We start from the raw sequence: 72089 nt of genomic DNA on the forward strand, positions 1-72089 counted from the left end.
ATTGATCCAGATCTTATTCAGGAAGAACTTTTTTTCCTTTTCCTAGACTGTTCACTGTCCTATTGATTTTAAAAATGTTAATGTCTTTTTGGCATAGACAATATTATCTCTTGTACTTGATCATTGGTCTACCGAGTGCTAAAATATCTCTTCAGATCAGGGGGCAACATGCCAATTTTAGTATAGAAATTTTTGAAGCAATGAGTCATATTTTTTCCCACTCATACATTGCAGAAATGTATTTATATGGAGACATTCATTTGTCATGAGACTTTCAAATTTTTAATCATATGTGTATGGGTTTAATTAATAAATAGAGACTCAGAGGCTGACAGTAGAAGTACCATGTGTGAGTTACCAGTTCAGAGGGCAGATGCTCAGAATGGACCCTGATCCAAGTTCTGTAGGAGTGTCATAAATGTTATTAGATATTTTATGTGATCCGACTTGTACTATGTGCTTGGGGTTTTTTTCCCCTTGGAAACACTTGTAAAAGCCTCACTCTTATTGCAGTATAACAGATTTTCAATTGTTAAAATCTGTTGTAAAATTCAAAAAGACACAAATGAACAAATAAATGTTATTATTTAGGTTTAGGTTGATGCTTGCTGTTGAACACTTGCAATGCAAAAATTATTACTGTTTAGCCTTAGCTCAATCATAACATTGAAGTCTGTAGAAGCTCAGGCTTGCCTTCATCATGCCTTCTGTGTATGTTAAAGCATTGTGGTGCTCAATATTAGGTAATAGTAAGGTTTGACACTGTGCTATATGCCTTGAAACCCAAAGCTCAGAATTTTCAGTAGTATATTTTTAAGGGCACAGTAGTATATTTTTAAGCACACCTGTCCTGTGAATTTCTTTTTAACCTTCTTATAGGCTTAAATCACATTTTGCAATGTTTCAGTGTTAAACTGCTGCACATGACGTCAGTGGAATTGTCTCAGTTGCATTTGGCATTATGAGACAGCACTGTAAATGAGATATATTAGCACACAGAGGTTCTACACCACTCTGGCTACCTATTGTCAATACCTCTTCATGTGTAATACCCCATGTAACAGATTTGGCTGGCTTCTAAAATAATAATATGTGGAAAGCACTCCTAGGTGACTCAGAACTGGGTAAAGAAATATGTCTGAGCTTCTGCAGCACTGTTTCTAGAAGCAGTAGCAGAACTGGGCAATCTTACTTCTTGACTATAGGAAACTCAGAGGAGGCAAAAATTCTGACAGCTGTCCCCTTCACATGAAGCGTAAGCACCATATTTTCCCCTTCTCTGCATAACTCTGCAGGAGCAGAATGTATTGCTCAGAAATGGCACTTGAGGAAAACATCATACCGAGTTAATGCACAGAAGGCATTTGTAATTTTCTATTTTATTTCTTTTTTTGAGACGTTTTAGGTGGTTTTTACATGCTTCTGAGGGCATGAAGAGGGGAGGTGTGTAAGCAAGGAAGTATGAAGGAGAGAATTCATCCTCTAATAATCCCAGAGACAAAGCTATCTGGCATGAGCTTCTGTATAAGCAAGATATTCAGAAACTGTTGCAAAAAAGAAGAAAAAAATCTCAAATAATCTGTTTTTATTGATCTTTTCATTCAATTGAGACAGTAGTTTCATTGATCCCAGCTTTACTTTGGCAAGAGTGACAGAAAAGTCAGGTTATTTGGTTTAATTTGTTCACTTTTCTCTAGAAAACTGATCTAAAAACATTTGAAAGGAAAGAATTAATCTACACTACAAAATCAGTTACCAACAAAAACAATTAAATAATTATAACTCTATTTCATACTGCTCTTCACTGTAGATAATAGATACCAAATGTTTCAAAATTATTTTGGGGTGAGACTAAACATACATGTGCAATTCCATAGTTTAAATGTCTTGCTCAGGCAAACACTCATCTAAATATTTCTATAATTTCTTTTTTAAAACTACAACCAATAACATCTACCCAGAATATAAGTACCTGCAGATAATATTGATAACAGAAAACTATTTTATTTACTTAATCTTGCAGGTAATATTTCACAAATTATTTTAGTAGAAAAATTACTCATACTTGTTGATATCTATTTTCTTACAAAATGAGTATATGAAGGACAATAATGATAAATCAGGTGAAATAAATGAGTCCTTAAACCTCCTATCACTTCAGGGAGATGACAGCAAGTAACAGTCAAAATCTGAAGTGTTGATATAAGATATTGTCTTTAATGGTGGGAGCTTGCCTCCCTAGAAAAGTAGAGACTTTATGTTTCCTCCTAACATCCTGACACGTATTAATATTTCCCTCCTAGTTTTTTGTGTGTGCACAACATTAATAGCAGCATCTCAGCATGTGCTAGCAACTAGAGGTGGTGAAGTCACTTGGTGTAAAGCAGAAAGGGGTCCTCAGTATCGTGCTGCTGTGGGCATCAGCTGGCCTGGATTTATAGACTGACACCTTCCATTCAAGAAGTTCAAGTTTGCCTTCTATACTGGAAGAGGGAAAATTGGAAATGCACCGCTTTAAGAAAAACATTTCCTGTGTACTTGAATGGAAATGCTGGAAACAGGTTTGACTGAGAAATACTAGAAATCTCTCTGTATTTTGGATATTGTCTCTTCTTCAAATGTATTTGTAAGCTGTTTGCCTGTTGTCTCTCAATCCATGCACAAAGGAGAAAAGAAAATCTTTAATGCAAATTGATTTTTAAATCAGAGATAATTGCAGTCCTGTATCTAACACGTCAAATTTTCATTCATGTTATATTATGTAAAAATAAATTCTTGGATTATTTTGTTATTATACCATTTGTCTTATGTATCAACTTTACCTCAAAACATTAAGAAGTCATTCAAACGCAAGACAGAACCTTATGGTCTCAGTAGGAATAATTTATTAAGAATTCATCTTCAAAGAATTCAGTAATTTTTTCAGACAGCACTACAACCACAACTGTAATGCAAATCCATACTTTAGGAAAATTTGAAGGCTGGTAGCACTATCAGTCGAAGGACTTATAAGTCTCAAGTAGCCCTTGTAAATGTCAATTAGTATAGGAAAAAGAACTAATAAAGATCTGAAACATGAGAAACTTGAGAACTGATCTGGGAAAATGTATGCCAATTGTGTTTTCTGCAGCCCAATTCAAAAATAAGCTTATTCATAATTCAGAACAAGTTGACTGATGCTGGAATACCACCTGTGTAAAACACCTCTACTTTCTGAAAGAGAATGTAATTCTATGTCCCTAATGTATTTCTTCATTTATAAGCTGTCTGAATTGAAAAGGCAGATGTTTTATCTTGGGAATTGACTGCAAGGGTGATTGCTTTCAGGTGAAACACTTAATAAATTAAAATTTAGGGAGTAAGATAACCCTGCTTAGGGAGAAGAACTGAAATAAGTAAATGTGAAAAGACAGAAAGAAAGAAAGAAAAAAAAAAAGAAAAAAAAAGCCTGGTGGTTTGTGTTACATTTCTGTGCCTAATTAGGTAATTAGAAGGTGGGGACTAGAAAGCCTAATATCGATCAGTTTTCTGAAAACATCTTTGCTGAGAACAAAGACACAAATAGGAACTGAAAGCATTTTGGTGAGCAATCTATAATGGTCACCTTTAAAAGCTTTATGGTTGCTTTAGATAACAAAACAATGTTCTCTCTGATTTTGAAGTGCGCTTTAAAGATTATCATTAATACAGAATTAACATTTAATTTAGATATCCACAGAAAATTAAAAGTTTTTCAGGATGATCCTTGTTGGAACATCAGCACTCAGCAGATGTTATTTTTTCCCAAACATAAACAATGCCTACAAAAGAGAATATTAAAAACTGACCCTCAGGTGATTTGCTGAGCCAAGTGTTTTATATTGCTGTCAAATAAGAAACAGATAAGTCCTTTTATAGTCTTGCTATTGAGATAAACTTTGCATCCATATTCCTTGTTGGGTGACTGGGGGGGGTTGGGAGCAGGGAGAAGGTTTTCATCAGACAGAATGTCTCTGTTGGTGTTAGACCAAATAATCATTTAGAAGTTAAGTAAATTCTCATGTCAGGACACAAAACCATCACTTGTCATGATCCAGAACAAATTAGGCAGCTGAGAAGAACTGGTGCTTCAATCTGCATAAAGTGAAGGTTCTGAGATTCTTCTGAAGTTTCTCCTGAACTAGAAGAAATTTCAGGAGAGCTGAACTCTAAATTTGAGCAATTAAAATATCTGTAAACATTCATAAGCCTTCAAATGATACACCAAGGTACAGTCCAAGTTGTGCTTCAAAGAATGCTATGCTGGCTACTGTAACAAAGGATGTAACACCTGAGTGTTAGGATACAGACAGACTTTTATCACGGACATGGCAGGGGATGAAAGTGGAAAAAAGGAGAGCTTTTAGTAAACTCGCAAGAACAAAATAAAAGCCCTCTTCATGCAATTTTCCCATTTTCCACCATCCTCTTTTTCAAAATCAGTGGAATTTACAGTTGTCTTTTCTGGATATAATTGCTTATTTTTCTAGGGGTTTTGTTAGGGTTTTTTTCCCAGTACTCTAAAAAGACGTAAAAGCCACATTAAGTCATATTTTTTACTGAAATAGGAACATTTTATACATATATTTTTTATGTTTTGTTTAATAAACTGACTAGTATGCCTGAGCATTGCTGTAAAAATTAGATTCCATAATCATTAGATTTATAAATCTGTTGTTGAAGATGATGATGATGATGATGATGATTGTTGTTGTTGTTACTATTAGTAGCATTAGTATTATTTGATGTCTACAAAATTGCATAGCCTTCCTTTTTTTTGAGCTACCTTGGAACTACCAAATGCGACAGAGTGGAAAGCAAGATTTGAGTGCAACAAAATGAAAGTGACAAAATTCCTCATGCTTTCTTTAGTTAGAAGTAAGTCTAAAAAAAATTATGTAAGCAAAAAGGCCACTCTGGTACTCAGAAACATATTTACTTTTCTCAAGTTATTCCTTTTGCAGAGAGTAGCTATTCATATATTGACAAGCTTCCTGCAACTTGAAAAGCTAATAATATTGTAGAATTGAAGTTGGAATTGCAGCCTTCAAGTATTTCTCCATCTTAGGTTTAACTTTAATAAACCCATAGGGACTTTATTCTTGAAGGACTTTAAACCAAATCTTTTGCTTCATCTTTAACTTCCACCAAATAGATCTCTGGTAGATTAAAAATTAATCTGGTAGATTAATTTTGTCAAAATTAATCATCTTTCTATTCAAGTCATTTGTTCTGAAGGTATAGATACCATAACTAGATAAAATTAAAATAAACCTCCTTGCAACACATTATCTACTTTTGCCAATTTCTATTGCCTAAAACACCATTTGGATACTGCTAGTGTGTCTATGACAGGCATCACTGGCTGTAGGTAAGACTTCCAATCAAATTTTGTCATAGAATAGATTTTATGAAAGAACAGCTTGGGACTCAGAAATACAGAGATCCTTTCACAAATTACAGCTCTTCTCAAAAATTATATGTATGAGAAAATGTCTCGGGAAAGTTTTTTCTCCTCTAATTTACAGTAAAACAACAATTTATTACTTAAAATGTGTTGACCTCATATTACATTTTCCAACTAAGTGTCCTCCATTCTGCTCCCTTTCCCCCCAAATTCTTCTGGTATGTTAAGTGAAAAATAACTTTTTTGGTTTGGGGTTTTTTTCCAAGGATAAGTGGCAAGCCACCATTTCCTATCAAGAGAAACAATCTGATCACTAATTTCTTCTCCTCTTGGATTAAGTACAGGAATAGTTGCCATGATTTTACAGGAACTCTGCCCTAGAGATGAAACTACTTAGTGAAGAATGGAACAATCTATAGCCTATGTCCCACAGACCTATAGTCATACATTAAGTTAGGTTATGAGGGGCATCTGGAGGTTTTCTGGTCCAATTCCCCACTCAAAGCAGAGATAAATATGAAATGAGATATGAACTTCTAAAGTTTGATTCAACTATGAAGTTTTACAACCCCACACTTTTTTAACAGACAAAACAGAACACAATTCATAGTTTTCTCTAGAACTTACACAGCCTTGCTTTGCTGCCTTTCACATCTTTTTCTGATCACACCTAGAAACTTTCCTCATATTGGCCAATGGCAATACGCATATAGCAATGTCAATATGATGAGTTTAAAAATATGGTTTCTTCAGTAATTTTGCTCCATGCTTCGTATTATATGTCATCCAAAAAATTAAACCTTCAATCTTAAAATTTCATTGTCTTTCCACTTTGGTATACTTTCAATATGAGTCTTAAGAATGATTCAGCATTTGTTGCCCACAAACCACTTTCCATGAGACAATTGATAACAAAATTAAATTAAAATTAAGACAATACTGAAACTGTTTCACTGGGGACTTAATTAGTTTTGTGTGTACAAGTGGAATCACACAGAATAGCTAATAATATTTATGATATTTACACAAGACATGGATCATGTTCCTTATGTCCAGTTGAATAGAAAAATTACTCAGGACACTTTGAATCTCAGATACAAATACTTTCTGTAAATTACTACACAGCAATGTATTGTTGATGTCCTATTACTCAGCTACCATTTAAAAAACTAATTAAAATCTATTCTTGAAGAATTTTAAGTATATGAAGGAAAATTAAAATTATGCAATAACAGTACATAATGCAATAACAATGCAATAAGAATATATAATGTGTTTCTTTTATTCCTTGGCACAGGTCAATGAAAATTTCCTATAATTTTAAGTAAATGGTACTTTTGGAATGAATGGATATAGGAAAACATACTAATCTTAACTCCCATAAAATTCTATAAATATTACCAACTTCCTTTCATCCCAGGTCATAACCATAAGCAAAATTAAGCTGCTACAATGTGATAAATTTAATCCTCTATGAATGGCATAATCGATTTAAACTGCTCAAAGTGTGCTTATAAAACCTGTGAATGATATCAAGCCTGAAGTAGCTTGAATGACAGAGTCAGAATTTCAAATGAGGCTTCATGAAGGAAGGAATGGTCTGATGGAATTTGATGAAACAGGTAGTATACAAATGTGATGAATAGAGGGGCAGTCAAATAAATGTAAAAAGATTGTAGACCTACAAAAGGAGTACCTAGCTGTAGGGTAGATTCCAGAATGAATGAAGATACGCCATGTGACTCTGCCTCAAGACAGTAAAAGGCAAACATAAGTTGCAGGTGTATCATATCAGCCAGACAGCCCAGAGGAAGAAATTAAACACAACCTTTTGCCTATATATAGCTATATATTTTTAATTAGCTTGTATCAATATAAGACCTCAGCTTGAGAAGTCTACCCAGCATTAGGTGTTTATGAAAGTTGTAGATAAATAAGAAAAATAAGGAAAGACTGACATTATTGACATTAAAAAAAAAAAAAAAAAAGAGTCCCAGTATAATAGCTCTTTGGCTGTTTAGAAGTTTGTGCAAAAAAGTGGTGTAATGGTTACTTGTTCCTGTATATGGGCAGAGATGGACTAAATGCCCTCTTTTAATCTTTAAAAAAAAAATCCTTGCAGATGCTCTCTCTCTCATATCAGCCTACAATATTCCTGTGACTCTCCTAAGGCAGAATTGTGTGATACTTACAATTGGAAAGCAGAAGTCACCGTGTAGATTTCAGCCTTCCTGTATGACCATTCAGGTTTTTCACTGTTCTATAACCATAGGGTTTTGCAATTTGTGAAATCTTCCAGGAATCTCTCTGGTATGTATAACTTGCTTTAGCAATATTCTAAGTCATTTATCCTGGCTGTCTTTATCACAGTTGATCTTCAGTATATAATTTTGCAAATTCTCATGAAAAATTATTTGTCATTCTCCTAACTACTTCTTTAAAAGCTATTTTGTTTAAGGTTTCATTAGAGGTTACTCATGCAAGACACTGGGATCATTTTAAATTCACAGCCTTCCCAAGAAAGAGACACTCAATTAAACCTGATTCTCTATATGTTAAATTGGAATATCTTGAATACCCTAATCAATTATTTAATTTATAACCTTATGTCCTCTATTACTTCTATTTACTTCTACTTAGTGTTTTTTCTTACCCAATTGTTTCATTTTGTTACTAAGTACTGTGTGACATTTACCTCACATTTGTTCATAAAGTACTTAAAGTTCATTATCGACTATGCATAATCAGTGTATACTAATTCTCTTTGCTTCTGTTTCTGTCATTATTGCATTTTAAATTACTCAAAAAAGAGTTAAAAATATACAAGCTAAGGCTTTAGAAAAATGCATGATCTTGAAAAAAAACCAGGCCTTCTAAGTGTATGCTTTTTCCTCAGGAAAAAAAAAAAAAAAGAAAAAAGGCTGGAGCATTTGTTAAAGACAACATTTTTCTTTCAGATCTACATGGTTGATCTTAACTCCATTACCCTGCTCACCTTTTCTGCACAGATCTCTGAGCATGAAAGATATATAGAACAGACTATCAGAGGTGAGATCTGCTTGGTAGGATCTAAAAGAAGAATATTGCTTTAAACTGACTGTCAAAAGCTTCAAGATCAGAATATAAAATAAAGCTCCATTTTAAGTAAGCCAGGAAAAAATTTCCCACTTATGGCTTTGCATAATCAATCATTGACACATTCTTCACTATTCTGAACAAGTGGAAAATTCTTCAATATTCCTAAAAAGCATATAGGTCTTTTCCAATAACCAAGTTCTGCCATCCAAAGCTAAATGGACCAACTGCAAAGTTTTTGCTATCAGTACTAGTTCTTCAGAAAGGCCAAGAATAACCAAATGCTGTTTCAAATTATTTCCATGTCTCACCAAATACAAACGATAGATCCATCACAGAAAATCATCACAGCATCTTACAATCTCAACTATAAGTTTCAAAAGTCCTGTAGTTGCTGTAACACCACTCTCCAACCTCTTCTGAATTTCAGTATGCTTTTATCCCTTTTCCACCCATCACATAAACATGTGATTTGCATGCATATATACAGAGGGAGAACAGTTGCAGGCAGAAAAGAACAATCAGTCATGATGCTGTGACAGGTCTCTACAGTGCTGACTGAGGAGCTGAAAGGTCAGAACATAGGCTGTGAAGCAAAGATCCTCTATCACTATAAATTGGTATGTTTTGACTGAAGAGATTTAAGTTCAGAAATTACTAGATGGTGATGTATGGTACACATCACACTTATCGGTTAAAAATGGTATTGTATGGCTTGCATAGGGCAAATAATACAAAGGAAGATCTTGAAAATAGAAATATTCCCTCAGAAATGCCAGTGTCTGGAGCCATTGCTTGAGTACATGATCCCAGCTTTTTACTTTGGTGTAGAAGTAGATAAATTGGAGTTCATAGTATTTCCACAAAATAAAATGTTATAATCATCCACGAGTCTCAAAATTATCTGCTTTTTCATGTCAATTTTAATTGTCAAAATGTTCCAACTGTACCTTTGAGACAATTGTTTTAAACCAACATGATAAAAAGCACAGCTTTATGTTCTTAAAAGAACGTGTCACAATACCTAATTTTGATATTGAAGTTGGCTCATTGAATAAAACATTTGCACTTATACAAAGTGTAAAGTATAAGCAAAGAGACAAAACTGCCTCTCCATTACAAATTTTATTGTGTTTGTGTATAATTCAATCTAATTTATAAATTCCCTTGTCATAGAGCATATCAGGGCACTTTATACTCTGAGAGGAATTATACATCAGCTCAGTAAAAAGCCATCTTAAAAAGAGTCTTTAATCTTATTTTAAAACATTTAGCAAGGGAATGAAATAAATGGCTTGTAGTACAGGCAAAACCAGAATTCTTGCATATATTTATCTTTTGAATACACATTTCTCAATAAGGGTGAATTCAGTAGGCAACTTCATTGTTTGTTCAAGGTCTCTGCTGAATCTCATGAATGAGCTCCCTCTTTCCTTTGTGTTGATTTTATCTTCATTTATTGCTACATAAGTTCACAAGACTGACAATCCAGAGCAGAATAAAGCCCTTTTAGTTCTTCACAGAGTAAATCCCAAGTCTCTCAGCATCATTAGCTGAATTGGTTAGAATAAGGTGCTAATAATGCAAAGATCATAGGTTCAATCCTTGTATGGGCCACTCACATTTTGGCCTCAATGATCCTTGTGAACCCCTTCCAACTCAAAATATTCCATGAGTCTGTACATCCTCCAGGCTCCATGAACCCTGTTTCAGAAGGATCAACCTAATATGCAAAATGGAGTGTGGATAATCCTATGTTCAAGATCCATTTAGTCATTAGTCCTAGCTAGGTTTCTGAACAGTATGCCAGTTGTGACATTTGCTTTTGTTGAGGCTTATTAACTGGGAACAAAACAGATCACGCAGGTAAAATCTTGGCTCAAGTGAAATTCATCTTTTTTAACTGAGTGTTCCTGCTACCCTTTCACTGAGCCTTATTATCAATATTCTGCTTTCTATAATGCGTGTTTACTTGGCAGTGCAGTGTAAAATTCCCATACCAGTTTGGAGGTAAGCACAGTCCACAGTGCTTCACCTGCACCACTTCAGTTGAAAATGTTCCACTGCACTTCCCTGTGAAGAAAAGTTGATGCTCTGTTCCACACTGCCATGGCTAACCCCTGGGTCTGTTAATGAGCCTGTCTAAGGTGATCCACAGTAGCACTGCACCATACTGCAGTCTGCCAAGCTGATAAGCCCACAGTCTTGACTGCCATCCACCCACACATCTTCACTTTCCTCCTGTTGGGGAGTAAATAGCAATATAGGCTGTTGTAAAGTGTCCATCAAAATCACTAAAAAAAACCCGGTTCCATATGTTCCATTCTCTTTTTGTGGCTAGCTGAAACATTCTTTTTTGCAAGGACCTAAAAGCAAGAGTAGTGAAATACTAAATTAAGACAAAAAGCTGTTATGCTAAAGAGACCTGAACTCTGGCTTCTGAGAGCCTTAAGAAACTGAGTACTGGACCAGTGTCCAGGTACTTGTGCAATCTCCTAATGCACTTGTAGGAGTTTTATATCTATTGAGAAATGCTAGATCACAGGAATAACTCTGTCTATGAGGGTCACTGGCCACGTAATTCATTGCAGCACCAGTTTCTTCCTGCTAGCTAGAAAAGCAAGGACATCACAGAGCACAGAGCACTAGTGTGGAGATGTTAGACTAGATCCAGACATCATCTGTAGTATTACTACCTCATCAGTGTAGTGCAGTGAGCAGTCTGTGTTCCAGTACTAAAGCACCTTTTCTAGCTTTATAACAAAATTTTTAACATGACACTGAACTATGTACCTTAGACATGGTTAGATGCTGGTATAAAACCTGTTTCTGTGGCTCTGTGCCTTTCTTACATGCCAGCTTTTGGTGATAAATTTGAGGGGTGCAGCAACACTTACCAGGTCTCTTTTGCAGGAAAGGAATGAGCCTCCAGAATCCAGAGGTGAGGAACATTTCAGATTGTGTAGCAGTTCTCAAACACTTTTCTGCTCCGACCACACAGCCTGTTTATCAGATTGGTTTTTCTCTCTTATGCAAGTCCCATTATTTCAGGATCAAACCATTCTAATAGCATGTGAAAACAAGATATGAACAACTCCCTCATGACAGCATAGGGAGAAAGAGAAGTGAATATCAGTTACCTGTCATAGGCATTGTCACCGTTTAGCAGCTCTGCTCCCATCATGACAGAGCTGAGTGAGCCACATTTAAGAATTCCTTTTATTTTAAAATTTATTTCCTGAGCCAATGTCTTACATTTTCCTCCACTTATTTTGCTTAGTTTTTTATTCTTGTGTCCATTTTTTTGAACCTGCCACGTCTTTCACACTTACCACTTTTGTTTTTCTTGCTTCACCTCTTTCTGCATTTCCTCACATTTTGTAGGTCTTGTTGTTGTCATTGTCTGCAGAGTTGCTGATGCTTGACTTTTCCCTTAATTTGAGATGAACAGAGGAAAATGAATTATGTTCGATGTTGAACATATGCACACAATAAACACCCAACTTTTAGAAGATGTCATGGAAGCATCTGCTATGTTATATTTTTATGATGGGTATAAAACCGAAATAATTGGTATTTACTTTTTATTTTCATCTTCAGATGTCATTTCTGCCCACCCCACTATATCCACTTAAAAATGTAGCACTACACTAAAGTTAAATTGACATTTAAAAAAAAAAAGTCAATTTAAAAGCATTTTTTTAACTTCTGAAAATAAAACATTTGCAAAGTAAAAATAATCTTAACTACTTCAAAGTTTTATGCCCTCTCCTGCACTCTACACTCATTACTGACTACAGCTTAAAATCTGTGCTCATTAAGGCTTTTACTACCTGTTGGTGTGCATGTAAGTGGAAGGCATTTGTGTCTGACTTCTTAAACTGAACTGACATACCTAATAAAACAGGCATTGAAAACTCAGTAAAAGGTTTTTTGGCACCCCAAGAAGCGAGTGGGATCATAGCATAATTAAAATACATAGAAGGCAACTCTGAGTCAGCAAGGCAGCTACAGCACTTGGTAACTGTCACTTGATTACTCTTCAAAGCTGATAAAAATCAGAAATAGTTATTGCCCACCACAGGCATAAGATATCCTAGCTGCTTTAGAAACATAATCATTGTGTTGCAGGAGGTCTAATCAGCAGCTACCTATAATCTCTGTGATAGCTGTAAAAATGTGTTAATGAAATATTCATGCAGGTGACTGTCATAGGCATAAACCTTAATAACCAACTCCTTTTTACAAACTAATACTTTATTGGACCATCCTGTTCCAGCTCATTTTCCTATAAGAGCAACGTAGGTTCAGCTCCTGATTCTTCGTAGTTGCTGTTAGCAAAATCTCACTCAAAATGTCAGTCTTGAGTCAAACTCCTGAAGAAGCAAAGATCAGATATTGGAACCTATTCCTGGAAACAGCACGATTTAGTGCGCCGAATGCAACTCCACGTTTTAGAGATAGTTCCTTTTGTTTAAAATATATTGCAAAGTTTTCATTTGGGAAAGGTGAGATATATCTGGTTCATTCTTCCTTCTACTTTTATAGCTCACAAAAATATCAAATAGGAAGGATTCTGTTAAGCAAAGGCATTAGGCTGACATCACAACTACCTCTCAGTCTTAGAAGGTTGTTTAATCTCTCTACATCTCACTTCAGGACAAAAAAAGGAGAAAATACTTCATTTCTGCTTTGCATACCAGCAGAGGAAACCTTAAAATAGACCCACCAGACTGTGAAGTGCATTTGTATTTATGTTTTGCAAGGTACATTTAGTATCAGTGAAACATATATATAAAATTAACTAACTTGGTAGTGTGCAATTATGAGACTTCAGAACAACTGGCATGAAAGCAGATAAAAAAGCACAAAAACCTTCAGGTTTTTATTAAGAGTCAAGAATTCCACCCATCTCCAACAACATGGAAGGTTCCTAAAAGACTGTAAGAAACTCAGAAAGTTAAACAGATATTTGAGAAATGCACAATAATCAGTTTAACTCAGTTAGAGATTATCACTTTAACTAAGATAAAGATTATTTTGTCTAAAACAATCAAAAGCTTCACTTACATAGCATTGCATATGGACTTTTATGCCATTTTCCTATAATTAGAACATTAAATTTATTGTCTTTAAAGCCTGAAGTGATCACTGCCATGATAGAAAGGATTTAATTTTCAACTGTGTTTTGAAATTCATTTTCCAATTCAATTCTAGTAAAACTTTTAGTGTATTAAATGAGGCTATGTAGAAAATATTTTTTAAAAAAAGGAATATTCTGGATCAAATGATTATATCAAATAAAATTTCGAATATACCTCTTGACTCCCACAGTTCTACTGTCATTTCAATAGCTTTACCAGAATAAGAGCAGGAAATTCATCTGTTACCTGAAAGAATATCTAAGATTCCCTTAGAGCATCTTAAAATATAAAATACCAAACTTAGCTGAGAAGCAGTAAAAGGCAGATCCAAGAAATCAATTCAGATGCTCCAAGCAAAATTTGTAACCTTACTCAAAGCACTCTACTCAGCTACTGCCTGCTCTAGAGACACTTACATCTGGTAGATACTTGACATTAAAAGTTATCAGGGTACCTAGAGTTGTGCCCAGTGTTTCAAATCACTGCAACAATAAATCATGGGCTGCCAGTCCAGGGGGCTGGCAGCCAGAATGCAGAAGATCTCTGCAAGCCACGTCAGAGCTCCAGCAAATGCACCACACAGGAGCTCCAAAGAACCGGCCTTGCTAAACAGAGCAGATTAGGATGAACCTAAGATCATGACCAAGACCTAACTCTACACCAGGGTCACAGTCAGAGCAGACTCATTGCAGCGATGAAGTCAAGCTGCTGCAGATACGCACACAGGGTGCACAGGCACCTCCAGCACCCCTTTGACTCTGCCACACTTCAGCTGTAGCTGTGCTGGGTAATTCAGAGCTAGTCTCACACTCCATATTTCAAAATTCACAGAGGAAGTAGCAATGAACTCCTCTTCTGCTCAGGAATCTGCTTGATGTGGTGAGTCTTCTCTGAAAATATTTACCACAGTTTATCAGAGTAAGCATGATATACAACCCAGAAAACAGGCACAGGTGGCACTTCATCTCTTTCCTGTTAGCTAGTGTTTTTTTCCATAGTGCAGAATGGGTTGGTAAATTTTTTTTTTTTTTTTTTGCAAACCAACTGTCTTCCCTGCCTGGTGAATTCCTAAAGCTAGTTATATAGGTTTATTGATATGCTTACCTCAGTTGCTCACCTTTGTCTCCCAGAGTTTTGAATTATTAGTGTGCCGAAGCATAACTCCAGCAGGAGAAGCTGGTCTTATCTACATGCATACCAGCTGCCAGAATGGAAGCTATACCCTTCCCAAGGATTTGTGGGTTTGACTGTCCTCAGGCAGAGAGGATAATGAGTCTCAATTTTCTACATCCTATTTGGGTGATGTAAATAGTTGGTACATCAGCTAATAAAATAGCCTTCTTTATTCTAATTACCTCTTAAAAGAAAACTTTGGACACCTATGCCATAAGATGAGAAAAAATTTACAAAAATCAAAAGCGAGTTCCAGACTGTAAATCCCAAGAGCTGTAACTAAGATCCCTGCTGGCGTGCCAATAGTTTTAGCTTATATTCTGAAACCCCTGTTTCTCAGGAAACATGGATTAACAAGCAAAGCTGCAGCATCCAAGGGTACTGAAAATACCAGGTTTCTCTGTTGGTGTCCTGCAAAGAACACAGCTAAATTCGAATGCTCATGCACTTATCTCTGTTCAAAAGCAGACATATGTCCTTACTCTAGTCTTCAATCCTGATCTATATGTATGTCCAGAGCTAGTCTGGGCAAGTCAAGAAAGCTCTTTGGCCAATTAGCTCTTGTTTTATATACTTAGTCTTCAAAAAAAAATTAATCTGGATTCAGATTTCTCAATGCTCTCCAGAAAGAATCTCAATACTAGTCCACTGCTAATATAATACAAATAAAATAATCACTGCATTTATGCTTTCAACAGAGCACCATGCAAGCATTGACTGATTATTGTTAATTAAAAAATTATCTTCAGGCTGCCTCTTTTCTAGATGCGTGAGAACCAGTCATCTTATTTCATAATGATAAAATTATAAAAATGTTTTCAAAGAATAAACAAACAGGTCATAAAATAGGTGAAAGAGGTGTAAGAGCAGTTAATTATGTTGTACAATATATTATGTGGTCATAAAACACTCAGGACCAAGGAATAACATGAATGCAGATTCAGTATTTTATTACCTTCAAAACCTTTCTACTTATACTGTCAGCACAGTAGCCTGAAGCCATTCAGTTTACAGTGATACCGTAAGGTCCACCTGGTTTTTTCTTATTTTCCCAATTTTATAAGTTTTATAAGTAGTTAAGTAGTAAAGTAGATTTTAGAAGCAGCAGCCCTTATCCCTCACCCTTTAGCACAAGTAGTTTACACATTCCTCAACCCTCTCACCCCATTCCATGCTCCCCATATCAATTCTACCCCTGAATTCAGTAGAAAATGTTTAGCCTTTTGTCAAGGCAAGGCCCACGCTGTTTAGAGAACACCCATATCTTGGCCTGAACAACAGAACACAGTCAAGAACAGGGTGACCATGTACCTACCCTTTGTACTCGGAAGATGGTGAAGGTGATGAAGAAGTGTTCCCAAAAGCCCCCAGACCCAATTCCCAGGGGGTGGACCAGGGCAAAAGCTAAGGGATGGACAAAACTTGGATTGGTTGGGCAGTATTATAAAATGTAACATCTCAGGCACGGCCGGGGCGCCCGTCTTGTAACATCTATGCCTAGGCACAAATTAAACCCTTTCCTTTTCTCACCCTCAATTAACTGCTTCAGTTTTTTTTCCTTAGCATCATTAGGCATCAGTAAAGAGACAATTTTACGTCATGATAACCATAGACTGTGAAAGCAACCTCTGTCCACAGCGCATGAGATGGGGATGCAGAACAATGCTGCTAGGGTAGCATAGGCTCTAAAAAATTATGCTCTTAGTTCTGAAGAAGTAAGTGAGTAATCATCTCTTCACAATTTTCTGGTCAGTCTAGGAACTTAGGATATCAGACATGTGGCTCGTATGTGAAATGTACTGTCACAAGACATTATGTGATGAATAATAGATTTTACATATTTGACATTAGATATGTGGAAAGTGTGGAAAAGTCATTTTTCTGATATGTCTCTGTAGAATTAAACTTGCTGTCAGTCAAGTGCCAAACATCTTTTTTGCTTAAACCAAAATAAAATATTTCAAATAGATACAAACATAAATATTGAAGCACACAACAAACACAAATAAAAAGGTTTATTGTGTTTGCTTCATCTGTTCTAAAATGCGTTTTGGATGGTTTCATAAATTACTGTATTGGAAAAAAAAGGTAAGCATGAAAGATACGTAAATGAATATGGAATTATCTTTGAGCAGTCTGTCTGTGAGCTGTAGGTACTTAGGAGGTTTTAAATTCTGGGGAGAAATGGGATCTCTTGTATGCTCTGAGCTATTTAAATACCTGTGAAGTGTTTTCATTCAAACTGAAAGGGCCCTGTGAGCATCCATTTGTCCTGTAAAAGGCATTCAGTGGGAAGTTAAAGGAAGGGAAAGATCTAGATGTATCTGGAGGATCACAGATTTCTCCCTGTTTAACTGCTTAGAAACAAAGCTTATAGAAAGAGGAGAATGAGGAAGCACCAAAGGAAAGGCAAACAAACATGTTTGTTTACTACCAACATGACATATGCTCCTAGTGATTTGCATTTATTTCCTCTTTATAAGTGAAAATGACCTCTTCTGATTCAAAATTACCAGGTTTCACTGAAAATTATCATTGCAATCTCCTTTTCTACTGTGTTTCTGGTCAGTACCAAATAAGGTTTTACTTCATTTAAAAATATTGCAATATATTTATAATATGTTGATGCTAGAGTAGTGTAACAACACAATGTTGTTGCTGTAAACCTCATCCTCCCTTTCCAAGTTGGTTCTAAAATTAGTTTATGCAGTCTTCAAAACAGCACGATTTTTCTGCTTGCTCTACCACAGTTTGCAGCATAGCTAAAAACAACACAGCAGGATGCTGCAGCCTCTGTGGAGTGATCACGCCAAGTTTCAGACATCAAGAAAAAGAGACTTAGGCTATATGAACATGCCTAATCCTGTGCATTTCTCTCCCCTTTTCTTTGGGACATTCCTTTCTAAAAGGGCAGGCATATCCCACCCTCAGCATCCTGGATTGGGCTGAGTTTTTTTTGGAAAGTCTTTCCAGGCTTGCAGTTAGGTTTGGATCTTGTTTTTGAAAATATATACATGGGAAATATACATGGGGATATAAGCTCTTCTCTTTCTCTTTCTCACACACATATCATCTGCCACATGTCTAATGTAAATAGATGTGATTGTGAGTAGGAAAGAAAAAAGTTCTCATTTCTTCTTGACATCTCTGAGAATCATTACCATATACCTTCTTGTTTCTGTAGGGGCTTCTAAAGCACTACTTCCTTCTCTTTTTCTTTTCATCAATCATTACTTTTGTATTTTCTCTGCTAATAGCCTTGGCAAGTTAGGTGAAATTAAACCACAATGACAGCATGAAAATGGCAGAAAATTAACTGATGAATTCATCTAAGAATGATATCAGGTTTTAACTTAGCCCGGGATATCATTGTGTCAAAAAAAAGGCAAGTTTCTGTTGTTTCTGCTTGAATTGTCTTTGCTTTACCATTGATGGACACCCTGGTAATGTATGTTTCCCTCACCTGAGACAAAGGAATGCCACATGCTAAAACAACAATTTACCATGCACTGATATTTGCCAGACTTTTTGACATCACTTCAGCTGTTGTGCAGATGGCTGCTGCCAAATGACAAGTATGCGACCCACATGTCAGATACAGTAAATCTTCTGTCTCTTGCTTGCGTCCTTAAACATTTTGATCATCTACTGGTTGTTAACATCCATTGAATTCAGTCTTTAACTTTTTCTCCGTACAAGTTAATGAACTTTGTTCCTTAAGTAGTAAGTTCAATTCCCTGTGTGTGACACAGCAGTTTGGTATCATAAAAAGTATATGTCTCTCAGGAACCCCATGGCAGAGTTGGGTTTTAATGCTCTGAAACCATGGTTACACTCACTGTGCTTTCCTGAATTTCACATAATTGAGAAACTAGATTAACACTGTTGCAGCAAGAAAGGCTATTCACTCACTCGATCATTCCATGTGGTAAACTTTTCTATTAGCTGTTTGTTCAAAACAGCTCAAACCATGAAACATATCAAGAACATTTCTCTGATTATTTGAGCTATATTTTCTTTAATGAGTATTAGAGGGAAAGAAAAGTTCATTCCTAAGTGTGTATCTGTGTTAATTAATTTAAGTTTAATTTATTTTTGCATGGTATTTGTAATATAAATATGATTTCTTTTTTTTTTCCTGTATTTACTGGTTCATATAACATAAGAGTTTACATTTTGAACAGGAAATGTCATAATAATTCATCAAGGAAAGTAGAAAGAGAAACCAAGGGAACCACTTAACCCCCAGCCAGAAATAGTGGTTGCAAACATTCCATTTGCTTTTAAGGTTCGTAAAGCAGCCACAGGCCAGAGGGAGAAATGGAAAATTATAGGCACAGATGGTCTGAGGCTGAGAGAGGTAAAGGTAACTGAGGAAACTCTCTTCAGAAACTGAAACAATATCATTTATGTTCTGGCTTTGCTTGGCTCTGGGCAGTTGAGAGCAGCTCACTCTGAAAACTATGGCTTGTTTTGGAATGGTGTGTGTTGAGAGGAGATTTACCCTTACAGTATTTTATCCTTGCAATTTCTAATTGAAATGTGTTGGTTTTCAACTGTATTATCACAACTAAATTTTGAGCTTCAAGTGCTGAATTTCTTTTTCAGGCATTTTTACTTTTTATTAACAAAGGATAATTGTACATTGTCATATAAATTCCTGAACACTGTACAGAGATGTTTCAGAAATGGTGATATTTTGGCAAGTATTAAAATAGAGAATACTAAATATATAAGCCAATACATGGTATGCTTAAAAGCTGAAGAAGATAAAATTCTTGCTAAACGATTGCAGGACCTTCTAAAAAATTGCTAAGGGATTAGGGAAAGAAATGCCTAGGAGAGAGTTGTCTTACCAGGAATTTTTATGAGAAAAAAAACTTTGCATGTCAAAGCCCCAAACTGGTTTCAGTAAGGATCTATTAGTATGTAACATAAGTAGATCTCTCAAGTTGCTGTAATTATGATATTCAAGACCCAAAGATCAATCCCCACTGTTAGAAAAAAACACGTGCACCAGTGTGTATGGTCATGACATTAGAGAAGGTAAGCATTCTTGGACAAAAAGTATTCTTGAGTACTTGCATACCCTAAATCTTGCTATGGGTAAAAGGAAAAAAATGTACCTGTATGAAGACAAGTGGTTATTATTGCTCTGACTTAAATATGAACAGCCTAATCAAGAGGTTATAAACAATTATTAGTTCTGTTACAGTGTTACTACAGCTACAGTCCAAATTAATACCAAAAAACTCTTATTAGTAATACCGTTAAAATCGTTATTAAAAAACATTCTCCAGTCTCTCTTCCTTTTCTCAGCTGTGATGCACACCCTTCCAGGGTTCATTTGGGTCACAAGGTTGATTGTTTCAATCTTTCCCAAAAAGACTGGAAAGAGGGATTTGCTGCAAGTTGTCAGCATTCTAGGATTTCTGCTGGAGGTGTATAATATCTGTGATAAGGTTTTCTTCCTTCCCAGTCTTGGGATCTCCTTGTGTTTGTTTTCAAATGTTCTTTCACTTGTAGCCCCAGCTTCCCTCTCAGGGGCTCCCAGGCAAGGCCAGAGAGTGGTACAGTTGCCTCTCCAAGCCCCAGCTGCCCTCAAGGGCTGCTGTTTGTCATCCACTGACTCCCTGTTTTTGTCAGAATGGTGCCATATTGGGGATTACAGGGTGAAGCTAAAACAGGACAGCACACAGCTCCTGCCCCTCTCAGTAACTGCCAAACTGGGCTGAATATAGCTTTGGACATGGCAAGCCTGGGAAGCCTTAAGACCCTGGACTGTTGGAGCAGTACAGAGCCTGTGACTTATTAAAACTCACGACAAAATTGTATTTCCTGGACTACAGTGGCAAGAGTGATGTGATTGGAGGCAACTGCTGCTGAATAATATGCTGTTAGACACCACTGCTACTCCAAGGTGCTCAACCAGATATAAATGCTCTGCCCAGTGCTGGTACAACAGCAGCAGGGGCTGAGCCAAGCCTCTTTCTAGGAAATCAGCAAGGACGAGACAAAGGGAACCAAACAGGACACTGCTTGTATTTATATTTGTGGAGATGGGGACAAGGTGCTAATAAGGCCATGGACCTTATTTTTTGCTGACGCTCACCTCTCAGCACTGCAGTTATGTTCATTACAGGGTAATACTAAATAGTTGTTATGAGTATTGATCACTGAAGCCTGAGCAGCCCTGGTGAATGTCTAATTTGTACTGTAGTTCACATAATAAATTATCACCACAATTATGAGTTCAGAATGTCTCTATGACCTTGATAAAAGGAAAAGCTGAAGAAAAAGTTTCTCAGTGTTTATTAGAGTGTAACACATAAAAAGATATGAGGAAACTTTGGTCTTGGAACATTACATTTAAGTGAAAGAATGTACTACCACCATTTTGTTGATGTGTCTTTTTTTTAAAAAAAGGAGAAGTGATGTGTCCATTTACCATATCAAAATGTTATAAAACTGTTTCTGCTAACGAGATTTTGAGTGTTGATGTTTTCAGATACTTTATCTGTCACAGAAGGAGTGATGCAACACTTAGTCATGTAAAACAACTTGAGAACTAACCAGAAATCAACCCACTAAAATAATGAGAACATCTGTTCAACATCTGTTGTTTAATTTAATTTACTAGACCTGAATACAGGAAAAAATAGTGTTCTCATTATTGGTCCATTGACAAATAAAGTAATGAGAAATTGATTGGAATTATTAACAGCTCCATTTCAGCCTAGAGTGCATAAGTTTATCATTTAAGTCTGACATGAATTATTTTTTTTAATTCAGAATTTGATTGTACATTATTACTTTTCAGCTACTTCTGCTAGCACCATTTTGTATATAAGAAGGAATTAAGAAAATGTTCAACATGTTTGAAATTAACAATATATAACAAAACTCTTGTTTAAGTTTCTTACCATTGTAGCTACTTGAGTTCAGGATGAATTATTTTCATTTTCTCTTTACATGATTCTGTGAAAATGAATTTAACATCATGGAATCCAGACCCCTGCTAAAGTTGCCATTTCATCTAACTTACGGTTCTAAGAATATTTATAAAAATCTGAAGTAGTATTCTTTTTTCAATCCATTATATCCACCTTAATTTGATCTTTTTGAAGTATGCAAGCACCATATTACTTCCCTTAACATATTAAAAGTAGACCATATAGAATGCGAAATTGAATTATACCTTTGCTTCAGTTGTATAAATATTTATAAGCTTTACATGAAACATAGCGCTTATTGCTGATGTAGTTATTGATTAGTAAATCTCGAGTGAAAAGAAATTAGTCTTGCATTAAAACACTCTGAAATGGACTTTGTATCACATTTTATCACCTTTTTTTCTCTAATGGGAGTCTTTTGCAAAGCCTTTAAATTCATAAGTTATCCCTTGAAGATTTTAATCACTTACTTTTCTGTCATGAAAATAATTCATAACTGAATCATATTTACCGGAAAAGAACCTACTCCTCCTACTAGAAAAGTGCAGTTTTAACCTGAGCACTTCATGGGAGCCCACATCCAAAGGAAACTTCTTATTCTGCTGAGGTTTTTGTTCACTTGAGTAAAAGCATCATTTAATGGGAAGGAGGAAGAGGAGGTTTAGATATCAGAAATACAGACAGTGAGTAAACCAGCAAGTCTGTGCCTACTTTTCCCTAACATTTCCCACAGACTTGCTTGAGAATAAGTGCAAGCATCTGAGGGCAAATTAGGCCTCACATAAATGATGGGAACAATTGATTTCACTTAAGCATGTGATTTAAGAAGCCTGATGAAAAGTGTAGGAAATCCAACTGGTTTCAGCTCAAGAATGTGTGGAAAAAGCAAATAACTTTCTACCACATTGCATCTGTCTAATGGGAAAAATCCACTGGGTTTCATTAAGTTCAAGTTCAGTACATAGTAGAATACAAGGTCAGTACAAAACAAAGCTCTGTGCTGCATTTTATTGTGCAGATGAGCCCAGATACATAGTCATGCAGATTTCCAGGTATTTTTTATGTGCGTGGGTTTTTTCCTATTTTATTAAAAAATAATCTAAGTCAAATTGCCAAGACTGGACAGAGGCTGAGAATAAATTAATGTGTGTTGCAGCTCACCTGACAAACTTGTAATGCTGTAGTAATTTGGTTTTGCATTTCCTGTTGCTTTGTGTGTCAGTGTTCTTGACATACCGGCACAGAAGATAAGCCAGATCAGTTTAGGTGGATATTTTGCAGAGTAGCAAAGCATTAGCTCCCATCTGTTTCCCTTTCTTGGTGTTACTCCTCTCTGGCACCCTGACACAGCACACCAGACGAAGAGGAGCAGGAGGAACTGCTGTGCCTCACTAGGCATGCGAATGGTGTCAGCTCTGGGATATCAAGGAAAAGAGGGGTAGCCCCAGGCTTTCTGCCTGGATTGTGCCTGGACTAAGGAGGCACCATATGACTTGTGCAGGGGCACACACACCCCACCATATGGCCTGGCACAGGACATAGAGAGACATCAGGGCTTCTGTTCACCCCGGGGCTGCACCTATCTCTGGATTTCCTCTGCAATTCTCAATTAATTTGGAATGGAGAGAAGGGAGAAAGGAAGCTGGTCTTCCCGTTCTGGAAGATGTGGTAAAAGTGTTCATTTCTTGTGTGTAATTAAGGTTCCATCTAATCATACAAAAAAGACTGTACAGAACCTGCTGCATATTATGCCTGGCTCCAGGTTCACGCTATAACTCACGCACTTTTTGTCGTACAAAACGGAGGGGATTTTTTAAACCATCATCTACAAAAAAAACTTGATCTACTTTTTACATAAGCAACAAGGCTTTATTTCTAAGTCTTCTTGTAATACTAATTCTTGTCATGACCACAGTGAATTTCTATATTTCAGATTATTTTTGGTTTCTCTGAGGCAGATGGAGTTTGCCTTTCACATGATGTCCTGGGGGTGAAGGTTCAGTAAGGATGAACTATGCAATCTGCTTCACTATAACACATGACATACTGTTGATCAAAGAAGAACGTGTTAGGGACCAGATGTTGCAAGTAGTAATAACATGTCCCAAGCCTTGCTTTCACCTAATTCATGGCATGGTGGAGCTAAAAGTACTTGTAAGATGTGATCAATAGGGAAAACATAAGTGAATACCACAGAAGAAATATCTGTTAATTTTTTTCTCATTATTAATTCTCTTCTTCCCTATTTTAATATTCAGCTTTAATTTCCCTCTTGTGTTTAATTTTCTTCATCATACTTTTATCCCATTGGGATATTTGACTTAAAATTGGATTGATAACTGCCTTTAATTTATTCTTCTCATTTAAAATGCATGGGTCCATTTTTTCCCCAAAGGGTACAACACTACTGAGGATTATTTCAAATCCTAAAGGAATGAAGAATGTTTCAATTAGTCAAACTCACTCCCTTTGTCTCAGTACGGTTGTTTAATTCTATTTATTCTGTGGACTTTTAATGTAGAGTAGCCATTCAAACAGTTATGCTACTATGTTTTGAATCCGTTGAGGGACTCTTGGATTTAAGAGATGGAACAAGCAAAACTGGTAATTACTTCATTTCCAGATTTGACATGGATTTCTTATGTGATGTGGTTATCATTTAATCTTTTTGTCACAATTTTGCATCTACCAAATAAATCAGCATAGAAGACCAGCAGAATATGATTCAACAATGTCATGCTACTTTTAAAAAAGGACTTTCTGTCCATACTAGGACATTTGCTTTACCTGTTGTCTGACATAAGCCTCTGACTTTCTTTTTTTGCTTGTGCTCTCAGTAGAGATACAGTCCAGAGGATTAGAATAATCTTAAAAAAAAAAAAAAAAACCAAAAACACCAAAAGGATTGTTTAGACTAAAGAAGGAAAGGTTACTGGGAGAGAGTATGTTAATGGTTTTCAGACATAGGTACTTGAGAAGAAGGTGCGTTAATCTTTTCTCAATACTGAAAAGGATAAGAAGCAATGGATTTATATTTCAGCAAGATGGGGGTTAGTCATGAGAAAAAAGTCTCTAATAAAAAGGACAGTGAATCCTGGGTTATTGTGGAGCCTGTAAGTTCACTCAAAGGCAAACATCTGTCATAGATATTAACACTTTGGGGGACAGGTTTATGGACAAGCTAATCTCTTCAGTTCTCTGTTTGCCAGACACACTTTCTAAAACTGCTTTCTTTTCCTGACCCTTTTGCTCTCCTGTTTTATTTGTATGAGGAAAAAGTGACTATTTCTGAGTGAGCATTGGCCTTTCAGAATAGCACAGTTGGGACCATGTATGTATGTAGTACTCTGTATATCACTGAAATGCAATTCATTTATGCATTACATCCTTTGAAAATTTAGATAGTTTATTGCCAATTATTACCTGATACATGCTAACATTGAAAAAAAAAAATTAAAAAGACCATGTCTTAACAACTCTGCTCATCAAATCATCACATTTTTCTGGAACTTAATATTGACTTTCTTTGTTTTGTTATTCAAACCACGGTGTCATCTCATATTTTATGGTCACAATCTGTCAACACAGTCTTCTTACTATCTCATTAGGGACTTGGCATAATTGAGAGTTCTTTTTTCATTCTTTCTGTTATTTTTTTATCTAAAATAGAAAAGCATCTTGGCCTTTAAGATGGAGTCTAGTTTGACTTCCGTGTTTTCACACAGTCTGTTTGCAAACTTCACTTGCAACCGAGACAGTACCTACAGTCTGCCCCTCCAACACCAAACCCCAGCTATTTTCATAACCACCGTCCTCTCTGACATCTAGGTTGCAGGACACACTTGTCCCTAGGCTGTAACATGTTATGTTTGCAAATAATTTGAATTTTTAAAAGGACCATTTAAAATGTTGTAGCAAGAAACATTTCCACTTATTCACTGAGAAATTTTAAGGGCAGATACAGATTCAGAGCTGAAGCTGGATTCTCTGCTGCTTGCTTGCTAGCATCCTGGAAACTGGAATAGAGGAAAAACCCTAACAGTTAACTATTACACTGTGCAAAGCAGCTGAAATTACTCCTTTGCATGATGAGTGACACTGGTAAAAGAGGGGAATTAGTGCAGCAACACCTTTTGCCAATGTAGCTATGAGGGCTACTGTCTTTTCTAAGCTGAGTCATTCATTATACAGAACTCTCTGAACTCACTCTCAGTGGGGGTTACTGCTTGCAAACAGCTTTGGAGAATCTAAGTAAATCAGGTAACATGTTAATGAGTGTGGTATAAATAGATAAATAGATTTGGCTGCTGAACATCTTTGTAATTTGTGAAAAGCAATGGTGCTCTGAAGCACTTGTGGTTAATGAAAATAAATAGTGTGTGCTTAACACATCATTGAAGAAAGTAGTTCGTATTAGTATCAACTTTTATTCTAAAACATACTTGTTCAGGAAAAATATGAAAGATATACCATATGGACGTTTTCTGAACTCAGTGGGGGAAAGCATTTGTAGGGTTTATCCCCTTTATCCTGATATATTTATATAAAGTCAAAATGAGCTTCCCAATACAACCTTGATAGAAGCGAAATGTTTGTATCTCAGAGAAATAATACTGTAATTCGTCATCTACTTTCTTTCGTCTTAATTCAAGTAGGTAGTTGTTTCTTTTTTTAGCTTAGCGACACCATAACGTGGTATCTGTTACTCTGGCTTTACTGGTCTGAGTAACAGCATTTAGTATTGAGTTTATTTTCCGTTCCAGTGCCTCTGTTGTGGTCTGTAATAAAGAGGAACTTATCCTTTGCCTCTGCATGGCTGATTCCTCTCAGTTTGGACATCTCATACACAAGCCTAAAAAGAATTCTTCGTCTATGAGTTACACGTCCAAGTTCACCCTTTTAAAGAGTTTAATAATAGTAATTCACCTGCTTAAAATGTAAGAACAGTCATTATGACCCACATTGCACAAAAATATAAGACAGAAACAGTAAGATGGTAATTTGCTCAGGGACATTAGCACAAATAAATCTAGTTTACCAGTTTAAACCTCACTATTTCATTCATTTTCCCACTGTTCCTTAGCCAGATATTACAAGTACACAGATTGAGGTAGCTTTATTTGCTGCATAACTTCCAATGCAGTCTGTGTCACTTCAGTTCCTCATTCCTCTTAGGGCCAGAAAGTTTTTCATTATTCTCAACATGAAACTTTCCCTCTGCAAGTTAAGCTTCTTACTCGCTAACCTATTCATTAGGTTCTCTTCCAGTTCAACATCACAGCTAGCTAGAAAATTTCCATTAAAACCCAATTTTGCCCGCAAGATTAGGAAATTGATCATCAACATTTTTCAAATAAATTTTAGCTATCAGATTGCTCTGAGACCATTTTCTGAAGCCTGTGAAAATGTTTAATAACTAACTGACATTAAACAATATGCAAAAATATCTTAATAATCTAGCATTGCATTTAATTGAATATTTTAATAAAAACTTAATTAAGGTTCCCACATTTGTACTTGGGGGCTATCCTGAACTCAATACCATTCAAATCCCATTAGTGCTAATGGCCTAATGCCAAATGTGGAGAATATAAAACACATAAAATTTACTTTTAATAAGTCATTCATCCTACATTAAATATAAAGCTATTATTAAAATCGCATTAAAGAGGATTAACCACTATTATTACAAAGAATGTTTTTAATAATCAGTTGATATTTATTTAGTTTATAGTACTGTCTAATCATTACACAATTATGGTTTTATAATACCCCTCTAAATCTTAAGCAAATGAAATGTCTATCTGGAAACATTAATTTAAAAAGTTGCCGAAACACATCTTTTAAGGTCTTTGGCTCTTTTCTTTTCTTTCCTTTTCTTTCTTTTCCTTTCTTTTCAAGAGGGAGAGGGTAAAAGTTTTATTGGAAGAACATTTAGACCAGGTAGCTTTAATTTAGAGAAACAAGAGAGCAAGTGCACACCAGATGATCAGAAGAAGATTGCACCTCAAAGCAGATCAATTTTTTAAAACAAAAACATTTAAATGAAAAGAGCCTACCCTCTTCATATGAGATTTTAACAAAGAAAAACAGTTATCTGACCAAAGGGAAAGGGGATGATAAATTGGGCAGAATGAAGGCAGGGAACATGTCAGGCAACTGGGTTTTGGACGAGGAAAATTTTTCAAGTCCTCAAAAATAAAATGTAAATCTTGAATTTTAAATGTTTTTGTCTGTTGGAGGCCTTTGAAAGCATGAGGGACAAGCATAAAAAGAAGAGTATTATTGGAGAAGAGGGTCTTACCACGGACCAACTGTAGACCATTTCTTCTCCGTTGTCACTTCTGCTCTAAAACCTTTTTGGGGTGTCTTCTCATTGCCTCTTTAATCTCCCCACATTTTCTCACATAAACCCACATATTGCCAAATATTTCCCCTTGATAGACAGGAGTGAATTTATTTCTTAGGAATTAAACAGCTTCACCAGTGAAGATCAAATGAACAATGAACAGTGATTGCTAAAAGATCAAAGGAAAATGAACAGTAGTTGCTTCCTGATGAAAAAACCATTGTTTTAAGTACCTTAAACCACTGTCCCCATATTTTCTCATGAAAAACATTTTAATAAGTGCTACATGAGATAACAGACACAGGGCACCTCTAGCAGATATAGCCCCAAACTAAATGTAGAAGGCTACACTCCACTATGTCATATGCAAGTGCACACAAGACTAGCCAGAGCTAATGGAAATGCCTATATAGTGCTGTATGATAATCCTTGCAAACCCACACCCACTAAGTGACAGAAAAGCTCTGAGAATAGGCTTGGAGATATGTCTTCAAACAGTTTATATGTTATACAGACTCTGACCTTAAGCCTACTGAAGGCAATGCACATCTCTTCATTGACATGAGAAGGCTGTGAGTCACAAATAATGCCATATGCCTGGAGTGTATTAATCACTTTAATGAGCTAAAGTTGTATTTAAAACAAGAAAGAAAAAAATTAAAAAGGAAAAAAAAGGTCATCTTTGACTTTGAAATCCTTTGATTTCACTGGTTTCTGTCCTAACATTAAAGTTATTTAAGCATGTTTTAATTGCTTACATTGCAAACACATAAGGCTTTGAAATACAGAATGCTAATGAGAGTTCTTACTATTTGGCCACAGCATCTTATGTATATGATTTAGCTGTATTTGCTCTAAAGCTTCAAGATAAATCAAAGTTGCTCCTTTTGCTTGTTTTATTTGTGTGAAATTCTAGACACCTCCACAAAAAGGTAAAAAGACTACTTTTCAATCCAAGGATTATGCTTGAATCTCAAATCATTGAAAAATAACTCAATTTCACTTTGAAATATGGGTATTACTTCAACTATATAGCATTATCTTTACATAATAAATGCTCAAAGATTGTTCTGATCTTTTCTTAGGGAATCCATGTCATTCATCTCAGTAATGCTGCTTTTTGCTTCCATGGTACCATCTTCCTCTCTGTGGTGGTCAGACCCTCACAGAGCTCTTCATACAATTAAGTATTAAAAAGACACTTTGCATCACAATTTCAAAAATAATTCAAAAATAAAAACTAGGCATTGGTATCTCATGTGTACAAGTGGTAGACACAAGAAAGGGAAGAAGGACCAATGTCAGGAAAGACACCAAAAGTAAGTAATTATCAATATCCTTTTGTAAAACAACAATTCAGATGCATCCCCTCATTCTGTAATGCCAGGTCAAGAGATCCTCTATTTGGTATTAAGAGACTTTTGTCTCTTTTCTCCTTGAATGGTGTTGATCCACTGTGACTCGGAAGAGATGAAAATCCTTTGATAGATGACAAGGATCAAAAAAGATGACAACAGTCAAACAGTTTAACACCTTTCAGTGATAGTTTTTTTAATAATTTTCACTTGAACTTAGTTAACAACCAGCAAATTATAAAATATAATTAAAATAATTTTTAAAAAGTTAGGGAATACTAAGTTAAATGTTTTCCAGTCAACTGTGTATAAAAATTTACTCCTAGATTCTTGAAAAATGTGCCTAAGCAATCTCAAAACCATTATCATGGTCTTTAAAATTAGCACAGGGAAGCTGAGAGCTGTCAAATAACTACCAATCTTTAGAGAGGGAAAAAGAGGCATCCCATGAGGGCCTGTCCCACTTCCCCAAGTAGGAGAAGGGCAGAAAGGGGCACTGGGGCAGCCCTAGCCCTGGGCACCAGGCATCTCCCTGGGGACAGGAACAGACCTCAGCTGGGCAGGGACATGGGACTGCAGGCTGGCCTAAATCAGCAGAACCCATGGCCAGGCAGGGCAGGCTATGGGAGCTGGAGGTGGGCCTTCCTGGGGTGTCACTGGGGCAGAGATTGGTGGCCCTGGGGGGCTGAGGTGGTGTCCTGGGGCCTGGGCAAGGTGAGGAGTCTTGGGGCTGGGCAGGGCCAGGCAGGACTGGAGGAGCCTCAAGGGCAAGAAAAATTAAATAACCTCTTCAAGGAGACTATTTTGCAAACCACTGTTTTAAGAAAGCCAGACAAAACCAGCCAAGCCTGAGCTATTGGAATGTGTATGCCAAAACAGGTGGATAAAAATATTGAGGATGTAAATATCAATTGTTCAAGGATTGTTTCATGAGGATAGGCTGAATGTTTTCATAACAAGTGAGACCGTAATATAGCAAATATACTGATTAAACATGGGAAAGAGAGAGAACACCAATATGCTACAGGAATATATTCAAATGCAACAGAAGTGATCTTCACAAACAGTAGAAATAGTCTGGAAAATATAGGTCATATTGAAAAAGAGTATGTTCAGTGTATAGCACTGAACCAATAATGTCCTTCCTATTGCAAGACATCATTCTAGGCTTTATAAACAAGATTTTAGTCCATAAGACACCTGAAGTTATTGTTTAGGTTGCATTCAGAATTCATACTATGTCTACCGGAGTTAAATATTTAGTTTAGATAGAGTCTTCAGAAACAAAGAAAGTCCAGAGAAAGTAACCTTCTCTCTGGTCTGAGGGGCCTGGGATTTGCTAAAGAAGACCTGATTTTTACCCCAGCTAACAGCTCTACATTCTGATCACTTGCTGTCCTGTTGTAGATTCACAGGTTCCCCTTGCAGGCATGGGTTTTGTAGGACCATTTGAGCAGCTGTTGGTAGAAGTCTGCAAATGTGTAATTAACATTGGGCTTGAGGAGGATGACATTAAGCATGGCAAATAAAGGGCATGTCACCCCAATATGTTGTAAAACCACTAAGTTCTCAGAAAAAAGCAAATAAAAACAGTTTTTTTCATGGATGAAAAGTGGCACATTTGATCTCCCAAAGACTGACACTCTGACAGTCCCGTCATTATAGACCTTACGTACACTTACCTATTCAGATCCATGAAGAACTGGAGTAAAGATGATCTATTGTATGAAGAGATACAGAAATGTAATGAAAGAGGGGGAACATGATAAAAAGATGCATATATCACATCATTTCACCATTTTATTTTGTTTTCTTTCTTGCAAGAACTGACATGTTCCCTCTGCTTAAAAAAGTCACATTCTTCCATTGACGTGGTTGGATTTTTGTGGGAGAAATGGTGAGCCAAAACTAATGAAAATTGGAAGATAGAAGACAGTAAATGTTCATTATTTGCTTGTGGTAGACACACAAGGAGGATGTCAAAAAGGATGACCTGTGAATACAAATATTTTGGGGGGTTTTGGCACAAATGTTTTGACTGCTGACTGTTGGAAGATATTGTTCTACTGCCACTCACATGGGCCTGCCAATACTAAAGGCCTTGCTGATGAGCTGGAACAAGGCTATAGTGGTTTGTCTGCCACATGCTGGCTTTTCCTTTTCATGGTTTTTAAGTTCTCTCTTATATTTGTCCCTGACATTATATGTAAGTCTAATGAACTTCCATCCAGATCTCCACAGAATGTGAGCGGGCCTGACAGCTTTATACTGCTTATGTGGACAAAAAAGTACTAAACGTGAAGACAAATTGAAATATTATGAGAATAAACACAGACTTTGCCAGCTACTGACTACAAGAACTAGTCAGGGTTGAGAATGATAATTTAAAATCAGGCACAATAAAAAAAAAAAGACTTTTGAAGAAAAGTGTGCAGAAAAATCCTGCATAAAATTAAGCAAATTTTACCTTTAGACATGTCAAGAAACTAATTAAAATAGAAATTGCAGACCAACAGTGGAATCACTATGAAAAGAATATTAATATGGAAAAATAAGATTACTGTTGAATACTTTATGTCAGAGACCAGCACCTGGGTTGAATATTGTTTCTAACAAAAGATTAAATTCATTTCATAACTGTTACCATTATTTATTAAAACTCCTATATAGAATGAAATTAAGTGAAACTGGTTGTATTTTATAGAAAAACATAGATTCTATGGCATTTCATTATGTATTTAACAAATTAATAAGCAAATATGACTTGGCATCTATAGACCGAAAAAGATGTCATTGTTCAGAATTTCTTGGTAATTTTTGTAGTGCATTCCATATGCATATAGGAAATGGCAGAATTCTTCTGAGCTGCTCAGAAAATAAAAAATATGGTTGTATGAATAAGCATTTTCTGTGTAATGTTCACTTGTGAATTCTAACTTTATAAAAGAAATGTTCTAGTCTTTATTGGAATGACCAAATCCAATTTGGTACAACTCTGCTCTTGAATCAAAGAACTTTTGAGGTTCCTAGTGTTTTCTTAACATCTCCATTTATCTACTCCTCCAAAAGGAGAAATAAGGAAGTGTCATGAAAAAGGCTGTGCCCAAAAGTTTTCAGTTTCTAGTCTCAAGAACGGAGTGAGTAACAACCAACCTTTTCCACTATCTGGAACTAATGAAATTTCCATATCTTGTTATACCAAAGCTTCTTGCTGTGCTTGCTTTCAATAAAGTGACTTTCATTCGAGTGAAATTCCATCTCACACTTTATCTCCCACATGAATTATTTTTTGTGTCCTACAGGGATACATTCCATAACAGCAGTGATGGGAGAGACTGAGACTGACCCTCCTGGAAAAAAGCACAGTACTGAGATATGAAATATAGATTTTAAGTTCCTGTTCTGCCTTCTTCCAGAGAGAAACTAGACCCACTTTTTCCCACATCCCACAGAAATATCTTTCCACCAGGCTTTTAGCTATGTGGGATGTAGTTTGCTCTCAAGATACCATTAGACGATTGTTTTAATGATACACCCTTTTTCTAGTGAAATATGATAATTAGAGAGATGCTTTAAAAAGAGAAGTTTATGTGAAGAAGAATTCTAGGCCCTAGCTCAGCTGTTGTCTTGCTTCTGTGGGGTAGAGAGTAGCTTATTTTGGTCATCCGTCAGAAAATATAAACCATCCTCCTGCTTTCTTTAGCATTGGTTTTGTGGGCAAGGAAGGGCAGGACTTGATCCTTTTAAATGGCAAATGCATAAACTACATGAAATCTAGACATTTGTTCAACATTCATTTCCCTACTCCACCCTACCCCCCCTTGTTTAGAACACCTGGCTATCCCAATTTCCAGTGCAGTAGTGCTGGGTCACAGCAGTAGCCTCCATGCAGCCTTTCAAAGTGCTGTGCAGAGACAAATGACTGCCTGCTGTCCACTTGTTGGTTCTACATGTGTGCTGCCAGAGAGTTTAAAAAGTGAGCTACCTTCCTTGCCATCTGATACCATGGCAACCACTCCTCTGCTTTTTACCACCAAGCATCTGTTAGTGTTTTCGTTGTAAAATCATGTTTTCAAGAGTTTAGGGATTGGCATAAATCATTGTTTCTCTTTCAATTTCTTGCCCTGCATTGTATCAGAAAAATAAAAGATCTGGTTCTTTCTCTTTTCAGCTGCTTAAAAAAATAGCAAAGTCCTCCAACATTCAATGAAAACAAAGCAAAAACAATTAAAATTATTAGCAGTTGCCATGGAAGTCTTGATGGCACTTCAGCTCCAGTTCCTAACCTTCTGATATCCCAAGGAAGGAAAATTAAATACATGGGCAATTTAGTGACAGTATGTGAGGACAGCTCAGCTAAAAGAGGATCATGGAATATGTTACTAAAATTTCATTTTTTACTATGGCAGCTTGAAGTTTTCTTTAGGAACACAAGCTAGATGCAAGGAATGACATTTTTGCTTCAATTAAAGGAATTTGGGATTAGTAAAGTAGCTTTTACCATCACTGAAATGAGACTATTCTTATTCCTTTCTTTACATTGTAATTTCTAGAAAAAGGTGAGTTTTAGGATAAGAAATTTTAGAAAGGACACCATGAAGGCTGTACTATCCTACTAGGTAAATCAAAGAGATTTTCACTGTTAACTTTAATAGAATAGGAAAGAATGGGAAAACAATAAGCACCTTTGAAAATCAGGTTAGTCTCAGATTATGTGAAAAGACTTCTCCAGTAGTTTCTAGATATCAGTATCTCTCCTCATTTCTATCACATGGAACAAATGGACTCCAGCTTTACTTATTTGCCTGTGAATAATTCCTTGGTTCAGAAAATGCACTGTACCCAACCAAACTGAACCACACTATCTCCCTCTTTATTCTACTTTTAGGACTTGGGCCAGAACTGGCACTCATTCAAGATCAATGTCTCACATCTTCCAGGGATATATGACCTCTTTAGTCACACATTAACTCAGTTCCATCTGTGTCAATCAAGAGTCTTCAATTGCAGAGTAGCAAGTATCAAGAGAACTGTCTATATTCATGATAAAACGGCTTAGTTGTGAAAAGAACAAGGCTGTGAGAAGTCTCTCGTCATGCCCTAGGGGCACACCAAGACCAGAACAGCAGAGATGGTCACAGGGTCAGCTTTAACTGTGCCAAAAAAGATGATTCAACAAGAAAAATGCCTGACCGGATTGTTCAGCAAGACAAATACAAATGCATAAATACCTGAAGGGAGATGTAAAGAAGATGGACACAGGCTCTTTTCCATGGTGCCTAGTGACAGGAAAGATGCAATGGGCACAACTTAGAAGATTGCATCTGAACATGTGGAAACACTTTTTTACCGTGAGGGTGAGGAAGCAGAGGTTATCCGGGGATGTTATGGATTCCCTCAAACTGGAGATATTCAAAAGCCATCTGTACATGGTCCTGGGTAACCAGCTCTGAGTGCCCCAGCTTGAGCAGGCTTTGAATAAGATGACCTCCAGAAGGTCCTTCCAACTTCAACTACTCTGTGATTCTGTGACAAAATAATGAGTTGTTTTGGGCTAGCTTTGAAAAGTAGCCTAAAATTCTTATGACAAGATGTTCAGTAGTCCTAAATGAAGAGAAATTGGCTAAAACCCTAAACACTGTCTAGTTTCACAGTAACTCTAAAGATATCGGAAGCCAACCTAAACTGTCAACAAAAGAAGCAACTCCATCCTCAGGCACTTGTTTCCGTCTTTGCACCTTCCCTCCCTTGGGTCACCACAAAACATTCATGCAGCTATGCAGTTAGGAAGGGCTTGGAAATATTTTTAGACAAATTATTCTTTTGGCAGCAGCAGTTTCCAACCCAAAATAGAGTTCTGAGAAAGTTTTGGACAGGATTATGGGTACAAAAAGATCCTTCTACTTTCAGTGTGAAGTCATTTCTAAGTCATTCCTCAATTACCTTCAAGAGTTCTGATCAGCTTACAAATTAGTACCTGCCAGCAGCTCTCCATTGTAGCTGTTAATTCATGCTTTCGCATCTGTTACATTAACATGCCAAAAGAACTTACAATCTCCTTGAAATTTCCTTCAGTATAGTTTGAACATAATTGAATATTAAGAGATCAAAATTTAATTTTTGTATTTTCGTAACCAAATCTATTCAAATATGCCCTATGCAATAGCCCCCTCAGAGTATTAGGTGTAGAACAAGGTCAAAACTTTTACAACTAACCATTTCTGAGTGACATATAAACAAAGAAAGGTTAGAACCTTTTCATTCTTTTAAAACATGAAAAGCCCAAATGTTTCTCAGCAATTTAACATCCACTGGGCCATGCTGCCACCTGTCAGTCTGGTAACCCATTCTTAGATTTATAAGGGCAGTTAAAGAATAGTTGATTTGAAAATATCCTTTGTCTAACTATTTTTTGTTCTAATTAAAGACATGTAGTCTAAACTTTGTCAAAGGGTGAAAAAGAAGACCTTAAAATAAGAGCCTCAATAAGCAGGAAGGCTGCCTGTGCTGTCTAGGTGCACATTTGTAAGAGCTTTCATTATATGGTGATCAAATCCTTTCAGTAAATATTCTCATTTAAAAGCAATTTGCATAAATAAGGGCTCATTTCTCAAAGAGCGCAATCATTCAAAGAAAATTAGATTTTACTTGGAAACACAACTCCAAATTTCTCATCATGTTCTTAGGCTGTGCAAAGCAGAATCATTTCCAAATGTGTCCTATAGAAGTTCTCAACCATTTTTTTCCCATTCTCAGTCAATCCAACAAAGTTGTTACACATCAGAGCCTCTCTGAGCACACCAGTAGGTTCTTCTTGTATCAAAGCAAGACCTTGGCAGGCACCTACGCCTGCCTTGCTTTGGTTTCCAAAGGAAGGATGCACATGTGCTGTCCAGAGGGAAATGAGAAACTGTCAGGTCTCTCATAATGAAACAATTTGGATTTCCAGTCATTCTGAAACACATGCTCCATCTCTGTGTATACATAGGCAGTGTCAAGGAAAGCCTAAATTTCTACCCAGTTTGAAACAGTCATTTTTTGGATGGATGGACTGAGTCCTTCTGTTTCCTTTCTCACTTTCATACATTAGCTTCTGCCCAAACTTCTCAAATTTTGTATTGGAAAGCTGTTCTGTTCACCTTCTTAAGCTTTTTTGATTGCTCTCCCAGCTACTCAGGCAATGCCTAGAGCCACCAATGAAATTTTTACCTGCTGTTTTGGCATCACAGGAAAGTAATAAGTAAATGGTTTGCGAGAATTTATTGTTTATTTATTCTTATTCCATTCAGACTTTTTTAAAGTCTCTAAATCTTACTCGTCTCTCATTATCAGGAGCCAGGTTCTGTCATTGACTCTTTCCAAAACAATCTTCCCTGGGTTTAATAATGGCCATTACAAGTTTGGGTAATTCAGAGGCCCTCACTGAGTGTGACAAGGGGCTGGGCTGGCATTTTTGCATCTGACCAAAATGTTAATGTGGATTACGGCTCCATGAAAGAGGGACGGGGAAATCACAGATTTCCCAGCTGCAACTGTTACTGTATTCAGCAAGAAGCCCCATAACCAAATCAATTTTATAGGCACCATTCTGAGCACCACTTAAAGATATATCTGTCTGACTTCTGAAAGGCTTTAGTTGTTTTGGATGAATTTTTCAGGAGTGGGCGTCAGCTTCAGACTGATTTCTGGTTGTTTTTATTGTTTGTTTTGCTTTTGAGCTGAAACTTCAGCTACTGCTGCAAATAATACACAAGTGAAACATCATATTTTGATCAATTTTTAAAATGAGTAGTTGTAACTGTTTAAGAACTCCAAGACTTCTTTGATTTGAAAGGTTTCATGTTTGGCAAGGAATTCATTGCAGAAAAATTCACACAGATGTGGATAGATTGCAAGCCTGCAGATTACTATTTGTTTATGTACAGTACAAAATGACCAAGTTTTGGCAGCTGAATTCTCTGAAGGTTTCACTTTCATGGTATATCCTTCTGTGCTTCCCTGACTCCTACATGCCACCTTTACAATGATCAAACTATCTGTGTAATGACTATACCATCTCTTTAATGGTCATAAATGTATTTTGGTGGTATTTATGCTAAGATGTTTTCTTAAACCGCTTTCTAATTTTGAAAATGAAGTCTTATCAAACTCTGAAGCCATGAATAGGTAAACTTTTTCTCATGTTGTCATAACTCCTGCCTGCTAACATGTCTAGGTTTTCAATATGTTGAGAAAGTTCCAAAAAAATTACCTTCTAACATTGATTTCCATTTTATATTTTAACATACCTTAAAATGCATGATAGGAAACATATCATCTCGGCTGTATACCTGATTGATTGGGTGATGGGATTTGTTTGCTTCTTTGTTTAAATATAATTATACAACATTTCCCAGGTTTGTGAAAATAGGTGACAAAAGTTCATAAGTTCAGTTATGTTTCTCATCAAACATGAAATTCATATCAGAAGAAATATGAGAACTCTACTGCCTATTTGATTTCTTTCATTCATAAGAAACCAGAAAATCAAAATTATGTGGTGGTTTATATCAGTTTTATGTAATCAACTACAGTTACAGTCCTCTTAATTTGTTTTCCACTTTATGAGATGTTTGATGAAATCTAAGTGTCCAATTATGACATTAAAATTACTTTGTTATCTATCTCACATGACATATTTACAATACATGTTATAAACTTACATCTGATTTAAAATATTTTATTTGCAGTGACTTTCACTAGATGCAATTCTTGTCATGCTTTTTCTTAACTAATTTGCTTGCTTCTGTTTACTAACTGAATAATTGTCAAAGTATAATTAACACAGATGTCGCATGAGCCTAGTTTTCAGGTTCGGGTTAAATTTATACTACTGCATATGGAAGTGTCTAATTAGATTGCCATTTGGAATGGTGAAGAAGTTACTATATTTTGAGTAAAGCCTTTTTCACAGACTTCTACCTTATTCAGTGATACTGCAATGTTTTCATTAGCTGGTAGTTTCTAAAATGAGACTTTAGTATTAAGCGCATCAGGCTACGCACATCAGTGTTGACTGAGGTAGAAATATTTGTAAATTTGACACTAATTACCCAATTATTTGAAGATATTCTGAAGGCTAAAGTTTTATACTGGACCAATAATTTCCACTACTTATTCCAGCTACCTCAGGATCTGAAATCCAAATTTATTTCTTAATCCAGTGATTCCAATTTTTTCTTATTCCAGTCAGTTTTTTTCCTTTTGGTGATACTTGTAGACCTGGAAGTACTGGATCTCAGAATTCAAAAGATTTGGCAACAAAATGGAGTCGTTTGTTAGCAATAATCTCTGAAAGCTTTATGTGGCTGTGTACTGCTGTAAAAGACAAGATGTGTACCAAGTGTGACCTTGATATTTCCTTTCAAACCAGTTATGAACAATTAGGTATGGTTCTAATGATAACATTCAATTTATCATGACATTTTACATTGATGCCAACAAAATGGGTCATTGTGGAATAGGGAATAGAAAATGGTGGCAATGGTCAGTTAGATAGCTCTTTGCTATGTGAAAAATCTCATTGGGCACATCTTTCACAACAAATGATTTTAAACAGTTAGAATGAAAGTCATACTGATCAGTTTTGGCACTGAGTATTAATGAAAGAAAATACATTTATCCTAGTAGAAAATACAAAGTTAGGGGGTCAGGGCAACTATTGCTGCTTTTTCTTAATATAGGTTAACAATGAACCCTCTTCATGTCTTTTTCATTATTGAGTAATTCCAATAAATGATTAAAGTGCTGATTATGTTCTGTAATCCAAATTACTGAATGTGAGCTAAAGAGGCATTCACAGATCTAGCCTACCAAGAACCATTTTAATTCTAAATTGCCACTTCAAATTTATAAGCAGTGATATTAGGTATGTTGTTCACATTAATTCTGATTTATAATCTGATGTAATAACTACATCACAGAAACTGATTGTTTCATGTACTTTTTTGTTGAAGAAAATCTCCACTATATATTGTTGAGAACTCGCACTGCAATTACACCAATACTGCAACTGAGTCTTCAAGCTCTGTTGTCTTTCCTTGACAGCATTTCCCTATGGAATAACAAATATCAGTTACTTTTACTCAGATAAAATGCACACTGAAATATTAACATTTTTTTAATTGAGATTCCAAACCAAATAATCTGTCTCTCTATTGCCCTTCTTCAGTAAGTGAATAGCTGGTCTCAAACATTTAAGAAAAGATTATCTGTACACAACTAGGGAACTAGCAGAGCAGCTAACTCCTTACACTCAAACAAATATAGGACAAGACTGAACTCCTCAACACCATCTCAGTATTCAAACCTATCCTTCTACAGCCTACATTAGCTTTACTACATAGTGAATTCCGTGTATGAGAATCTATCATTACTCTAAAACTGTGCAACACTAATATTTCCTTTATAATTCATGATGAGTGGCTTTTAAACATTACTGTATGTCAGAAATTTAGATCCTCATTTAAAACAAACATATAAACCAAGGCAATTTATTGAACAAATGGGCATCTGTTCTGCTAAAACAGCCTCTCCCAATATGTTTAGTTTTTATCTTTCAGTATGTTCTGGATGCTTCTTTTGTAATGCTTTTATTGCTGTCACTTGTTTGGTGTAGTAACGTTTCTTTACTTACTGAGAATTAGTCTCTTAAAAGCAGACATTACTGGGGATTTGTTTGTTTTCTTTTGTAAAGGATAAAATACTGCAAGAAAGGCTTAATGTCCCTTTAGATCAGCTACACCATCTGGATTTTTCTTTTGAAATTTTCTGTCCAGGACCCTCAGTGTATCTCAGGACATCACAGTCAGGTAAGTAAATGTTATTTAAAGCATTGTACTAATAATCTCTGTGTATATGGTGGTGTGCCGAAGAAGTTGGTTACTTTTGTTCCAGCATTCTTTTGCTAAATCTTTAAACCTCTAGAAAGCAAACCTGAAAAAGCAATTGCAACTTAACTGTTCTTCTCAGCAGGACTTCTTTAGTAACTCAAGGTACTTATCGCATTACACTATTACTCTGTGATTAGGTAATTTTCTTGAGAAAAAATGAAACACGGAATGGAGGTAGTAATATTTATGGTGCCTAAATTTGTACAGTGCTCTTGCTGTCCATAAACACCACCAATATAGAACTGATTTGTGCTCTGACTTTGAAAGAGTATTTATAAGAGATAATGTACATCTGTTACATTTTTCATGAAGAAATGCAAGACTTTTAACAGAATCAGAGAATATTCTGTATTAGAAGGGCCCCAGAAGGGTCATGAAGTCAAATCCTCAAGTCCTTGCACAGGACCATCCTCAAGAGTCACACCATGGGCCTGAGAGTGTTGCCCAAACGCTTCTTGAACTCTGTCAGGTTTGTTGCTGTGACCACTTCTCTGGGGAGCCTGTTACAGTGCCCAACCACCCTCTGGGTGAAGAATCTTTTTCTAACCTAAACCTCCCCTAATACAACTTCAGACCATTCCCTTGGGTCCTGTCACTGGTCACCACAGAGAAGAGATCAGTGCCTGCCCCTCCTCTTCCCCTTATGAGGAAGCTGTAGACTGCAATGAGGTCTCCTCTCAGTCTCCTCTTCTCCAGGCTGAACAGACCAAGTGACCTCAGCCACTCCTCATATTTCCTAGCTTCCCCTCAAGGCCCTTCCCCATCTTCGTTGTCTTCCTTTGTCCACTCTCTAATAGCTTAATATCTTTCTTATATTGTGGTCCCCAAAACTGCACACAATATTCAAGGTGAGGCCCTACCAGTGCAGAGCAGAGTGGGACAATCCCCTCCCTTGACTGGCTGGCAATGCTTTGCCTGATGCCCCCTAGGACACGGTTGGCCCCCCTGGTTGCCAGGGCACTGCTGACTCATATTCAACTTGCCATCTATCAGGACCCCCAGGTCCCTTTCTGTGGTAGTGCTTTCCAGCATCTCGTTCCCCAGTCTGCACGAACATCCTGGGTTTCCCCATCCCAAGTGCAGAATCCAGCAGTCTCCCTTGTTGAATTTCATATAGTTGGTGATTGCCCAGTCCTCTAATTTGTCAAGGTCTCTCTGCAGGACCTCTCTGCCATTGAAGGAGTCAACAACTCCTTCCAATTTTGTATCATCTCCAAACTTGCTTAGTATCCTTTCCAGTCCTGCATTCAAGTCATTTGTGAAGATGTTGAAGAGCACAGGGCCTAAGATGGAGCACTGTGGAGCCCCACTAGTGACAGGTCACCAGCCTGATGTCCCCGCATTCACTATTACCCTCTGTGCTCAACCTGTGAGCCAAATGTTCACCTACCACATGATGTGTTTATCCAGATGTGTGCTGGACACTTTGCCCGGGATGATGCTGTGAAAGCCAGCATCAAAAACATCAAAAGCTTTACTGAAATCCAAAAATATTACATTAGCTGGCTTCTCTTGATCAGCTAGGTGGGTTACCTTGCCATAAAAGGAAATCAGGTTTCATAAACAGGACTCTCCTCTCATGTAGCTGTGCTGGCTGTGAGCAATGACTGCACTGTCTTTCAGGTGTTTTTCAGTACCTCCCAGAATAACCTTCTCCATAACTATAGCAAGCACTGAAATGAGACTGACAGGCCTGTAGTTTCTATGGTCCTTCTTCTTGCCCTTCTTGAAAATCAGGACAGCGTTCACCAGCTTCCAGTCAGCTGGGGCCTCTTCCGACTCCCAAGACTGCTCGAAAATCATGGAGTCTTTGCAATGACTTCAGCTTCTTCAAAACAAAGGCACTCAAAATCTTTTGACTTTTTGAAATGTTACCTGGCACCCGCTGTGTGTGCTGAGCGCCTACATTTCTGCCTCTGCACCACTGGTTCCATCCAGTTTTATTGACTTCTTTCCATTTAGTGAGGTGTTAAAATTCCCCCATTTAGTAAAGGGCTGTTAGATTGCAGCAACAGAAATGGGAAAGAAGCATCTATCGTGCCTGTGATTTTTTTTCCCTAATACGAATTAACTAGACAGGACCATGGATTGAAGAAGAAGTGTTTAGAACTGAAGATTGTCTAAACGATCTCATCAGTGGAAAGTTGGATCTTTTGCTTGGTGCTTTCTAATTTGTACTGTAGCAGATGGATGGTGTTGAAGGTCACAATTACTGTATAAGGCCAACTAGTCTGTAGAGTTTGAACTCCATATAAATAACTGCCTCATTTATACAGAATGCTTGTAGTGAAAACATTTTGTTCTTCTTTTAAATCTCTGTTTCATGTTGGTAAATTGCATCTCTGATGAAACAAAATCAGATTTCAGGTTATCCTCATTTCATTCTTCATATTGAATCTGGAGCTCTCTAATTAGACTGAAGAATTTTGTAGCCATCAAAGAAGCAAAAGGGTTTTGTTACTTGCTGAATTGTGAAAGATCTGAACTGAAAAATTTTTAGACATACAGTCTAATAAAAATACAACTGGAATACAACTCCATATTTAACTAATAGATGAGAAACATTTTTTAAAGCAAGAAAAAATCAGGTCAACTAACTTTTAAAATAGAACAAGCTAAAATTTTCAGAAATGTGCAATTCACTAAAGTGACAGGATCAAAATTTGATAAAAATCAGTGAAATCATTGCCTGCTGCAGACTAGCCCCTTAGCACAAATTGTGGGTGTATGTTTTCACAGAATCATCAACTGAAAACAACTGCTGTTTCATGATCTTTCTGAAAACAAAATTGCACAGTAGAATACTCTATTTTCATTGAGGGATAAACTGTTTTGTGTATTGTGGGATAAAATCATGCAAACGTATATGTATCACATAGCACTTAACAAGTTGAATATATTATTATCTTCCTTTATGCTAATTTGTTTGTGTAGCTATATCCCACCATTCCTGAGACAGATTCCTGAATCAAAACACATCTAAAAAAAAAAAAAACAAAACCAAACACAAACACAAACAAAACAAAACAAAAACAAAAACAAAAAAACCAACTCCCAAAACCCCTTAATTTCATAATTCAAGACTGAATTATTTGAGTAATGTTTTGTACAGTTAGTGACTCGAAAGTGACATTAAATTGATATTGGGAACATCAAGCAAATGAGCTATAGAATTTTCTGCTGTGGTCTTTCCAGTCTAGTTTGGGCTATGAAGGTGGCTGAAAATATTTCTATCTGATGGATACTCACTGATATATTTTTTTTTAAATGAACTAGATTCATTTACTAGCAAATATCTATGTATATAATGGTCCGTATCCAGTTACAGAGCTTGAAATTAAATTGCCTTCTGAATACTCATGTCCTTCTATTACCACCTCTGTAGGTCTGGTTATCTCTTAAGCTAACTACTCTTTTGAAGTCTAGAAAACTCTAGAGATATGCCACCAATAAGGTAAAATAATTCATTCTGAGGCCCATTCAAAAAAGCAAGTGCAATCAGCTAAAAAGTAGACTAACCCTAACCCTCACCAGCAAACGTTCGAAAACAAAAAAATAACTGCAAAGACTGCTGCATGCTTTTTTGATCAAACACACACATGCACTTATAAAGACTGGGGCTTGACTCTCTGAAAAATCCTTTTATTTCCTAGGCATTCAGACTGAGTAAGGCAGTACTAAACAAGCTCATTTTCTTCAACAATCTGTTACTTTGCATTGCTTTCCTAAATTTTTGCGTTAGTGTCATAGATTTGCAGATGTCACCAAGCTGCAGTGAGTCACTGACTGTGGCACAGCAAGGAATGATTCTCAGCCAATTGTCTCACATCTTGAAGGTATGGAGGAAAGACATTAACATGTAGATTTAAGAAACAAGACTGCCTACATAAACATGTATACATCAATAAGACACTGAAGGTAAAGACAGAAACACACATTTCGTTCCTAGGAAACGAAGGTATAGACAGAAACACATGGTTCATTCCTAGTGACTTTTAAGTGTGATACATTTGACATGTCACCATCAGATCCAATGTGATCCATGTTAGTATGTAGTACCCAATCACCTGTGAGTTGTTATTATGTCATATTCTTTCCGAACTACCTGTGAATAATGATCTTTTCCTCCTTTGTTTTGTGCATTCTGTGTCCTTTGCAAGTCTAGTTTGAGCAGCCTGCAGTTTTCTTTTGGCTTCCTCCCAGATGTCTCCCAGCATTGCAGAAATGGCCTCCCTGCTTCTTCTCTGCTTGCGTCCTGCATACCAAGTCAGGATATTTAAAGATTTAATCCTGAGAAGGCCACCATAACTGATCCAGTCTCCTGCCTAGACTAACGATATGTCTGTATTAGAGGCTCCTTTCTTATACCATAGTTTTTCATTGTTATATCATCATTAGCAGCATCAACCATGCTCTGCTAAAAACTGATTCCATTTTTCATCATATTATCAGATGAAGTAACTAATAATGGTACAATATCAATAAAAAAATAAAACCACTTCTCATTTATGTGAGACACTTTTAACTTTTTATTTTCCACATTAGTGGTTTTTTTCACTTCTGTGTAATTAACTGTTCCATGGGATATATTAAGTATAATTTGTCCCAAATTTAGAATTTAACATCTGTTTTAGGGTACATATGGTGACATTTTAAGAAAAGAAGCATACCTCATCTCTACAATTAGTGTAACTACATGTGCATGCATTTGCTAAGAATTGGTGCAAATTACCAGTGACATGTAATCATTTAAGGAGAAAATACTAGCAGCGAATACTGGATTTATGTTTGTTACTTCATTTATTATGTTTGATAGTGGCCTAGACAACATGTCAATTTTATCAGAAAAAAATGTAGTCATAAGTTGGCAGTATTGGCATCTGCTCTCTAACTATAAGAACTTTTTTCAAATACTTTGCTCAAAAAACCACAAAAAAGATTGTTTGCTGTAACAGAACCCAGACTGGAACACTGGGGGTGGCAGAACTTTTATACATATCTATGCTAGTGAAATATGTGAATATGAAATGAATGTGAAATCACAAATAATTTTTAAAAACTGAAATTTCTCATGGTGAATACTGGAGGTAAAAATTAGATTTCAGTGTGGGATCTGGGAGATATATTCCTTGACTGTGTGGGACCACAGTACACACCATATTTTCATCCAACATTTTGTGTGAACATACAGATCTGTCGTCCAGAGAATAGCTGAGGCAGGTCACCTCATCCAGGCAATCAGTGAGGCACAGGGATCACAACCCATACTGCAAAGTACTTCTGTCCCACTGCATACAGAGAACCTTATGAGATACCTTAATGTTTCATGGCATCCCATATCTACATGTTATAGAAGTAGTAAAACCTTATGGATTCTGTACCATATACAGTTTTGCAAACTGTTTCTAAGACTTTTATCATGGAAATGCTGGGGTGGTTGATACTCAGAGCCTCCAAGCAGTAAATTCCACAGCTACCTGCATAATTATAGGAACACACCTTGTTGGGTACTTTTGATGAAATGAACTGTAAAACAAGCCACATAATCAATACATGGATTTAACATATTCAGATATGGGTTTTGTGGGGAAAAAAATACCACCAAATCATCATATCTTTATATTTGTTGTAGGGAGACTTCTGTATAATGGAAATCTACTTCCTCAGAACATTATCTTCTGCACTTTAATGCAGGAACAAAAGACACTCTGCATTGCTTTAGTGCTACTCAGAGTGCAAGGGACAATGTATTCAAGAGCTTTGGTTCTCTGTCATGCAGGTCAGGTTCAGGAATCCCATATCCTGGCAAGGAAAATCAGCCAAGGTATATAAATGTCAGGTGGCTGTTCAGAAGCCCGCTGCTCAAAACATTGGCCTGGGATGAGTGAGAAATGTGTGCTACCAAAAATTACTTGAACCAAATAGGTCAGAGAGAGTTGGATTTAACACACCACAGCTGTTCAGGAAGTTTGGAGTTCCTTACTTCCAGCTGTACTATCATGAGCTGCACTTCAAATAAGAGAAATCCCTTTAAAATGAGTACTACTGTGGTTGTGGAATTTTTCTAATTGTTTTTCTACTTACAACCTAACCTCTGTTTGTTTTCTATTTGTTTTCTTTTTTTTTTCCAGATTCAGAACAAATATCAAGCATTATTGAATAAACTATTTCTTATTTTAGCATATTTTATGCAAACTGGAGCCCAAGGGACATTCCAGAGTCAAAAAATGAGTAACAGCAGTAGGAAAGAGAAAAATTATGTAGTAATAGATGAGGAAGAAAGGATAGAGATTTGAACAGAGACAGAGGGGCAATGAAGCAGTGAGATACAGGAAGGCTCTTCCAGATGGCAGAAGCAGCAGTTGGGAAGGCTCTGGCACCAACAGTGGCAAGATTGCAGGCAGGGACAGTGAAGAACCAGGCACTCTGCAGAGAGCAGAGGGAGAGAGAAATACAAGGTCAGGGAAGCAGTCTGGCTCAACTGCATGGAAAATTATAAAACCCAGGCTGATGATACTCTGTTACTGAACCTTCTGCAGGTAATACACGCCTCTGCAGAACTGTGTGAAATGGTGACTGAAAGGTAGCAATCATTCACCACAATGGCAGGCACCTTGCACTGGTCAGTAGATGATGAGCAGGGCAGCAGTCGTTCAACCCTGAGAAATGTGATTAGAGAAGGTCCTTGAGGAGGGATCAGCTCCTTATGTTTGTGGGTGGAATGAAACAAAACATCTAGATTTAAGTAAAGAGGTTTACTAAGATTTTTGAAGGTAGCAATTGCCTTCTCAGGGAATTAACTTTGAAATTTAGTCCTGCGTCCACAGGAGCACAGGACCACAGTGTTACATAGGTGATGGGAACATACCCCTCTGGTAAGGTCATTTCCTCTTGGACGCTGTAAAAAATACCATGTCTTGACTTTAAAAAACAGCTTTTTTTTTGTTGTTTTTCTATAGCTCAGGCAAGTGTAAAAGGCTTTTCAAATGTGCATACAAGACGTTCCCTTATGTGAGTTAAACAAGTGGTGTATTGTGCACAAACTGTGGAAAAAATCTCTTTGAAATGTCTGTGGAGGATTTTATGACAATAGTTCATTGTCTGCAGCATAGTCTTGCATATATTAATCTACATGTTCTGACTGCTTCACTCATGGCTCTTGCCAGAATACCACCAGAGACCTTTGAATGGAATCTGGGGTCAAGCTCTGCTAGGATCTTCATTCCACCACCACTGACCTGAGCAGCTGTGAATCTGGATCTGGGTGCCCAACATATACAAACAGCACCATTATGAGCTACCTCCTTCTAACTAAAACACAGAAGCACTGAGTATGTTGCTCAAATGCCGAGAGCATGAATGTGGCGAGGTTCTGTCTTGTGCTGTAAGCCCATTCAGGCAGATGTCAGGTAGGGATGTGTGCCGAGCAGATGGATCACTCCTCTCCTGGCAAGACAGACTTGGGTCTGAGAGTTGGCCTCAAGTGCTAAAGCCTCAGTGTTTAAAATTAACATCAGAATGCAGTCAGTGCCGTACTAGTTGGACCAATATCCTAATAGATTGTACTGTCCTACTTTATCTGACAGTGCCTAATAAAAGAAAGCTTAGAGAAGGCATTCTGCAGTAGGCAGCTGGGAAATAAGTTACCAAGAGGAAAAATTTCTTCCTAAATTCCTTTTCATTTTGGGTGGGGTTATTTTGTGTCTGAAACTCATGATTATTTACAGGAACTGGATCCTACAACACTCCAGATGCTGTAAGGTTTTTCCTTGATTTAAATAAGAGTTGGAGCAAGTGATTAATCTTTTTCCTCATATTTTCGGATACTCTTGTTTGCACATCTGTCTAATCATATTGCATAAAATGCTTAAGAACACAGAAGACAGAGGGAAGGAAAGGTTGAATATGTTGATTGTGTACTTAAATACATTTAACTATTGAGAAGCTAATTCTCATAAGGTAGATTTTTGCATGTGGTATTTGCAGTGTACCCTAAGGGAGGATTCAAGTCAATAGAGACTCTGGAGAGTGGCTATCGCTTCCTCAAGCAGCAATTCCACGTTGTAATAATTCTGGCAGTTCACTGAAAGCAATGATAAGAGGGCATCCAAAAGTTTTAGTCTGATTTGTGATGTCAGTTCTGCTTTTTACATTAAGAAAGCTCATTAAATAAAAATTACACTGTCTTGTGCTATGTATCCTGTATAAATACACAAATATGTTATTATTGATATACTAAGGAGCAGAGAAAACTACTGTCTGGTGCCTGGTAGTTTTCTTTTGGTTTAAACTACAGTTTAGCAGAAGTCTGAGATGTGTTTATACCCAAATGTATATGCAACAAGAAAAGTTTATAAAATACCAAGACCAAATTGTTGCTTGAGGGTGTCTGGATGTAGTTCATTTGCCAAACCCTGACAATGGGTTTGGTTATTCACGCCCATAGGAACTGGATTTTCTCATTAACCTGACTAGCCCAAATAGTCTTACCATTCTTCATATGAAAACTGTAGGATAAATGGTGGCAAATTTTCTCTCATCTCCCAGAGAATCAATTAAGCAGCATGGAGCATCACTCAGTACAAGACATGACCATCAATGTCTACTGTGCACCATGTATTTCATATTTTCATTTAATTCCCTTTGCCACTGTAATTTAATTAATTTCACTCAATCTTATTAATCTTCAGATAATATCTTGATGTGGACAAGTGTACAGCTTTATCATATGCTTCGGATTTCTTCTAAGTGCCTCTTTGTGAACAGTTTTTGTCTTTTCCCTTCCTGGAAGCATATGTAAACAGGGGATGCTTAAGTGTCTGAATTCACAATTAACAATGTTACATCTATAATATTAACTTGTGAAAAAATGCATTCATAGTTCTTTAAAATACAATGTTAAGTCTAATCTGGCTTTTTTCTCTTGTTTTGAAGTTGACTTTTTCATTACCCACAGTGCTGTACCACTGGCTGCAGACAGTGATTCAGTGCCTGGTTGGTTTGAGAGGGTTTGGTGAGCTGTTGCAGTCTAACAGTGCTCTCTATTGATGAAAAGTAGAAAAAAACATTTAGTTTTTGTGCTTTTCTACGTGGTTTTAATTTCTTTCAGAAATTGTGAAATTAAACTAAAGTATTTTAAATACCATAGTAAAATAACAATTTCAAGCTGATCCATATAACCTTTTTTTATTTGTTTTCATTTAATTCTACATGATCATTTTTTTCTGTATCTTATTCTGCAACACTCAGTTTTATAGCAAATTATTTAGCTATTTCTAAGGAAAACCTGAGTATTTGGGAAGAACAGAATTCTCACAGGCTGTTTTTCCTAAATCCTTGATGTTTTCTAGGCAACATTTTCCTATAATTTAAAAATTTACAGCAGAGATAAGTCAAATATTAGACACCATTCTCACTTTGCAGAGAAATATATCGCAGCATACACGAAAATTACATATGCTGAAAGCTATAAAAGTTACCAACTTAGTTTTCCAGCTCCTTAATATACTTCAACTGTGTGAAGTCTTCAAGATTAGGAACATCATTTGGCTTTAGATTTTCTTATATGAAATTAAAGGGGAAGAATTGTTGCCATCAAATACTGGTTTGGCCTTTCGTTATGGAAAAAAAGCCAGTAAGAAAGTTGGAGACAGACTTCAACGAGGCGTGTAATGACAGAAAAGGTGACAATGGTCTTAAACTGAAAGGCATGGACATTATGAGGGAATTTTTTTTACAGTAAAGGTGGTGAGACAGTGGAACAGATTGCACATAAAAGTTATGGATGTCATATCACTGGAAGTGTTCAAAGTCAGGTTGGGCCTTTGAGCAACATGATGAAGTGAAAAATCACTAGATCTAGAGAAAGAAGAGCTAGGTGATCTTTAGACATCCCTTTCAATCTAAAATTTTCTGTTATATTATGAAAAGGAAAAAAGAGACAGAGGCAAAGTGTGGGACATTCAATATAAATACATAAAATCTCTGTCTTAGAGTCTATTCAAAAAGATGACATAAGAGACTCCAGATTGCACTGGCTCAGATGCCCTGTACTCAGAGACTCACTATAAAACAAGACCAAATCAGCAACGGTGTATGTATAGACTGAGGAATGAGATGCTGGAAAGCAGTGCCACAGAAAGGGACCTGGGAGTTTTGGTCCATGGCAAGTTGAACGTGAGTCAGCAGTGCCCTGGCAGTCGGGAGGACCAACCATGTCCTGGGGACATCAGGCAAAGCTTCACCAGCCAGTCAAGGGAGGGGATTGTTCCACTCTGCTCTGCACTGGTAGGGCCTCACCTTGAATATTGTGTGCAGTTTTGGGGACCACAATATAAGAAAGATATTAAGCTATTAGAGAGTGGACAAAGAGGACAATGAAGATGGGGAAGGGCCTTGAGGGGAAGCTGAGGAAATATGAGGAGCACCTGAGGTCACTTGGTCTGTTCAGCCTGGAGAAGAGGAGACTGAGAGGAGACCTTGTTGCAGTCTACAGCTTCCTCATAAGGGGAAGAGGAGGGGCAGGCACTGATCTCTTCTCTGTGGTGACCAGTGACAGGACCCAAGGGAATGGTCTGAAGTTGTATTAGGGGAGGTTTAGGTTAGAAAAAGATTCTTCACCCAGAGGGTGGTTGGGCACTGTAACAGGCTCCCCAGAGAAGTGGTCACAGAAACAAACCTGACAGAGTTCAAGAAGCGTTTGGGCAACACTCTCAGGCCCATGGTGTGACTCTTGAGGATGGTCCTGTGCAAGGACTTGAGGATTTGACTTCATGACCCTTCTGGGTCCCTTCTAACACAGCATGTTCTGTGATTCTGTGAACTCTGACTAGGAGGGAGGGAGTGGTGACCACCTGTTCAATGCCCCATAGTGCATTGGAGACCCCTCTAGTTCTGTCTACACTCTCCCTGTTGCATCGATAGTGTGGGGGGCTTGTCTTTCCTGGGGATTTTATTGTTACTGCTTTCTGATGCTTTTACTTCAGACAGATATTGTGTGTCTTTTCATTGAATAGTAAACTTGCTCAGTCATTTTCTGAGAGCTGTTAAGCCATCTTCTGTGACATTATACGTAAATCAATTGTCAATATGAGGCCACAATAGTAACAACAATAATATTCAATCGCATTTCTCTAGTTGTAGGACTTTTTAATGTCTCATTATGAAACAAGGTAGTAATAACCTCATAGTCTTCCTCTAACCAGACTGAAATTGAGTGTGGGAGAAAAAAACAACACAGCACAAGCCCTGCCTTATTTGCGGTACTGATGCTGTTTGAATGTGTTTTATAAGTATTCCATTGCATTGATTTTTGTAGTTTTAATTTATTTCTCTATTTAAGTCAATATAGAAAAATGAATAGCTGGATCATAATCCCTTTCCTTGAGTAAACTACAATCACAACAATACTGAGACTTTTCCTCCCTCCTCTTTCCATTTCTTCCAATGAATTTAGTCTCAAGTGCACAAATTGTTTGGTCCATTTGGAATTCATGTGACATTTTGCATGAAAAACAGTGTGAAATGCTGTTTTCTCTGCTCCTGTGCTATAAATTATTCATCTTTTGATTTATCAGACAGCTTTTTCTTGTAGATAAGAAGTCACCTCTCATTTGCTCCACAGATCACATAGCCTAAACAATAGAAAATGGCTTGAATCCAGCAGGGAAAAAAAAAAAAAAAAAAAAAAAAAAAGGAGACCTGAGTATCTATAGTTTGTTTTAGGATTATTAAAAGAAAATTCTATGGCTCCAAACCTGCTTAACTTTGAATGAAGTTGTTTACGCATGCACTAGGTTATTCAGCATGCAGTAAATATGCAGGTAGTGCAGAAGCAGATGTCCAGTTTTGAAGGGAAGCAGAGGGAGTTATAGAATTTACCAGGGGAATACCTATGGTCTGAGCCTTATAAAGGGGTGTAGGAGAAAGTATATTGAGGTACATTAGTGACAGGACAGCACTGTTAATTCTTGGCTGATTGGTTTTCCTTTGAAAGAAGTTTTAGAAGAATTTTTTTTTGTTTTATTTTTATAGGACATTCTATTTGAAATCAAGTGGTGACATTGCTAAGAGAATCACACAGGCAACTGGGGATCTGTGCTGGAAGGATTGTCATGGTTGAACACTCAGTTCTGCCTCAGATAGTCCCTTAGTCACCCTGCTTTCCCTGTTCTTTCACTCTTTCCTGCATTTCTACTGTCAGTTACTGTCTGAGTCACGGCACGGGGCTAGCTGCACCATTAGCCTAAAACAATACAGTCGTGTTTCAGATTTTACATTTCTTGAGATTTGGAAAAAATACTATATTATGGCATGTGTGAAGAATTCTTGCCTCTGAAGTTACCAGCTTCTAACAGATATTTTGGTGTTTCTCTTCATAATCAGGATAGAGCAATATTTCCCAATGGCCTTCAGTTTCTACCCCATCAGTGTCTATGACAACAAGTCAAAGTAGCCCCTGTCCTCTGGCCTTGATGGCAAATAGTACTTGTCTGGACAGCTAAACTTCCTTGCCCCCCTCAAAATAGTTTGACCTTATTCATACGATGGTGAGTGATCTCTGATCTCAATTAGAGTAAATTTTGCGTTTCCAGGGAAGGTGCTAACTGGCATGAGTCAAAATTGTGCCAGGTGACAGGCTATTGTATACTACCTATATTCAAGCTGTGTTTTGATAATGTTTAGGTTACTGACAGAGGTACATTAGTGGCTCCAACAAAAGGAAGACCAAAGTTTTCATCATCTGGAGAAATATATTTTGTATGCAGTGAAACCGAGTCTGGTTTGTTAGCAAAATATATGGAAATAATATCACCTGTACAAAATCAGAGGCCATTTGCTTTCTCCACAGCTTTCACTGAACTGCACAATAAGGTATGTAGATAATATGAAGACAGTAATATACTCTTGAATTGCTCCGTTATTTCTCTCTGGAGCTTCTGCAGCAGCAGCTGCAGTTTATAGCAGTATCATAGAATCATAAAGTGGTCTGGGTTGGAAGGGGCCTTAAAGATCACCTAGTTTCACTCCTCCTGCACTGGGCAGGGACACTCTTCACTCGACCAGGTTGCTCAAAGCTCCAGCTTCCTTGGGCAAACTGTTCCAGTGCCTCACCACCCTCACAGTAAAGAATTTCTTCCTTCTATCTAATTGAGGTTTACCCTCTTTCAGTATAAAGCCTATCACTACAAGGCCTTGTCAAAAGTCCCTCTGCAGCTCTATTGGCCCTCCTCAGGTACTTTAAGGCCACAATAAGTTCATCCTGGATTCTTCTCCTCCCCAGGTTGAACAATCCCAGTTGTCTCTGCCTTTCCTCATAGGAGAGGTGCTTCAGCCCTTTAATCATCTTCATGGCCCTCCTCTAGACTCACTCCAACAAGTCTGCGTCCTGGTAGTTTTTGCTATGTATTGATGAGAGGCTATGGTTTATGTCACTGGAAATGGCAATAGCCACTCAAGCATCTGTTAACTTCTATAGAAATTTCCCTTTGAGTTACTGAAAAGACTAAATCTCGTGCAAGCTGCCTGAGGAGACCACTTATAAGTGAAAAACTACATAGTTTAAGGTGCTGGTGATAGCAGATAAGCAAAACATTTTTCCTCTGAAAAAGTACTCATATTTCTATTCCTTTCCAGCAGTTCTTTTCCTTACATCTATGAATTATTGCGGCATTTAAATTTTGCTTCAGATTTAAGAAACAATAAGAACTCTTTGTTATGTCAGCCAGTACAAGAGGGATACCTCATCATGTATGTGTCACATGGACAGGTCAGTGACCTCCAAGACAAGTTACAGGCCAAAACTCGGAGACAATACACTTTGATCAGTGGCAATGACTGACCATTACACATCAACATATGAAGAAGTGCATTTTGGCCAAGAATTTTCTGTATTTTTCTTAATTTGTACACAAAAACAGGTTGAAATCAAGAACCTGTGGAACAAAACTTTGACATTTAAAGTTCTTACTGCACAGATCTTTTTTCCATGGACATTACATGGGGCTTACACAGGCAAACTTCACAGAGGGCAGTGGGTTAATTGTGAGTTCCCAGATGTGACTGAACTTGCAAAATGCATACATGGCAGAGAGACATGGAATCACTACAGGCAAAAGAAAGTGCAATCGGGTCTTTTGTATCCATACTAACTTTATCTCACCGAAAGAGTTCTGTAACATCATAGGCAGAAATAGTTGTACAGTTGCCTTCAGATACACCATCATTTATTCCTCTTTCCCATTACTTGTAACTGCTAAATTTTAGTTCCTCAAGGCAGACGTTTTTCATTACATGTGTTTGCCTGAGGACACATTTTTAATTGATCTTGAAAGTAGATTAAAGCACGTTTTTGGCTTAAACAACTTGGCTATTTCTCAGAGTAAATCACAAGCAAAATATGTTTTACTCACATTAAAAAAAAAAATAAAGAGAGAGAAGTGCCAGCGCCTCCACATTTGAGCTGTAGAATTGGACAGCCTTGCAATGGAATCCATTGAGATGCATTTTGTCCTGCAAAATATTATTCACAAAGTTACCACAAAATCAGAAGCTTGGGAATTACATTTTTATAAGATTTTGTTTACCACAAATAAGTTACATTCTATGTCTCTGAGAGGTTAACATGACTAATTTTTTCTTCAGTTTCCTGTCTGAGGACAAGGAGAGCTTATCAGAGCTTCTCTGATCTATGAATCTCTACAACTTCCAGAAACAAAAAAAATACAGGAAGGTTGCTGACTCCCTTGTTCTCTAAACACAAGCCTTAGTGAAAAGCACAAGAATAAGAACATGGGGCTGCTATAAGGGTAATGAACAAGGAACTCTAAAAAGGCAGATACAAAGAAAAAAACTAGAGATACAAAATGGGACAGCAACAGAATGACAAAAAGGTGTGATAACAGTAAAGAAGATATCAAGCATTTGGGATGAAGTCGTAAGAGTAGAAAAATCAGGAGACAAGAGCACATTGAATTTGGTATTTTGTATAAGGTAAGATGCAGAACAAGCCTTTTTGTAGTCACTTTTACTGAATGATGCTTGAGATATGCTGTACTTTGGATCAAACCCATGTAGACAGAAATAGAAAATGACCTACCAATACCAAAAGGCAATTTAAAGGCATATACTGTGGAAAAGGTCTCAGGAAAATCTCAGGATATGCTGAAGAGTAGCCCATGCACTGAAGACAGTTAGGTGACCAACTTGAAATGTTACCAGTTTATTACCTCCCCCATTTATAATTTTCTTCTAAAATAAGGTCTTACACAAAATGCAGTGTACAATCATGTGAAAATATTTCATGTATCTATGTTTACAGGCTAAAATAAACTCATCCAGGAGGCTTAATTCTACATTTGCCAAATTCCATACATTTAGTTTGTGGTTTAAATACAGAGATATTGTTTTAAGATTTAAAGGTTGACCTTTCAGACAGGAGAATGCAAGGGTGTAAAGAGCTTATGGACAACATGACTGGTTAGGTCTTGTTGGGTTACCACTGAAATGTGTGTAGAACACACTGTGACAGTTTATAGCAATTAGGCAGTATGGGAGCTTCAATAGAATTCCTAGATCTTAATAACTATTTTAAACTGCTGAATCCATCCCAGCTCTTAACCTTTTGAATGGCCATGGAAACAGACTGTTCAGACTGATGAGGGGCAGCAAAGCTTGAATGTTATAACAGGTGACTGTATCAATATGGCTGAGGTTTCGCATTCTGAGTTATATAGACCAAAAAGTTTACAGTGTCGCTTCGTTTATTTTCTTAGTGCATCATGTGTTCAAAAGCAGAGATGCACATAGCAGCTGGCTGCGTTAGTTCCAGCTGGTGGTACCATGGACAAGTAAAGGAGAAACAAAATTGCAGCACCAGATCAGTGAACACAAGTGCATGCCAGGGTGCCAAGACAAAAATATAAAACTTACTGCCAACGTAGCTCAGTATCTAGGCTTTTCTTCTCCTCTGAGTGACAGGGAGAAATGTTTAGTGCAGTCTTTAGTTTCTTTTGTAGACACCGAGAAAGAGGGAAAATTTGAAAAAGTGAACAGATGCTGGATTGATTTTTTAAAGATATGGGTAACTGAACAAATTTGGGGTAATTATTAGCAGTAAATATTTTAAAAATTTAGTAGAAATTCACCTACAAGAAAGGTTTCAGTGCAACTTATAAAAGAAGAATATTTGCTGATTACCATTTTTTTACCTATCCAGCTTTCAGCATCTCAACATTGTTAGTTCAGCAGAACAAAGAAATTACTCCCTTGGATTTCTGAGGCATTTATATTTCTCTTTTTATTGAAATGCATGTGGAATGAGTCTAACTGTCCTAGTTCATCAAGCCTTTTGAAAAAAAGAATGGCATAATTTCTTTTCTTACTCAGTAAACACTACATTTAAAATTAAAATATACAGTTTAATTTAAAATACACTGATATTTTATTTTTGCATCATGAGAAATATATGAAGAAATCTTAAAAACTACTCATATATATTATAAGAATTTTCACAGGAGTCATTATCATGCCAAAGATAACAATATGAAAATAAACCTTCCACGTATCTCTATACCTCGGAGTTAAGGTTTTAAATTACATCCATAGTTATTAAGTCAAAAAATTCAATAGACATACCCCGGAATCTCTTTGATCTTTTTTCAACATGACCTATTATTTGTATCCCCTAATCCCACATTAATATTTTAATACACTTTGTATGTTAGTGTAAAGTCAGCATATGTTTGTGTAAAGTCAGCAGCAGGGTCCAATCCAGGGTTTTATGGGAATTTTTTTCTCTTTATTGCTGTGCTTTTATTTCCTATTTGAAAAATAATCCCTGTTTAAAAAAAGCTAGACACATTCTTCCACAATACCTTAGTTCAGAATTGCCTAACATTACCGACATTATCGAGCAGGGACCACGACCTGTTACTCTGAGGTGACTGCCAGTAAAGATTTCCCCATGGCTGAGGTCTATAGGGGTACATAGGTTAGAACAGAGGTTGCAAGGTGCAGAATGGATGAAATGGGTGACTCTATGTTTCCCAAGTCCATCAGGGAGACCACAGGACCAAAACATAAGGCAGGATGGCACTAGAGCTGCATAATATACACCAGGAAGCAACACAGGTCAGTGGACAGCACACAGTGCAAAGAGAACAACTCCGCTTTTAAGCCTTTTTTCCCCTCCTTTATGTCCACTCTAACTATAAAAACAACAGTTGAGCAAAGACTCGATTTCATGCAGCCATGTAACAGCCAGAAGAATAAATGTCCTTGTTGTGCCCTTCTAACACTCATGAAGAATTCATTTCATTAGGTCTACCAGACATTATTTGGTGTGAAAATGAAAGACCTGTTTAAGACTGATCAGAAAAACATTCATAACATACTTTTGGGAGAAGATTGTTCTAGTTTTACCATGCCTATGTAACATTTGTAAGTAAAATTTCTATCTTACAAAATTAAATACATATGAAAGGTAGTAGTTATTATTTTTAAAAAATCATAAGCATTTTATGATTTTTTCTTTCCTATTTTGTTTGCTCTCAAATAGTCATGACTTTCAGTGCAACAGAAAAAGGTTGCTCCTTGACATTAAAAAGAAGAGTGAATATTTTTGACTACCCAGCATGACACTACAAGATAAGGTAGATATTCTAAGAGCAGATATTTAATATTTCAGATAATCAATACTTTTAAGACATTAAGCACCATCTCATAACTCTGATCTCTCTGCAAAACATCCAAAGATGAATGAGTTTCTGCAGAAAGATAAATGAGGTTGCACATGATTTCAGAGATTTTTGTAAATCTGAATTATAGTTATTAATGATTGCAAAAAGATCCATATTCAGTGGATTCTTGATTTCAAGGTAAATTAGAATCATAGAATCACAGGATATCCTCAGCTGGAAGGGACCCACAAGGATCATCAAGTTTAACTCCTGACTCCAAACAGAGCAACCTAGAAGTTAAACCATATGTCTAAGAGCATTGTCAAAACACTGAACGCTGACGAGCTTAGGGCTATGACCATTCCAGTGCTTAACCACCCTGTCAGGGAATTTCTAATATCCACCCTGAACTTCCCCTGACAAAGCTTTAATCCAGTCCCTCATATCAGCAGACACCAGAGAGAAGAGATAATAGAGTCACAAAATCGCAGAATGGTTTAGGTTGGAAGGGACCTTTAAAGGTCATCTAGTCCAAACTCCCAGCAATGAGCAGAGACACCTTCAACTAGATCAGGTTGTTCAGAGCCCCATCCAACCTGACCTTGAATTTTTCCAGGGATGGGGCATCTCTCACCTCTCTGGACAACCTGCTCCAGTGTTTCAGCACACCCATAAAAAAAAAAAAATTCCTTCTTTATATCTAATCTAAATCTACCTTCTTTCAGTTTAAAACCATTACCCCTTGCACTATCACAACAGACTCTACTAAAAAGGCTTACCTTGTCTTTCTCATAAGCACCCTTTAAGTATTGAAAGGCCACAATAAGGTCACCTTGGAGCTTTTTCTTCTCCAGCCTGAACAACCCCAGCTCTCTCAGTCTGTCTTCATAGGAGAGGTGCTCAGCCCTCTGACCATCTTCAGAGCAATTCTCTGGACTCACTACAATAGGTCCACATCCTTCTTATGTTGAGGGCCCCAGACCTGAATGCAGCACTCCAGGTGGGATCTCATGAGAGACAAGGAGAGGTGGAGAATCACTTCCCTCATCTGCTGGCCACACTTCTTTCACTCCGTCTCCACTGCCCCTCGTGCAGAAGCTGTAGACAGAATAAGATCACCTTTTAGTCTCCTTTTTCCTGAGCTGAACAAACCAAGTCTCCTCAGACACTCCTAATAAGTCTTGTGTCTTTTCCTCTAGTTCTTTCTTGCCTTCCTTTGGACATATTCTGATTTTTCTTCATCCTTCTTATATTAATGAACCCTAAACAACATGCAGGTGAGGCTGCACCAATGCTGAGCATAGTGGACCAATCACTTCTTTCGATCTCTTAGTTATACTGTGCTCAGAGCATCCTACAAAAAGATTGGTTCTTTTTGCTACAAGGTCAAATTGCTGACTCGTACTGAACTTACCATCAACCAAAACTAGCAGATCCCTTTCAGCAGGGCTGTTTTCCACCCTTATGTCCCCCAGTCTATACATGCATCCACCAGATTACACTGTTTCAGATACAGAATCCAGCATTTGTCCTTGTTAAATTTCATACAGTTGGTGATTCCCCAGTGCTCTAATCTATCAATATCTACCTGTAAAAAACCTTTAATCTATCAGTATCTATCTGATAAAGCCTCTCTGCCCGCTAGGGAAGAAAATGTTCCTCCTAATTTATTGTCATCAGAAAATTTGTTTCCTGTACACTCAGATTCTCTGTCCAGGCCACTGATAAAAACGTTGAAGAGAAGCAGCCCTCAGAGTGAGCCCTGGGGAAGATCACTACTGACTGGACACCAGCCAGGTGTTAAGCCATTGACTGCAGCTCTGAGAACTGAACCACCAGCTGTCCACTTATTGCAGTGTGTACATGTCTAGATGCATGCTGGTCATTTTATTCAGAAGGATACTGTGAGAGACGGTATCAAAAGTTGTGCTAAAATGTGCTATGAGAGTGTGTGTAGTGCTTTAAGTGAAAAAAATACTGTATATAATATGATTTACTATTTCATGAGAAACTCCAATCACTAAATAAATCCTTAAATATAAAATAGTACAGCATATTTTTCACTGGGGAGGGCAGGGGTGGAAAGGAAGCTTTTCTTTCCAGTAAGTGCTATGTGGTATTCTTAACTTGTGTATGCCCTTTTCACCTGAATACTACAGAGACCAGTTGCCTACCACAGTTTATCCAAGTAATTGTTCTTTCAGATGAATTTTTAGAATTTGTAACACTGTCTAGGGGCTTGTGGGAGAGCTCTTTTAGACAGTGCAATTGTAATCCAGACTACTTTTTTCTAAGTCAAATATATCTCATTCAGTCAGTGGATAAGAGAGACTTTAAATGGATTCAGTCTTCTGCAGCACTGAAACATAAATATCAGGAGAAGTTGATGTGGAAACATTATTTAATTCATTTTCTATTTAAGACATCCAGCTGTGAAATGTGTAAGAATGTTTTATGGTTAATGATGTCATGGCACTATAGGAATCCCCTCATCAGGAAAAAGGTTTTCTGTTTTACATCTTCAGATAAAAGCTGTCCAGAGACTCCAGACAAGGAAAAGTTTAAATGTAGCCAGGGAGAAATATAAGTAGAGTACTTTACAGTAAATAGAAAGAATCTGTAGTCATTCAATAAGGAAAAAAATCTCTCTTCACAGCAGCTCTGCACTTAACAGAAGGGTTTTATTTCTATTGTTAAGGGCTTCTTAGCATTATTATCATTATCATTATTATCAATATTATAATTATTTTCTTTTCTATCATATTTTTTTTATCTCAGTATCTGTCATTAAAATACAAAACTCTTTTCTGGCTCAAAGTCATTTTTTCCTATACATCACTGACTGCATTGCACAATGTGGCTCTTGCTGAATTTTTTTTTCAGTGCTCTGCAACTGGACTTCATGTCTTTGCCTAGGTTAAAGATACCTAATGTCCCTGCAAAGTTTCATTTTGTTTTTTAATTCTGTGCTGTGCTGCACACAAAAGTTCCCCCCTTGGGGAATATTTTAACAATTAATAACAAAGCTCTTCTTTACCTGTGTGGTTTTTTTTTACATTGACAAAACTAGGAAGCATCAGGCATGTTCCACAAGCTTCTACTTCAGTGTTTATATGCACAGCCAGAGTCATACAAAAGCTTTGAATGGAAGTGGAACAAGAGAGGTGCAAACATGTTGTACAGTAGACCCACTGCCAAGATGCTATGCCATGTGAGGAAACCCTCTTCTTCAGCTGGTGATGACCATGGAAGAGGGAGGCCTTCCTCTTTACAGCCTTGCATAATTAGTGAAAAGGAAATTTGTCTTCAAGTTGCTCTATGGATAACCATGATTTGAGTCATGCAGTGCTATTGCCTTCAGCATGTCTCAGGGTACAGAATCTGACAAGACTAACTGTGATTCATTAAGCATATTTTCCAGAATGAGCTTTGAAAAAAACCAAACTGTTTTCCCTGGATTTGGTTGAGCATACTTTTATTGGTAGCAATGAGGTATATAATATGAGTACCTACCCTTTATATGTCTCCTACTTTTCTAAACTTCTACCTTTTTTCCTACTTCTCTTATTCAATTATTGTATCGGTTTAATCCTTTCTTTCTACTGAAGAATACCTTTTTTTCCAGTCCTTTAAAGATTATTGTTGAATCTCCCTAGTTTTATAGCACCATTTTGCTGGGATGCTGAAAACTAATAGCACTGTTCAATGAAAGAATATATTGCTACATTTCATTTTCTATCCTTTCTTTGTGTGTCCTGGTTTAAAAATTCTACATCCTTCTGAGACACCCAACTGTTTAGATCTAGGGCTTTTTTTTCTTCTAGGAGACTGTACAACTAATTAAAAACTGTCAAAGTAGTTTGTGTTTTAAAACAATTGTAGGTTTGAATGAACTTGATATTTTAACTAATTCCTATGCTTCTACTTGTCCAGAAACTATGTCTACTTGCTGAAGGACTTTCATTAAATAACTTGAAAGAGGTATCATTTTAGTTACTAAATTTTATTTTTTATTCCCAGACCTATCTTCAAAGTTGAATGTTCTTCAAATCCTACCAACAAAAAACAGAGCTATGAACTTTCTAAGCAAACAACATACGAATAGGATCTCACAGCATGCAACCTTCAATTTTATGCAAACAAAAGTGAATTTGATTATAACTTGCTTTATCTGAACTTATTTTTGAAACCACTATTTCCAGTAATTTTAGAGTAGTGTTTTAAAGTTGCTAATAAGTCTTCATCAGAAAAATAGAAATTCTAGTTTCAAAGATGTCTACAGAGAGAGAATATCAAGAACTGACACTAGTGATATGAACCCCTGCCTTGCAAACCATTTTGGATATCCTCATGCTGATAAAGTGTCATACTCTTCAACAAGAGGCAGAGTGAAAAATGTCTAAGGACATTTAGTACTCCAGAAAATAGCAAAGTTCTGCTCTAAGTGTATTCTCATTCAAAGTAGAATTGTAAATATAGTTGAAAACATCTAGTTGGAAGATTTTCATAAATGAAAAGTAAGAGATAAGTAATCTTACTGAATAAATAATTTACTTACATAAATGTAAATCAGAGATTTAGTGAATCTAACAACCTAGGAAATTTTCATTCTGAATTGATCAACTGGGTGGACTGACTATTACTTTAAGAAAGATTTGGGAATCTAGCAAAAGAAGCTTCCATGGGGCAAATATCTTGGGTGTATTTTTGTACTTTAGTCCTTTAATTCCAGCTCAGCCAAAGAGTCTGTAAAGCACTGGAGTGTCATCTATTATCTACTAAGAAAAACTCCGGTTTCTGGTGAAAGCTTTAACTTTCTTAAACAGAGAGATATGCCTTGTTACTAAGTAAAAATGAAGCCTGTTGTTCAACCATGAATTTTTATATTATAAGAGTTTAGATCATTATAAACAATATATTAATAAATATAATAAAAACACTTTATCAATAGATAAAAAAATCACTAGGAGACTGAAGCACAGACTTGTGCAAGTCAACTCTGACAGCAGTTAAGTTTCTGCAAAACTTGCAGTGGGAATTGCTTATCACTGGAATAATCCCTGCATAGCTGATTGTATAGCAAGCAGCAGGTCCAGTGAAAGTCAGAAACCGACCTTGAAATTGCATCCTTCAGCACTGCTCTTTCCAGGCACTGCTTTTGCTTTGCTAACAATAATAATCACATTAAGTCAATTTAGTCAATTCAGTCTGTCTTCATGGATCCTATGTGATTCAATACATGGGAAATCTCTTCTGGCATCATCCACATACACAGAAACCTCTCAAAAGTTATATATTGTGCTTCTGAGTCACCAAAATATTTGTACCAAGCCTGTGTCCTGGGAATTAGGAGGACCAACTATCGACTCATTCGTTTGAGAAGGCTAACAAAAACCTTCTTTCTTGCAGAGTGAGTTGCTGACCCTTGACATCAGAGCAATGCATGAAAGTGCTGATAAACGGAATTGATTTGTGAAAAAATCAGCTCCATCCTTTTGCTGCAGCAGATTTGAACAGGACAAAAACTATTATCTTTCAGATAGGCTAGTGGAACACTTTTACTTTTTTTATCAAGAAGCTTGGTTTTGAGCCAGATGAGGGAAGAAGCCAATAAGAAGCAGATCCTCCGAAGTGGGATAGTGGTTTTCAGCATGCCAGTGTCCTCCCTTACACAGTTGGTTCAGGTGTAAAAGTCCCTCCTGGGGAAGGTATCAGGACATTCACATTATCCCTTCTAAGGAGGCATAACTGACTTTGTTGTAAAACTCCCCACCAGGGGAGATATTGGAGCACTCACATATAGATCTGAAGGTATTTATCCCTTTTGATGGGGTATAATTGGCTCAACTAGGCTGAAGTAAGAGGCAGCATTCATGTCTTAGAAGGGATCATAAACCATCCAAAGCCCCCAGAAGCGCCCCCAGACTCATTTCTGGGGCCTTCCACCTGAGGAATGTGCATGATCAACAATGTAAAACTCCCATCCCAGAGGAGGTGTGTAGACATTACTACATAAACCTAAGCATTCCTACATAAACCCGTTGTGTTTCACAAGTTTCCCCTGCCCCTGGCAGATCCGGACTGCAATCACCACTTCAACCAGTGGGCATCAAAATTGCAACTATCAAGTCTCATCATCCATGAGTGGTGATACGTTTCTACTCCTATCCTTTCTTTTTCTTTCTCTCTTTCTTCTCCTAACTTCTTAGGCTGGAAATACATAGTAAGCCAGACTCAAAAATTCCAGTCAATGCCTTAGCAAGTGTCTTGTTGTGCCTGCATAAGTTAAAGTCAGCTAAGTGTAAATTTGCTAAGTTAAAGCTTGTGAAGTTCCTTACTTTGTCTGGATGCTGTTTTAAAATTTGCCAAGTATCTTATTTTACCCTAATGTTCTAAAGTTTGCAAGTAAAAGTTTGTTATCGTTGTTTCCCCTGTGCACTGCCCAGAGTGAATCAGTCTACTCCTAAACCTGCTGAGCGGACTGGGACAAAACAGCTGTGGAAATCCTTGCCACTGGGTGATGTGAATGCAGTTTTTACAGTAGGAGTCGTACAGAGTTCTGGGGGAAATACGCAAAGAAACATTAAAAAAAGGAGCACTGTCATCTTCTCATGAACTTTGCTATGCATGACTTATTGAAGGCTCTTCTCCTAGGAGTGTCCAGGTATTTGTTATGTTTGGAACTGTAGGAGATGAAACTGAAGAAAGATATACTAGTTTTTCATCCTAATATGGTCAGTTCTACTTTCTTCTGTTGAACTACAGATGTAATTTTAAGTAGCTGAAACTTTATTCATATTATTTACACTTCAAGTGTATTTAAACACATTTTGCATGTAAACTCTACAGCAATGTAAGGAAAGGATAATGATCCAAAGCTATACAGCAGTCTCCTCCATGTAACAATGGTCGTTCAGTTATATTCATGCATATTCTTGAGTTTCACTAAGTCAGTGGGATCACTTCTGTATAAAAGCAAAATTTAAAGTTACTTAGAAATATTGAAATATACAACCCTTCTGGAGAAAAGATAATAAAAAAAGAAGGTGTCACAGCAATCAAATAATATTTTCCCTAATTTAGTAGACTGGTAAGAGGATAGCATCCCAATATGTGTAAATGTCATTGTCATTGAATATCTGGCATTGCTGAAAAGGCAAAAAGAACCCATTGTCAATAAAGCAGGAAAATGCTGAACTTAAAGCAAATTGGTCAAAAACTGGTCATGTGAAAACAAACTATTACTAAAAGATTAAAAAATGTTACAGCCCACACCCCACTCCTGATTAGAAAACTATTCATCAGAATTAAGAATGTCATGCTTTTTCTGTATGAATATTTATGTCTGTGCTTAGCAACAGATGCAAAAGGGATGGAAATATAAAATCCAATTTATTTAGCATATCTACATCTTTCGATGTTACAGAACAGACTTTGTTTTCAATTACCTTCACAATTACTAATATGTACTTCTCCACTCACTGTCTAAAAAACCCTAAGGCTGCACAAAACCAGAGTAGAATGTTCTTTACTTCAGTCAATGAGCTTTAACAGAAACCAATGCATTTTAACTGAATTTTTGTTTATCTCAAGCAGTACATTTTTAATGAAATCAATACATTCTTACTGAAAGTCTCATGAATCTATTGGAAAGAATACATTTTTTCCTGAAACCAATATGCAGTTTTATAATGTCTGTATGTTTTAGTGAAAGCATTGCAATACATTTTAGCTGAAACCAATATGTTTCTCCAAGCCTGATACAAAAGAGTGAAACCAATGCATTCTTCCTGCAACTAATATTCCATATTCCTGAGCCAACGCTGTCAGGCTATGTTTTTTCATTTTTTCATAAATGAAAGCTATGTTTTATTTTAGTGAAGAAATTACACTTTATTATCTTAAAACAAGGAGTTTTGCAATGATTATATTTTATAATTTGCATAAAATAAGAAGTCGATTATAAGAAGTCATTGCTAGATAGATATATCTTCTTGGTTTTACATTTTATGTAGTCTTGCAATATATATGCATTCTATCAAATGAGTAATGATATAGATAGGAGTTTATTTTCATTCTCATTAGACTTTCACTAAATCTTTTTTTCCACTTTATATGAAAACTGGCTTAAAATAAGTCAACATTATGGGTGATTTACACTTTAGAGCAGAGGAACAGAGCAGTGGTTAATGATTTTATTGTAGACTAGATGTAATTTATTATGCAAGAATTTTTTGTAAGAATTGTTTTCAGTACATCAGTTTTGGTATTTTTCGTGACATTTTGACTAAAGATGTGCTGATCTGCATTACTTAGAAATATTTTGAGTAGTCTGGTGCGTGTAGCTAATGATTTGTGATCTCTCTAAGTGTTTTAATCGATGCAATTAATGCGAAATAGAAGGCTCTATCTGAATTTCAACAGATCTGAAGAAATGCATAATCTGCTTAAAATTTAGATACAGTTTCTCTTTCTTTATCTTTTCAGTATAAAGAGATAAAGGAAGCAGAGCAAGAAAACCATCAATACAATGACTTTCAACAAAAGGGATTTAGCATTACATGATACAGCAGAGAAACACAGGGCCGTTCAACAAAAAGGACCAATTTTATACCATTACTGCTCTCACCACAGACACTTCAAAGTATTATCTTCAATTAAACCAAATATAGATTCATTTCGTTATGAAAACCCAATTGCAATAAAAGAATAGAGGAATTTACGATAGCTTAATAACCTAAAAAAATAGTTGTGTGACTGCCATGTATTACAAGCTAGAAGTCCAGATACTTATTTTAAGCATTTGCAAACTGAAGAGTGCAGTTTGCGTAGAGAAAATGTGTTGACATTCTTCAGTCTTTATTAGTTCAGAGCTCTAATTTATTTTCTTAAGATGACCTTGAATGAGAAAATATTAGACCTTTGTCCATTACAGTATCCACTTCTGTCCCCACTACTCATGGGTTCCTTGCTGAAACACTAAAGACACTAGCAAGAAAGACAGGTCCAGTTCTGCATTCCTATCTGTGCAGATGGGATCCTGATATTTCAGGGACTAAGGAAAACATGTCCTTGCCATAGCAAAGTTTGCTTTGCCAAGCTTGCTGGTTTTCAGAGGTGACATACATACAGTCCTTATGAAAACAAAATGATCATTTTATCTCTGAAGTTATGCCTAATCACATCTTCAAAAAAATGTCTTTCCCCACTCATGATGTTTGAGAAATAATGAATAAAAGGCGAATGCAAAGGAAAGTTAGAGAAAAAAATGCAATATTGAGGAAAATATATAATCCAATTAAAATTATTAGCATAGAAAAGAATAGTCTATATTCCTACTGCAACTGCTAGATCACTGAATGGTTTTCTTCATGTACAATAGGTTGCCTTGGGGGTGATTGATTTATTTCTATAAAGATAATCATTGCTTTCCAAAGAATCTAAAAGATAAAGTGTAACAAGACCATGCACTCTACTAGTATTGGATTTTACCTCTCCTCATTATTTAGACCCCTCTAGCAATTTTCTTTTAATAAGTTCCAGTAGTACTTTGCCAGACTCCTTTTTCCTATAACATATTTTATTCTCCCAAAATTACATGGTCCACTCATCTTGACATGACTTCTACTCCACCTCTTTAATTACTGTTCTTGCTGTCTTTCCTTTTCTTGCAAGCATTATAAAATAAGTGACATTCTCATATTTATTTTAGAATTCCACACAATGAGGAAGGATAGTGTTAGCTGCTCAATTTCATCCTTTTCAATACCATTATTAGAACACACGACTTCAAAAGGGAGTTAAAGTTTTGAACCTCTTAACAGAAATGGCCATACACAGCTACTTAAATGTAGCTGAACTAAAATCAAAGCAGAAAAGAATTTCAGTACTCCATTGGAATCTCAGGTACCAGTTGTGAGTTTTCATGATCACAGACAAGTGAGTTTTAGATTCTGGGTTAGAGGCATTAAAGGCATTTAATAGTACCCACTATAATTACATTAAGTTTATGTTTGAAATTAATGTTTTGTAATACTGACATTCAAACAAGACTCAAAGCCTTGTCCACACAGGATGTATGGATACTTTGTGTCACAGACTTCTGTTCTCATTTTAACAATCTCAACAAAATCGAAAAGTTATACTAAGAAGTTGTAAAATTCATTTAGATCTTTGAGGACTCGCCTTTGGATTAGAGTTTCAAGCATATTGTACATAATAGCAGGAACATTAGAGGGGACTTGAGCATAGTCCTTACAAGTCAACTGAAGGAAGAGATTTATGGTAGGAAGAATCTTGCAAACCAAGAAGTCAGGAGAGTCAAATGTGTGAAACTGATAGTAAACATGAAATGAGGAGCAGGAGGAAAACAGTGTGAGATAAACATATGCAGGTATTCTTCCGAAGAATGCCAAGGCAGTGGGAGGATTAGAAAAAAGTTTATTACAGATGCGAGGACCATTTTTTTACAATGCAGCGCATCAGACCTTCAGGGGCAAAAGGCAAGTTCCTGCCCCCTCAGGGCCCCCTTTTGTCTTCTCTGTTTCTCCCTTACCTACCCAAGGCCTCTGTGTATGTCTGTTAGTGCTATCTCTCTCCTCTCACACACAAGAGAGCAAGGCTAAGAACTTCTCTTGCTATGCAGGAAAGAGGGGAAAGCGTTGAAACTGCCTTTGAGAAAGAGTTGCCATTTAGGCAGAAAACCTTCCTAGCAAAAACTGAGTTTCTAACTTTCCATTACAAATTCTTCAAGAATTGTATCTATTCCTTCACAGTGAAATGTAATTAATGACTGAAACAGTTAATATAGGAATCCAATTCTGTGTTTTTTGAAGTCTTTCATCCTACACCAAAGACAATACTCTAGCTTGACAGGGGACATGGAAGTGAGAGAAATATTTCTGCATTCAGATCCCAGGCTATTTCATCAGAAGTTCAGTTTAACAGACACACTGGTTTCTCTTGTTGCTGATAAAAATCATCATAATCAACATTATTCCATAAAATATACTTGCTAAGATTTATAATCAAACACTATTAAGATTCAGAGAAGAAAACACTATAGAACAATCTTTAAGATGTGGTTGGATATAATGAAGCAAGAGGGAATTCCAGTATCCAGATTGCCTGTTTCATGTTGCATTAAAATTATCATTTTAGTTTGAAAAAGTTTTTCTGTATTTACTTATAAGAGAGCAATTAGATTTTATTTAAAAGTATGGTTGTCGTTGGGATTGTGTTTCTGAAGTTAATAAAAGGAAAAACAGAGAAAAGATGCAAGAAACCTTCCCTACCTTTTACACATAGGGGTAGACTGACCTTGTTCATCAACATCTTATTACAATTCCAATCTTAACTTTTTAAGCATAAGTACTTTTCCAGACTCTACTTCTGCTCATAACACTATTTAGTTACAATACTATGGTCACAATACTAATATAGTTACAACACTATATTAGTTACAATATGTTCACCATTTGATGCTCACAAAGATTAGCTCACAAAGACCAATTTCACCTGTTCCCTCTCTTCTGCATTTGCCCTCTACTAACTGTTATAGCATTCTGATCCAAAGGAAAATATACTTTATTCCTACACAGTTTATGCCTAGTTCAAAGCTAAAGACCTCCTGGGAAAACCTAGAGAATGATAAGAGCAAAAATAGCTTCAACAGTTGTCATAGTCTTCATAAAGGCGAGAACCCTTTGCATTGTCCTCTTCTTCTTCCGTCAATATCACAGATCTTTCCTTCATCAATTGCCATATTTATGCCAAAACTAGTCTCTAAAACACTACCCCCTTTTGTTTCTTCCCCCAAAAAGTCTTTCCTAGCTCCCAAAATCTTCATTAAGTAATTACTACATCAAAGAATGACAGAATCTGCTGAGTTGGAAGAGAGTCACAAGGATCATCAAGTCCAGCCCTTAACCCTACACAGGACCATCCCCAAGAGTCACACCATGTGCCTAAGAGCATCATCCAAACATTTCCTGAACTCTGGAAAGCTTGATGCTGTGACCACTTCCCTGGAGAGCCTGTGTAAGTATTTTCTCTGCTGCTAGGTTGCTTTGCAGAGATTATATTCAAGGCAGATCATGTATTGCAAAATGTGTGGATAACAGAAGCCATAAAGGAAATAGTGATATCTCAGATGCACTTATGAAACCTGCAAATACAGGTTATTGGCCTGGTCCTGAAAGAAGAAACACAATGTATGGTTATGACTGACTAAACTCATCTAAAGAAAGCTAATGCATCATGTTAGGAAACCCTGTTTTCGGATTATCAGACACAAAAGAACTGCTGCTCCTAAGTTACTCCTTTATGAAGCATGTAGATTTGACATTTATCTGGCAGAGAAAAAAAAAAAAACAAAACAGGCAGCATGGGGAAATGTAAATCTACCTAAGGCATTGCAAACACATAGTTTGACATCTAAATGAACTATCACCTCTAATAATGATGCACTGAGCATTATTAAAAATGCTGAGTATTTCATATCCCACAGAATCCTTTCTATTGAAGCACTATTGGAGCTACCTCCTGATAGAAAAACTGCTTTAAATACTCAGCACGTTCACTTGGGCATGCTCACATAAAGGTACGTGTAAATTTACTCAGATAAGACAGAACAGTCTTTGTCAGTAATTAAAATCTCCATTAAAGGGTAAACATAACTCTCCTTAAAATCAGTGAAAATATTTGCTTCACTTCAGAAATTCCCATATCCAGCCACATGTGATTAACATTATCTTCCTCCTCTTTATTTCTGAAGGATGCTTTATAGGAATAAAAAAAAAAAAAAAGGCACATGGCACTGTGTCCCATGTGGTACACAGAGAATTCTCTGACATTTTCTGTTCACAGAAATTGCCTCCAGTTGAAATTCACTTTTCAGTTGTTTGGTCTCTGTTTAATGTCATCTGTGCACATCTAAGGCTCAGTAAAATTTGCTACCTGGAAAAGCCTGGTGACAAACAAATCAATGGTTTCCATTTTGCTCTTGGCGTACCTGACAGGTTATGTGACTATTGGATGTCAGATTCTTTTTAGACTGGATTTATTGATCAAGTCTATCCAGAATGTTCAAAGTCTTCCCTTATGTTTTGAAGTATATAGAAAATGCCTTGCTGCTCAAGGTTCTACAGAAGGTGAGTTATTAATTTTCACTTACAATTAGCATAGTTACTGGCAGCCTATATGGTAATCATTTGTCTTTTCTTACTTTCAGCCAACTTCTGTCAAATATCCTTTCTTATACCTATGCACATTAAGTGTTCTGACATAGGGCTGGCAAAATGCTCTGTACAAGGTAATTGCGGTTGCAATTAATAATCATCTTGTATGGAACTTTCTAATATGTCCTGAAGAACTAATATTGTTCTAAGAACAAAAAAATTCACTGACAATCCTTGATTTGGTCCTTTCCTGTTCATTCACAGGTTTTGTTCAGGATAAAATTTTAAGCTTTTTCTCACTAGAGAGTAGAATCTGGAATGCTTTTGACATCCCAGCCCTCTGGCATTCCCATTTTATATCAGATGTGTTGTCTACCCAACTTTGTTATTCTTTAAATACATGGTAAGCTGCAGTGTGTTAGTCTGTTCCTGCATCCAACATACCACTTCTTTGTCAAGGGATTTCATGAAGAGATCTGAGCCTATAGCAACAATCTGCAGCTTTTTTAGCTTTGGCTGCCTCGCTGGTATTTCACAAAATGATCTAAATTTCTGGAAAATGGCTCTACTCCTGCAACATGTGCTTAATCAATAGGACCCTGAAGAACAACATGTGTTGTTTAACGTAGTCAATCCACTCATGTTGGTGTGTGGCCTCTGATTTTCTGGGTTAGCCCAATCACTTCTTCTCAAGAGTTAGGGATGTCATTTAGGCACTTGGACTCTCTGCCTTTAGCATACTGTGTGCGCCTCCTTACTGTTCTGTAACTTATTGCTGTTTTGGTGGCCTCTGACAGAGACGAATTCAAACAATCCCATGGCATGATT

Source organism: Manacus candei, unplaced genomic scaffold, assembly GCF_025592945.1.
Source record: "Manacus candei isolate 608988 ecotype Guabito, Panama unplaced genomic scaffold, ASM2559294v1 h1tg000008l, whole genome shotgun sequence".
NCBI classification, from domain to species: Eukaryota; Metazoa; Chordata; class Aves; order Passeriformes; family Pipridae; genus Manacus; species Manacus candei.